This window comes from Oncorhynchus gorbuscha, linkage group LG21, assembly GCF_021184085.1.
Source record: "Oncorhynchus gorbuscha isolate QuinsamMale2020 ecotype Even-year linkage group LG21, OgorEven_v1.0, whole genome shotgun sequence".
Taxonomy (NCBI): Eukaryota; Metazoa; Chordata; class Actinopteri; order Salmoniformes; family Salmonidae; genus Oncorhynchus; species Oncorhynchus gorbuscha.
The window spans coordinates 39,422,321-39,494,409 of NC_060193.1; the positions used below are offsets into that span (position 1 = coordinate 39,422,321).

Here is a 72,089-nt window from a genome sequence, read left to right on the forward strand (position 1 = left end):
AACAGGAACAATGGTGGCCCTCTTGAAGCATGTGGGAACAGCAGACTGGTATAGGGATTGATTGAATATGTCCGTAAACACACCGGCCAGCTGGTCTGCGCATGCTCTGAGGGCGCGGCTGGGGATGCCGTCTGGGCCTGCAGCCTTGCGAGGGTTAACACGTTTAAATGTCTTACTCACCTCGGCTGCAGTGAAGGAGAGACCGCATGTTTCCGTTGCAGGCCGTGTCAGTGGCACTGTATTGTCCTCAAAGCGGGCAAAAAAGTTATTTAGTCTGCCTGGGAGCAAGACATCCTGGTCCGTGACTGGGCTGGATATCATCTTGTAGTCCGTGATTGACTGTAGACCCTGCCACATGCCTCTTGTGTCTGAGCCATTGAATTGAGATTCCACTTTGTCTCTGTACTGACGCTTAGCTTGTTTAATAGCCTTGCGGAGGGAATAGCTGCACTGTTTGTATTCAGTCATGTTGCCAGACACCTTGCCCTGATTAAAAGCAGTGGTTCGCGCTTTCAGTTTCACGCGAATGCTGCCATCAATCCACGGCTTCTGGTTAGGGAATGTTTTTATCGTTGCTATGGGAAGGAGTGAGTGATGTCATAGTAAGGCCTTCAAGGAGTTGGCTTTTCAAAATCCTTCATGTTCTGTCAAGTTGGTTGTTGATCATACCTAGAAAGCCATTTTCAAGTCTTGCCATAGACTTTCAAGACGATTTAAGTCCAAACTGTAACTAGGCCACTCGGGAACATTGAATGTCATCTTGGTAAGCTCCTCCAGTATAGTTTAGATTATTGTGTGGTTTAGGTTATTGTCCTGTTCGTACAGCTTTTTGTTTTCAGATCTCTAAAATGCACTCTACCTATGTAACGTTTAGTGTCTCCTTATATTACGCTGGGAAAACAGTTTTCATGGGCACAGATCCTAAATAATTTCAGAGTTCGCACTATTCAATGGTTCTAACCGAGAGTCACCTTAACACCCAAATGGATACTGTCATTTACAAATAATACATTTTCTTCACATTTTCAAAACAGTTAATTTATATTTTCCAACAGGGCTATACATTTGGGTGAGTTTTTTTTCTCACCTGAGTAGCCTCGTTTCACCGCCAAAAATAAAATTAAACCATCTAGTGTTCAGCGAAATAGCAACACAATGTCAAATACAGGTAGCCTAGTCAAATAATTAATATCCAATCACATTAACCGTTACTCTCTCACGTGAATTCCTCTAACGGTCCATATGTAGCCAAACGTAGCTGCTCCTCATATTGGTATCTGTACTGATGGCGCAGGGAGACATAGTAGAGTGGTAACGCGCGTGCAAGCAATTGACGCCACTTGGGTACACTGCAGCATCCACCGACAGGCTCTTGCTGGAAAACATTGGCAATGATATGGGCAGCAACCATGTAACGCTTTTACAACATACAGAAGTGCTCTGGTTATCAAGGGGCAAAGTATTGACACCTTTTTTGTTTTAATTGAGAGACGAGCTTAAAGTTTTCTTTAGTGATCATCATTTTCACTTGTCTGACCACTTGCATGATGACGAGTTTCTCACACGACTGGCCCATCTGGGTGATGTTTTTTCTCACCTGAATGATCTGAATCTAGGATTACAGGGACTCTCCACAACTATATTTGATATGCGGGATAAAAATGAGGCTTTGATTAAGAAGTAGGAGCTCTTATTGAACTCAAGTTTACGGACAATGTCAAATGTGATATAGCGAAGCACCTGAGTTGGGTGCACAATTACGCAGGTACTTTCCCGAAACAGATGACACAAACGTAGTCCCTTTCATGCCCTGCCTCCAGTCCACTTACCGATATCTTAACGAGAACCTCATCAAAATTGCAACAAGCGGTTCTGTGAAAATGTTATTTAATCAGAAGCCACCGCCAGATTTCTGGATTGGCTGCGCTCAGAGTATCCTGCATTGGCAAATTGCATTGTTAAGACTAGAGGTCGACCGATTATGATTTTTCAATGCCGATACCGATTATTGGAGGGCCAAAAAATACAGATTAATCTGCCAATTTATCATGACAAGTACAACAATACTGAATTAACGCCTATTTTAACCTCAAATAAATAATGAAATATGTTCAATTTGGTTTAAATAATGCAAAAACAAACTGTTGAAGAAAGTAAAAGTGCAATATGTGCCATGTAAGTTCCTTGCTCAGAACATGAGAACATATGAAAGCTGGTGGTTTCTTTTAACATGAGTCTTCAATATTCCCAGGTAAGATGTTTTAGGTTGTTGTTATTATAGGAATTATAGGATTATTTCTCTCTATACGATTTGTATTTCATATACCTTTGACTATTGGATGTTCTTATAGGCACTTTAGTATTGCCAGTGTAACAGTATAGCTTCCGTCCCTCTCCTCGCTCCTACCTGGGCTTGAACCAGGAACACATCGACAACAGCCACCCTCGAAGCAGCATTACCCATATAGAGCAAGGGTAACAACTACTCCAAGTCTCAGAGCGAGTGACGTTTGAAACGCTATTAGCGCGCACCCCGCTAACTAGCTAGCCATTTCACATCGGTTACACCAGACTAATCTCGGGAGTTGATAGGCTTGAAGTCATAAACAGCGCAATGCTTGAAGCATTGCGAAGAGCTAATGGCAAAACGCACAGAATTGCTGTTTGGATGAATGCTTACGAGCCTGCTGGTGCCTACCATCGCTCAGTCAGACTGCTCTATCAAATCATAGACCTAATTATAACATAATAACACACAGAAATACTAGCCTTAGGTCATTAATATGGTCGAATCCGGAAACTATCATCTCGAAAACAAAACGTATATTCTTTCAGTGAAATACGAAATCGTTCCGTATTTTATCTAACGGGTGGCATCCATAAGTCTAAATATTCCTGTACATTGCACAACCTTCAATGTTATAATTATGTAAAATTATGGCAAATTAGTTCGCAACGAGCCAGGTGGCCAAAACTGTTGCATATACCTTGTCTCTGTGTGCAATGAACGCAAGAGAAGTGACACAATTTCACCTGGCTAATATTGCCTGCTAACTTGGATTTATTTTAGCTAAATATGCAGGTTTAAAAATATATACTTCTGTGTTTTGATTTTAAGAAAGGCATTGGTGTTTATGGTTAGATACAGTCGTGCAACGATTGTGCTTTTTTTCGCAAACGCTTTTTTGTTAAATCATCCCCCCATTTGGCGAAGTTGGCTGTCTTTGTTAGGAAGAAATAGTCTTCACACAGTTCGCAATGAGCCAGGCGGCTCAAACAGCTGCATATACCCTGACTCTGTTGCAAGAGAAGTGACACAATTTTCCTAGTTAATTTTCCTAGTTCCTAGTTTCTAACACTTGAGAGTGTTAGAAACAATAAATAGTGGATTTCTGCTGTTGTGGGCCTTTATCCATCTGAATGACTTTGTCATTCACACAGGAGAGAGACGGGACTATCGTGGATCCTCTGGGGAGCCTCAACAACATCATGATGCTGACGAGGCAGAGAAAAGTCTCTCCAGATCAGAACTCCTCAAGAAACACCAGCAAAGACCCAGGGAAGAAATCGAACTGCTGCTCTGACTGTGGAAAACATTGCAAATCTTCATCAGAACTTAAAATACACCAGCGAGTACACACAGGAGAGAAATCATATAGCTGTAATAAATGTGGGAAGAGTATTACTATGTCAAGTAGCCTGGTATCACACCAGAGAACACACACAGGAGAGAAATCTTATAGCTGTGATCAGTGTGGCAACAGTTTTACGAATTCAAGAAACCTGCTAACACACACAGGAGAGCACCAATATAGCTGTGAGCATTGTGGAAAAAACTTTTCTCGGATAGGACACCTTAAAGGACACCAGAGAACACACACAGGAGAGAAACCTTATAGCTGTGATCAATGTGGCAAGAGTTTTACTAAGTCAAACAACCTGGTATCACACCAGAGAACACACACAGGAGAGCAGCCATATAGCTGTAAGCAATGTGGGAGGAGTTTTTCTCAGTCAAACAGCCTGGATAGACACCAGAGAACACACACAGGAGAGAAGCCTTATAGCTGTAATCAGTGTGGGAAGAGTTTTACTCAGTCAAGCAACCTGGTATCACACCAGAGAACACACACAGGAGAGCAGTCATATAGCTGAGAGCAATGTGACGAGATACTCTGATTCAAGTGGTCTGATTTAAACATCAGAAAATACATGCAGGAGATCCACAGAGTGTGGAATGATCTCCAACACCCGACCTATATAAATCAAATCACATTCTATTTGTCACATACACTAGTTTAGCAGATGTTATTGCGGTTGTAGCACAATGCTTGTGTTTCTAGCTCCAACAGTCCAGTAATATCTAACAAGTACTTTCTAACAATACACACAATCTAAAGGAATGTAATTAAGAATATATAAAAAAAATTTGGACGAGTGATGTCAGAGCGGCATAGACTAAGATACAGTAGAATAGGATAGAATACAGTATATACATATGAGATGAGCAATGCATAGACAGATACAGTAGAATAGGATAGAATACAGTATATAAATATGAGATGAGTAATACCAGATGTGTAAACATTATTAAAGTGACCAGTGTTCCATTCCTTAAAGTGGCCAATGATTTCAAGTCTGTATGTAGGCAGCAGCCTCTCTGCGTTAGTGATGGCTATTTAACAGTCTGATGGCCTTGAGATTGATAAACAGATTCTGTCTCTCGGTCCCAGCTATGATGCACCTGTACTGACTTCGCCTTCTGGATGATAGCGGGGTGAACAGGCAGAGGCACAGGGTAATAACAAAGAACAAACGTGTGTGCCTGAGGGGAAATTAACTTTTATACAGCCAAAAGGGGTGAGAAATTACACCAATATCAGTGGACAATTTGCACTAATGTAAATTAACATAGATGATGGAACATATCCCCTTTTCGCTGACGTGATGAACCGCTAAGGGGACATAGGTATTTCCCATCTAAACCATGTGTGACCTCTCACCTCTCTGGCTGTAGAAGTGTTCTTCCTAACCAATCCCTCGACTGAGCTCCACCCCCACTCGGTCTTCAGAGGAGAGGAAGGCTATGGAGGGATGGAATGATGAATGGATCAGTCAGTCAAAGTGTAGAGCTGCTGTTTATGCTGTCTGACAAAATCACTATTTTAGTAGTTCATTAAAGTAAATAAGGCTTTATGACTGCTGAATACCAATGATCAATAACTTTGATCATGTATTTTCAGGTAGAGATGCATTCTTGGGACGTCCCTAGCCCATTGAGGTTGACATTTAAAATGGTTACGGTCAGGGTTAGGGTTTAGGGTAGGGATGTCCCAAGGATCCCAGATTGCATTGACCATCGTGCATTCTTCTGTCTCTTACGTACAGTGGGGCAAAAAAGTATTTAGTCAGCCACCAATTGTGCAAGTTCTCCCACTTAAAAAGATGAGAGGCCTGTAATTTTCATCATAGGTACACTTCAACTATGACAGACAAAATGAGAAAGAAATTCCAGAAAATCACATTGTAGGATTTTTAATGAATTTATTTGCAAATGCATCTTGATGTATTTATCACTGTAAAAAAACAAACTCCAAATGTAGGTAGCTAACAGCCATGGAGGGTGAAATGATAGCAGCCACAACTGTCAGTGAGAGAGGATGTTATTCTGGAAAGGGCAGGAACTTTTGTGTTGGTCCTGTCCCTAGAAGTGAGGATGGAGATAATAGTAACATAATATTCAGTGTGGTGTAATTTGACTATAATGAAGTCTGTTTATTGTGAGGTTTTCTGCCCTCAGATAAAGAGCTCTATGAAAGCCAGTATAGGTATGAAGAGGTCCCAATGAAGAGCAGTGGTCCTCAGTCCTGGGGACTCAGAGGGGCACATTTTTGTTTTTGCCTTCACACTGCACAGCTGATTCAAATGATCAACTCATCATCAAGGTTCAAGTGGTATTTCTGTATTCATTTGTGATGCCATCCTTGATATGATCCTGTTATTGTCACATGCTACACATGCACATATGTGTGTGTCCATGCATCTATCAATCCAATGTTATCATGATTTGTTATCAGGGATATTATACTTTAGGAGTCCACAATGACCTGGTGGTGTAAAAGTCTAATAATTACATTGTCTTCCATATTCCTACAGATACCTTGTAACTGGAGATTCCTTCAAAACGATTGCCTACGGTTACCAGGTAGGGCACCTGAAGGTTGGGTGACCATGGTCATCTGGGACTGCCTCCTGGAGGAATTCAGGTGTGTGAAGGCTACCTGTGTCCTGCGTAACTTCATGAGGATGGACACAAGGACCAGGAGGGGATCTGCTGCTCGCCGCCGTGTGCCAGAGGAGGAGTCTGCTGCTCTGCAGGATGTTTCAAGGATGGGGTCCAACAACGCAGCAAGAGAGGCAATCCGGGTGCATGAGATCTTCACCTCCTACTTATTCAACAAGGGTGCTGTTCCCTGGCAACACCATAGACTACACTATGCACAACCAAAGTCTCTTTTAAGAGCCATTCACATTACAATAAGAGTATTCTTCCATTTACTTAGCTATGTCAACTGCAGTTATTCCATTCACAGTTTCTCTCCCTTTGATTTCTACTTCTCAGGTGAGGGTGCTGTTTAGGTAAGGGTGTGATGTCTGTGCAAAAACCAAAACAGACTACTTTAAATCACTAATATTGAAAAAATGTAGAACAATTAGACACCCTATAACTCACACCTACACACTCATGTATCAATCTGATTGATGAATTGTGTTGTGCAGTAAGCAGGTTCAGGTGTATACTGGCTCCTTCCACCTTTAAAGAATATGCAAGAGGTCCAACCATGGAGAATAGTAAGACACTTCATTATTTCTATAACTTTGTGTTAAGTTAATTTCATTCCTGTGTTCATTAACCAATTCAATTTAAATCCTCTGTCTGTTTCTAAGAATTTGTAAGGTTCTTATTAAAATGAAACAGACAGAGATCAGTCTACTTAGTAAGTAGCTTTTATTCTCGTGAGCTCTGCTGTGCACACACAAAAACATTCCTCTTATAACATTCTAACCTAACAAACATACACACACCAACATAGGGATTTTCTCACGAGTCTCACCACAGTTTATCACCACTCAGCTGACAGTTCCAGTCTCCCCCAGATACGAGAGCTCTGGAGGGGCTCTCCCTGTCCTATCTTATCTCTCCTGAGTTACAGCCAGGTCAGTTCAAACAGGTTATTGCTACTCTCTGCTCTCTTTCTACCCCCACATACATTCCTTACTTCCTAGGTCCATGCTATATAACCCCTTCCTAATGAACAAACATTATTTAACACTACTAGAAAGACAGGGTAGAATTCTTGCTAGTTATAGTTCTGTATACATGATTTAGTCATAATTCATAAAACATCCCATAACACTATGCTATATTGTTTGTCCTCGTGTATTTACATGTTTTTCAGCATAAACTACTCTGCAGCCACTTAGTGTGGTGTGGACACCAGGTGAGGCCACACACAAATTCCTGTTGAACACTGTCGCTTTAACCACCTTATTTTCTAAATAACAGACTCTCCTTCACTTCATCCCTCTCTCCCCTTCTCCCTAAATCCTCTAGGTTATATCAGCTGTGTCGGTGAACCCCTCCTGCAGCTGAACAGGCTACATAGAGGGCACAGCATGATCAGATGTGAGAGGTCACTTGGTCAGGTCTACAGGAAGTGTTATTAAAGAGATGGGTCCACAGTGTCTCCTGACCCCTCCTGTCTCAGCCTCCAGTATTTATGCTGCAGTAGTTTCTGTGTCGGGGGGCTAGGGTCCGTTTGTTATAACTGGAGTACTTCTCCTGCCCTATTCGGTGTCCTGTGTGAATCTAAGTGTGCGTTCTCTAATTCTCTCCTCTCTTTCTTTCTCTCTCTCGGAGGACCTAAGCCCTAGTACCATGCCCCAGGACTACCTGACATGATGACTCCTTGCTGTCCCCAGTCCACCTGGCCGTGCTGCTGCTCCAGTTTCAACTATTCTGCCTTATTATTATTGACCATGCTGGTCATTTATGAACATTTTAACATTTTGGCCATGTTCTGTTATAATCTCCACCCAGCACAGCCAGAAGAGGACTGGCCACCCCACATAGCCTGGTTCCTCTCTAGGTTTCTTCCTAGGTTTTGGCCTTTCTAGGGAGTTTTTCCTAGCCACCGTGCTTCTACACCTGCATTGCTTGCTGTTTGGGGTTTTAGGCTGGGTTTCTGTACAGCACTTTGAGATATCAGCTGATGTACGAAGGGCTATATAAATAAATTTTATTTGAGTAGGGATGTTGGATCCAACGTGGAGCATGGCATAACTGTCTTTACCAGAGTAATGAATGAAGAAGCACTTTGGTTGTTATTGCATGTCGGGATCTTGTCATGTGACTGTCATTCAGAAAATTATTTCCTGGATCAGCTGATGATAGTTGAACATGTGACTAACTAAACAGATAAAGAAATAATTACGTGTAATTATTGAAGATCCATATTAATGACAGTATCCATTTGGGTGTTGTCATAAAGTTACAATATTATTTTTTTATTTTTTTTATTTCACCTTTATTTAACCAGGTGGCCAGTCGAGAACAAGTTCTCATTTACAACTGCGACCTTGCCAAGATAAAGCAAAGCAGTGCGACAAAAACAACACAGAGTTACACATGGAATAAACAAACAAACAGTCAATAACACAATAGAAAAATCTATATACAGTGTGTTCACAAATGGAGTAAGGAGGTAAGGCAATAAATAGGCCATAGTAGCGAAGTAATTACAATTTAGCAAATTAACACTGGAGTGATAGATGTGCAGATGAGGATGTGCAAGTAGAAATAGTGGTGCGTAAAAGAGCATAAAAAGTAAATAAAAACATGGGGATGATGTAGGTAGTTTGATGGGCTATTTACAGATGGGCTGTGTACAGCTGCAGCGATTGGTAAGCTGCTCTGATAGGTGATGCATAAAGCTAGTGAGGGAGATGAGTCTCCAACTTTATCGATTTTTGCAATTCGTTGCAGTCATTGGCAGCAGAGAACTGGAAGGAAAGGCAGTCAAAGAAGGTGTTGGCTTTGGGGATGACCAGTGAGATATATCTCCTCGAGAGTGTGCTATGGGTGGGTGTTGCTATGGTGACCAGCTGAGCTGAGTTAAGGCGGGGCTTTACCTAGCAAAGACTTATAGATGACCTGGACTGGACACTAATCAATCTACACATTCAGGTCTTTGTCTCAATACAATAATATTATTTAATTAAATCCATTTAAAATAATCCATGTCTGAAAATAAAATATGATCCTCAACTGCGTTTCCCCTCCAGTCAGCAGACGGCGACGTGTGTCTTTCAGGCGACGCTGCCAGCGTGACGTATAATCTAGTGGACGGTTCTTCAGAAACAGCTCGTTAACCACCTCCGTAGCTTGCTAGCCAACATAGCCGAAAGATTCAAGCTATTTATACGCTTTCGGTCTATATTAGCTACTGTGTTTTAGACACACTTCTGTCGTATCTACTTGTTAACCTATTTAATTTAATATTACCTTATTTTGTATTAGTCAGCTATAGTAGCTGGCTGGTTAAATTAGCACTAGCCTAGTTGCTAATGATAGCTAGCTAGCTAACATCCCCGAACATGAGCTCCCTAAACTTCTCCCCTCCTGTTAAAGAAGAGGAGGTCTGCTGGACGGAGAAAGAAGCTCTGGGGCTGAACATTGTCGTGAAAGAGGAGAAGGAAGAGGAGGATGTTACAGTTAAAAAAGAAGTAGATGGTGAGGCTGTTACAGTGAAAGAAGAGAAAGACGTTTCAGTGAAAGACGTTTCAGTGAAAGAAGAGAAAGACGTTTCAGTGAAAGAAGAGGAAGACGTTTCAGTGAAAGAAGAGGAAGACTCTTTCAGAGTGAAAGAGGAGGTGGATGTTACAGTAAAAGAAGAGGAGGATGCAGTTTTGGAAGGGGAGATTACTGTCGCATTGAAAGATGAAGAGGTGGAGAGAGGAGATCTAATTAACACCAGTAAGTACCGCCTTAAATGTGTTTTTAATTTAGGATATTCTGAGTTGGCTCGTCAATAGCTCTTCAACGGAGGGGCAATAGGATGATGACTGATATGTCTAGAATCAGACGAAGTAGAGAACAAGCTACACCTTGTTTTCTCCGTTCGGTTTCCAAAAAGTGACTTAACATATATATTTGAGAAGGGTCTATCTGCGGACCGCAGACTGGGGCCTGGCGTATAGTGATTTTCATGTAAGTGATGTTTTACTACACACCGTGCCCCCCAGTAGTGCCATGTGAGAGTTGGGTTGGCTACACCAACGATTACGGATATACTGCCAAGATGTCTCTCCGTTATCCACTTGGATAACACCTACTGTAAACTACTGGCATTACCTAGAGTTACAACCTACTGTAGTCTACTGGCATGGCCTAGAGAGATTAAACCACTTGGATACAACTTACTAGCATGACGTAGAGAGTTACAACCTACTGTAACCTACTGACCTAGAGTGATACAACCTACTGTAGCCTACTGGCACGGCCTAGAGTGATACAACCTACTGTAGCCTACTGTACTGGCATGACCTAGAGTTACAACCTACTGTAATCTACTGGCATGGCTTAGAGAGGTGCAACCTACTGTAGCCTACTGGCATATCCTAGGGAGTTATAACCTACTGTAACCTACTGGCATTACCTAGAGAGATACAACCTACTGTAGCCTATTGGCATGGCCTAGAGTGATTTACAACCAACTGTAGCCTACTGGCATGGCCTATTGAGATACAACCTATTGTAGCCTACTGGCATGACCTAGAGCGTTACAACCTACTGTCACCTACTGGCATGACCTAGAGTTACAACCTACTGTAGCCTACTGGCATGACCTTGAGATATACAACCTACTGTAACCTACTGACATGACCTAGAAAGCCAAAGTTTTAAAATTCCTGTATTTTAAAATTATATTTTCCATAATAATGATAATTTGTGTCTTCCTGTCCACGTGGGATCCCTCTCCTTTTCGCCCTCTTTACACAAATAACAGACAACTACTGTGGGACTCTCAATCACAGCTGGATGTGATACTGCCTGATTTGAACCAGGGACTGTAGTGACACCTCTTGCACTGAGATGCAGTGGCTTATACTGCTGCTTCCTTGTGTGTGTTGTGGAGGTCGACCGATTAATTAGGGCCGATTTCAAGTTTTCATAACATTCGGAAATCGGTATTTTTGGGCGCCGATTTGCCGAATGTATTATTATTATTATTATATATATATATACATTACACCTTTATTTAATCTTTATTTAACTAGGTAAGTCAGTTAAGAACACATTCTTATTTTCAATGATGGCCTAGGAACAGTGGGTTAACTGCCTTGTTCAGGGTCAGAACGATAGATTTTCACCTTGTCAGCTCGGGGGACCCAATCTTGCAACCTGAACTAGTCCAACGCAATAACGACCTGCCTCTCTCTCGTTGCACTCCACAAGGAGGCTGCCTGTTACGCGAATGCAGTAAGCCAAGATAAATTGCTACCTAGCATTAAAGTTATCTTATAAAAAACAATCATAATCACTAGTTAACTTCACATGGTTGATGATATTACTAGATATTATCTAGCGTGTCCTGCCTTGCATATAATCTGACTGAGCATACAAGTATCTGACTGAGCGGTGGTAGGCAGAAGCAGGCCTATCAACTCCCGAGATGAGGCTCGTGTAACCGAAGTGAAATGGGTAGCTAGTTAGCGCACGCTAATTGTCCTTGTTTGGTGGTTCGAGCCCAGGGAGGAGCGAGGAGAGCGACGGAAGCTATACTGTTACACTGGCAATACTAAAGTGCCTAAAAGAACATCCACTAGTCAAATGTTAATGAAATACAAATGGTATAGAGGGAAATAATCCTATAATTCCTATAATAACTACATCCTAAAACTTCTTACCTGGGAATATTGAAGACTCATGTTATAAAAGGAACCATCAGCTTTCATATGTTCTCATGTTCTGAGCAAGGGACTGTAGTAACGTTAGCTTTCTTACATAGCACATATTTTATATGGAACATATTGCACTTTTACTTACTTCTCCAACACTTTTGTTTTGCATTATTTAAACCAAATGAAACATGTTTCATTATTTACTTGAGGCTAAATTGATTTTATTGATGTTTTATATTAAGTTAAAATAAGTGTTCATTCAGTATTGTTGTAATTGTCATTATTACAAATAAATAAACAAAACATTGGCCGATTTAATTGGTATCAGCTTTTATGGTCCTCCAATAATGGGTATCGCCGTTGAAAAATCATAATCACTCATAATCGAGTGTGTTAAATATTTAACTGTACTAGAATGCTTAAAAGGCAGCAACAATTTTAAATATCGGTTTATCGGTTTCGTTTTTTGGGGCAAGGAAAATATTGGCCAATAATGTAATGTCGGTGCATCCCATTATTCTAAAATTGATCATATTATAAATATTTTTTTTCATCAATCTACACACAATACCCCATAATGCCATCACAATACCCCATAATGCCAATCCAATACCCAATAATGCCAAAGCAAAAACAGATTTAGATTTTTTGCAAATGTATTAAAACTATTCCCAAGGACAACTCGTTTGAGTAATGTAAGATGCACGATCCCAGGAAAACTAGTTTGAGTAATGTTAGATCCCAGGATAACTAGTCTCAGTGTAATGTAAGATCCCAGGATAACTAGTCTGAGTACTGTAAATTTTAAATAGTTTTAACCCATTACAGTCTAAGCCTTGTCTGAGGGGTAGGTCCTTCTAAGCTATACGGAATTGTTTTAAGAAGGTTTAAATAACATGAAGGGCTTCCCCAGTGTAGTACTGTAGAAACACCCTCCAACATGAAGGGCTTCCCCAGTATAGTACTGTAGAAACACCCTCCAACATGAAGGGCTTCCCCAGTCGAGTACTGTAGAAACACCCTCCAACATGAAGGGCTTCCCCAGGAATAGTACTGTAGAAACACCCTCCAACATGAAGGGCTTCCCCAGTATAGTACAGTAGAAACACCCTCCATCATGAAGGGCTTCCCCAGTATAGTACTGTAGAAACACCCTCTAATATGAAGGGCTTCCCCAGTATAGTACTGTAGAAACACCCTCTAATATGAAGTGCTTCCCCAGTATAGTACTGTTTTAAGGTTATACCAAGGATAATCTGGCTTTCTGATTTTGAATTCAAAAGTTAATTTATGTCAAATTATTAGGCCATACTGCTATAACCCATAGTAACACATTGGATAACATTCACAACATGGAACAACAGTAACCATAGTAACACATTGGATAACATTCACAACATGGAACAACAGTAACCATAGTAACATCGTTTCCCCCAAAACATCTAAAGGAAGTTTGTTCTGAAGTGTCTGGTTTCCTCGATAGCAGGGAGGAGTTTCCTCATTACCAGATATACTACATCCATAACTAGTGGTTTCCTCATTAGCATGGAGGAGTTTCTACAAGCAAATTGCATGTGCATCGCCCTCGTGCCACAATTTTATTAAACACAGAAAGGGGCCTATATTGGAGACCAAAAGTTGTCTGGCACACTGCTTAAGAGTTTCAACAACTTTAATAATTTATTTATTGTCTACAATCTTAATGTTTCTACTAATGTGAAAACAAGACAATTTTCATATAATTTAACAGACATCAATTGTTGTACAACTTCATGGGTACGCTCTGGGCATCACCGTTTACCTCAAATAAACAGTGTTGTGGGCCTTTAACCATCTGTTTGACTTTGCCATTCACACAGGAAAGAGACGGGACTACCATGGATCCTCTGGGGAGCCTCAACAACCTCATGATGCTGACGAGGCAGAGAAGAGTCTCTCCACATCAGAACTCCTCAAGAAACACCAACACAGACTCACAGGGAAGAAACCTCATTGCTGCTCTGACTGTGGGAAACGTTTCAAATATTCATCATACCTTAAAATTCACCAGCGAGTACACACAGGAGAGAAACCTTATAGCTGTACTCGATGCGAGAAGAGTTTTACTCATTCAACCAACCTGATATCACACCAGAGAACACACACAGGAGAGAAACCTTATAGCTGTGATCAATGTGGGCAGAGGTTTACTCAGTCAGGTGCCCTGAAATCCCACCGTAAACTACACACAGGAGAGAAACCTTTTAGCTGTGATCAATGTGCGAAGAGATTTATTAAGTCTAGCAATCTGACAGTACACCAGAGAAAACACACAGGAGAGAAACCGTTTAGTTGTAATCAATGTGGGAAAAGTTTTATTACATCTAGAGATCTGACTGTACACCAGAGAACACACACAGGAGAGAAATCTTATAGCTGTGATCAATGTGGGAAGAGTTTTATTACATCTAGCCATCTGACAACACACCAGCGAGTACACACAGGAGAGAAATTTCACCACTGTTTAGATTGTGGAAAAAGCTTTTCAACTTCACATACTTTGAAGATGCACCAGAAAACACACACAGGAGAGAAATCTTACAGCTGTGATCAATGTGGGAAAAGTTTTACTCAGTCAAGCTCCCTGAAATCCCACCAAAAGTTACACACAGGAGAGAAACCATTTATCTGTGATCAATGTGGGAAGAGATTTATTAATTCTAGCAATCTGACAGTACACCAGAGAAAACACACAGGAGAGAAACCCTTTAGTTGTAATCAATGTGGGAAAAGTTTTATTACATCTAGCTCTCTGACTATACACCAGCGAGTACACACAGGAGAGAAACCTCACCACTGTTCAGATTGTGGAAAAAGCTTTTCAATGTCACATACTTTGAAGATGCACCAGAAAACACACACAGGAGAGAAATCATATAGCTGTGATAAATGTGGGAACAGCTTTACTAGGTCAAGCTCCCTGATATCCCACCGTAAACTACACACAGGGGAGAAACCTTTTAGCTGTGATCAATGTGGGATGAGGTTTATTACGTCTGGCAGTCTGACAGTACACCAGAGAACACACACAGGAGAGAAACCTTATAGCTGTGTTCAATGTGGGAAGAGTTTTACTACATCTAGCTATCTGACTATACACCAGCGGAGACACACAGGAGAGAAACCTTATAGCTGTGATCAATGTGGGAAGAGATACTCTGATAAAAGTTATCTGATCAAACATCAGAAAATACATACATGAAGGAGTTGTTTCATGACATCTATGAAATAATGTCACAATGTAGAATGTTTTAACATTGTAGGAGTATTTTAATGATGTCTTTAATGTAGAACCCTAAACGTTTGCCCCCTGTTATATTGATTTCAGCATGATATCATGCTAATGCCTTAGGGGGAAAATCCAGGCTCTCTATTTATATGATTTAACAAAAAGTGACTAACAAAAAAAGTTGTTACATTTACCACATTGGTGACCCACTTGAATGAAAATGCAACACTTCAAAATGTAGATAGCTGATTTCTGCAAATTGTCCTCTAACCAGTGAGTGATGTACACATTATTCCTAGATTCCGTGTGGTTTTTGAGCTGTTAGTTTTAACGGAGACATTACACTTAAACCACATGCGTCTGTGACAGAACAAATGATTTTATTAACCTCAATTTGGTGGATATTTAACAATTATTTACTTAACAAAACAGTACGATATTACTGTCCTGCTAATTCGGAGTTTTATGGTGTTCATTCTAGCTTCCTGCAGCTAGTCCTTGGGTGTCGAGGACATGGGCTTGAGATGGCTTGAAGCTGACGATTGATGTCTCGGTGATTAAAAACCAAACAGCCACATTCCAATACTAAGATTAGTGGTACAGGTGAGACATATGTCTCCGGTCTGATTGAGCCTGCATCCCATAGACAATATATGGTGTATGTTGAGCTGGGATAGAGAGGAGTAGAACAAAGGACTCAATGGTCCTGAGACATCCTGGCATCTGGGATATTAGGCCATGGTCGGGGGTTAATATAACACCAGGTGCAAATGAAGACAGGATGAGCCCAAAGTGGCTTATATGGTGCCCCCCAATCTAGATGGGAGGGGTGGAACCAAGCATTCTGGGTATTAGCTATATAAACTGTGCGTTGTCAAGGGTAGAGGCTCACAGACTAACAGTCAGTTAAGACTGTTGGGCTGACGGTTTCATTATTGCAATAACTAATCAATGTTAAATAAAGATGATTGTTTTAAGAAATGTCCAAGTCTCTCGAAGTACTGAATTTCCATGACACGACCCAATTGAAACAAAATACAACACTTCAAAATGTAAAGAGATGTTTTCTACAAATTGTCCTCTAACCAGTGATGTACACATTAATTCCCAGATTCCGTGTGGATTTTGAGCTATTAGTTTTAACAGGATGTGCAACCTCATCTTCCCCCTCTCTGTGCAACCTCATCTTCCCCCTCTCATATGCAAATCATTTTAGCATAATTCGATGAGTGATGACAAATAAGTGTTCCTTTCCTTTGTTCATCGACCCCTACATTTAAATTACTACATCCCTCCAAAATGTAGATGACTGTCTTCTGCATGTTGTCCTCTAACCTGTGAGGTAAAAGATATCTCCAATTTCCATGTTTTTTTAGTTGTGTTTAGTTTCAACAGCACAATACAACCTGATTTTCTCCCTAATCGATATCAGTGATTTATTGCTGCTTGTGCAGTTTATGAGGTGCTTGTTTAAAAAATACAAGTAATATGATTATTGTGGCAGATGTTTGTGTAAATAGCACATGTTATGTTTAGGTTTTCAATTTATCCCAAACTGTTTCTGCATATTGGTTATTGATTTGGACACGTTAAAATTGTGTTTTGACATTGGGATATTATCCAACCTAGCAAAATGTCATTGTAAAAAGACGTTGAAAATAAGACTATTCCCGACGTCCGATATAAATTCGTTTTTAGTTGAAAGTTGAAAAACAAAACTTACTTTCAACGTACTTGAAGCTTATACACAATGGACGCAGTATAATACATTTGATAAATGTTTTTTATAATCAATCCAGTATTTATTTACAAGATTCAAGTGTTAATTGTCTTTATTTCACATTTGGTTTTGATATTTCATATTTTCATTTCATGTGACATTATTTATGCAACCAACTGACAATTTTGGGGTACAATTATATTGACACTTGTTTGCCCTGCTTTTAGAATATCCGGGTTCATTTTTAGATGTGCCAACCCAAATGTCCCACAGAGCATGACATTGGGGACTGGGCCCCGATCCAACAACATGCCTATTGAGTGAACCCTGAAAAGAGAGAGAAGCTCTGCAGTGAGGTGGAAAGTTACTTGGGAAATTCCAGGAGTTTCCTCTTGAAACGTCCGTGGTGAGGACAACATGGTTTCTGATTGTCCCAAGGGTGTGCAATTCAACAAGTTTTGCATTTAGCCAGTGCGTGTTGCCATGGATCACAATTTAATTTGGCTGTACGTTTTTCGGTATTGGAGAGAGTTTTGGGGCTCGTTCCAAAGGGGGCGAGAGTTCTAAAAGTAGCTAGTGAGTTTTAAGTTGTTGTCTGTTGGTGGTAAGCATTCTCTTAGGGGGGAAGGAGTTACAGTCTTTGTTTTTTCCTTATGTTTTGAAGTGGACACCAAGGAACTTGAAACTCTCGACTTGCTCCTCTACAGCCCCGTTGATGTTAATGGGGACCTGTTCGGCCCTGCTTTTCCTGTAGTCCACGATCATCTCCTCCTCTGTCTCTGACCTCCTCCCTGTAGGCTGTCAAGGAGAGTTTAAAAATGTCAATGAAGACACTTGCCAATTGGTCCGTGCATGCTCTGGGTACATTGCCCTGGTAATCAGTATGTCCTAGCGGCGTTGTGAATGTTGACCTGTTTAAATGTCTTGCTTTGGAGAGTGTTGCTCTCAATCATGCTTCAGAGTTGCTTGCCTCAAAGCAAAAAAGGCATTTATGTCCGTCTGGCAGCTCGTCTCCACCTTTTCTTCAGGTGAATGACAGGGATTTGGGCCTGATCTCCTGAAAGCAGTATATACTTCGCGTCAGACTCGTTAAAGAAAAAATATTTGTCAAGTTTGAGGTGACTAATCACTGTTCTGATGTCCAGAAGCGAACGAGAGCACACAATCCCATGCTGCATTCGGTGTCGCTAACGTTAGCAAGCTTGAGCTAGATACCAAGCTAGCATACAAACTCGGTAGAAATGGTGCATTGTGGGTAATGAGAAGATACCCAGAAATAAGTTAAGAAATATTTAATAAAGCAAAAACATAACTATTTGTCCTTATAGGTAAACTAGATCTTCAATACAACTAAGTTACTAAAGTATTTAAACACACTGTGTTACACTGGTGAGTAAAAACTCATGCTTCCTACACTAATTTGTAGTCTGAAAATAAAATGTAAATTTTACTCAACTGCGTCCAGTCAGTAGATGGACTAGGTGCCGCTTAGGCCGCCCGTTGTGACTCGTGTCAAGAATTCAGCAGTGCAAGTTTGTATGAAGGTCTGGTTATTAAATGGCATCAATAGTAATATCCTCCAAAACGCTCTGGTGATAAACGTTGCTGCCCTGTTTCCAGTTGTCCACATGGCTGGGAGAACCTATTCAAGTAAGTATAGGTTTTGGAAATGTAAAAAAACACAATGTATTATTAACTAACTAGCTACAGTGCAGGCTAACTCAAATGAGTTGCCAAATGAGTTGCTAAATGAGCTATCAAGTTCGAGCTATCTAACTAACTTCAAATACTGTATAGATAGATAGCTAAGTGAATGAAATATCACCAGCTACCTACCGTCATATTAGCTAGTTATCTTGATATATTTATCACTTAAAAAAACAAACTCCAAATGCATTTGTAGGTAACTAGCTAACAGCCATGGAGGGTGAAAGGATAGCAGCCACAACTGTCAGTGAGAGAGGATGTTAAAAATTCTGGAAAGGGCAGGTACTTTTGTGTAGTTCCTGTCCCTAGAAGTGAGGATGGAGATAATGCTAACATAATATTCAGTGTGTTGTAATTTGACTAGAATGAAGTTTTTTGTGAGGTTTTCTGCCCTCAGAAAGAGCTCTACGAAAGCGAGTGTACATATGAAGATGTGCCAATGAAGAGCAGTGGTCCTGGGGACTCAGAGGAGCACATTGTTGTTTTTGCCTCAGCACTGCACAGCTGATTCAAATGATCAACTCATCATCAAGCTTCAAGTGGTATTTATGTATTAATTTGTGATGCCTGTTTGATATGATCATGTTATTATCACTAACTATACACATGCACATATGTGTGCCCATGTATCTATCAATCCATTACATTTACATTTAAGTCATTTAGCAGACACGCTCTTTAACCAGAGCAACTTACAAATTTGTGCATTCACCTTATGACATCCAGTGGAACATCCTATCCTAAGGTATTCCTTAAAGAGGTGTGGTTTCAGGTGTTTCCGGAAGGTGGTGATTGACTCCGCTGTCCTGGCGTCGTGAGGGAGTTTGTTCCACCATTGGGGGGCCAGGAGCAGCGAACAGTTTTGACTGGGCTGAGCGGGAACTGTACTTCCTCAGTGGTAGGGAGGCGAGCAGGCCAGAGGTGGATGAACGCAGTCTGGAGGTACTGAGGTGCTGTTCCCCTCACAGCTCCGTAGGAAAGCACCATGGTCTTGTAGCGGATGCGAGCTTCAACTGGAAGCCAGTGGAGAGAGCGGAGGAGCGGGATGACGTGAGAGAACTTGGGAAGGTTGAACACCAGACGGGCTGCGGCGTTCTGGATGAGTTGTAGGGGTTTAATGGCACAGGCAGGGAGCCCAGCCAACAGCGAGTTGCAGTAATCCAGACGGGAGATGACAAGTGCCTGGATTATTAGGACCTGCGCCGCTTCCTGTGTGAGGCAGGGTCGTACTCTGCGGATGTTGTAGAGCATGAACCTACAGGAACGGGCCACCGCATTGATGTTGGTTGAGAACCACAGGGTGTTGTCCAGGATCACGCCAAGGTTCTTAGCGCTTTGGGAGGAGGACACAATGGAGTTGTCAACCGTGATGACGAGATCATGGAACGGGCAGTCCTTCCCCGAGAGGGAAGAGCAGCTCCGTCTTCCGTCTTGAGGTTCAGCTTGAGGTGGTGATCCATCATCCACACTGATATATGTCTGCCAGACATGCAGAGATGCGATTCGCCAATCCAATGTTATCATGATTTGTTATCAGGGATATTACACTTTAATATAATCCACAACGACTTGGTGATTTAACAGTCTAATAATTACATTGTCTTCCATATTCCTACAGGATCCCTTGTTACTGGAGATTCCTTCAAAACGATTTACCTACGGTTACCAGGTAGGGCACTGCAATGTTGGGTAACCAGGTGTGTGAAGGCTACCTGTGTCCTGCATGAGGATGGACACAAGGACCCGTGAGGGGATCTGCAAGCTCGCCACCGTTTGCCAGAGGAGGAGTCTGCTGTGTGCAGGAGATCTTCACCTCCTACTTCTTCAGAGGGTGCTTTTCCCTGGCAACACTCTTTTAAGAGCTATTCACATCGCAATAAGAGTATTCTTCCATTTACTTAGCTATGTCAACTGCAGTTAATTAAATTAACCGTTTCACCCTTTGATTTATACTTCTCAGGTGAGGGTGCTGTTTAGATAAGGGTGTGATGTCTGTACAAAAACAAAACAGGCTCTTATATCCCGCTCTCCCCTTCAACCCTAAATATTCTGGGTTATATCAGCTGTGTCGGTGAACCCCTCCTGCATCTTAACTGGCTACATAGGGTGAACAGGAAGTATTATTAAAGAGATGCAGTAGTCCCAGAGTTAATGATCCAAGGTCAGTTTTGCATTTCACCTCCTGATTGATGAATAACAATGTTAGAATAAAATAAAAAAACCCAAGGCTTAAACATGCTCTCCATCTGTCTCTCATCTGCAGTTGTTTTGATGTGAGAAGATGCCAACCCCCAGTCTCATCATTGCCACCTCACCTGCTTTTAAGATGACCTTTTGGCTGACTAGAGACACTATTATGTAATTGTGATGAACTGAGAGAATATTTATGTAGCACTGTGATTAATAATTAATAGTGCTGCCTTCCCTGCTCCTATGTGTTTACCTCTTTCCCTTTCTGTCTTCTACATCTCTCTCCACCTCCTCTTTCTTCCTCTGTTTTTATAATGCACAACAGATGTGCAATTGAAGTACAGATTGAACTCGTATTTATAACACTTGGATAATGAGCTTTTCAATTAAGTGTTTCACATTCGCTACTGGTTGAAATGAAGTGTAATGTGATTAAATGTTTATCAGATCAATGCAGATGAAGGGCATTAGATATTGAGATGAACCGGGTTTAGAGTATTTACATAATGCATAGGAAGTGTATTGTTCTGTTTTTTTTACATTATATTTCTGCATTAATGAATTAGCTAGTTAAATCCTGTTTCCAGTCTATTAGTTAGAATGTGTAACCATTGATGTCCCATGACGAAGATTGGTAAACACTGTTGAAGTGTATAATTGTAATACAATACATGCAGACACAGCGTCATTCAAAGACTGGAGCTTGACACTCCTGGTATTGGATATGACTGAAATATAATCTCAAAGACATTCATACCTAAACTGCACATTTATTTGCCAAGGTAGAGTACATGATCAGTGAATATATTAAATGTACAGGCTACAATGTGGTGATCTCATGCATTGGTAATAACTATATGTATATATGACTTCCATCCTTGTCACAACATGATATTATATTCTACTCAATCCATAGGCTTCATTAATGTCATTCAGGCTGTTTTGAAGTTGATACAGCTGGCTATGATAGCTGAGGTTCATATCTAGGTTCTGAACTAATATGTATACCAAATGTTTGGGTCCATACACAGATCAGCTAGATAGCACCATAAGGCATACAGGGATTTTAATCATCCACTGCACAATAAGCAAGAACATAGCTATGCGATTTCATCTATCTGGATGGCAAATATCAGAAAGGCAAGCAGACAAAATTGAACACTCAATTTGCAGTAAATTCTTCAGCTAGCTAGATTCTATACATCCACTGTTTCACTTATCCCTGAAACAGGGGTGTCAAACTCAAATACCCAGTAGGCGAAAATGTAAAACCTGAACAAAGTCACGGGCCAACATTGAACAAATTAACCTTTTATAATATGGACCCAAACAAGTTTTGCTTTAACATTGAATATGGAATTACCACACAATATATAATTTAATAGTGGAGATATGCAACATCGAATTTCAAATGAAAAAACACATCAATGGCATTCATTTATTAAATAAATAAAATTTAAATAAAAATTGTATGCCTCATTTCTATTTGCAGCCTTCTGATTTAAATACTAAAATAAACTTTTTCCTCTGGCTAATAATTTTACAAATAAAAATGATAATAAATCAATCATCCATGCCCATGCCTTGTAGCAAGAAAAAGTGCATAAAGAAAACGTTAATTATTTTGCACCCTGGTCTAATCTGATGTGCCCATGCCAGATACCTGGCATCTCTTCTTGGATGCTAGTTCATCAATGTCTGGGCTCAAGCTCTGAGCTGAAGAAATCCTCAGTATCGAGCGAAGATGTTGATCAGTCAGACGTCTCCTGTGAGTTGTTTTGGTCATCTTCATCGAGGAGAAAAGTTTCTCGCATAGATAAGTGCTGACGAACATGGAGAGCATCTGTGCAGCTTGGGTGCGGAGCTGAGGCATTGTGTCAGGGATGAACCGTGGAAACTGTGCGGCGCCCACACCATCATAATTCAGCGTGTCGTTGCACTGGAGGTCAAATCAGCTCCATTTGGATGTTGGTTGGTGCATTTTCCACATCAACTGCGAAGGTATTTTTACTAAGCAGTTCAAACTTGCATTTCTGGGCATCGAAGTCGGCAAATCGCCGGCTAAACTCACCGGCGAAAACACTGAGTTTTTCAGCAAACTGTGCGCATGGGAACATGGCGGTAGAGATCTGCGCTTTTATGGATTGGCAGCAAGGAAAATGGCAAGGGTTTCCTTGCAACATCTGATTCTCCCAGAGGCACAGTATAGTTTTGAAAGCCCTCACTGCAGCGTACATGTCTGCGCGAGATGGCTCGAGATGTCACAGAGAAAGGCCAGCTCACACAGGAACTTTTGCTCCCGGAGCTCTGCTGTTATCCTTCCCTTTGGAATTGACATATTTTCTCACGCAGCTCGAAACATCTGTTTAGTACTTTTCCTCTGCTTATAGCCATCTGTGTGATACGGCACGTCTGCGTATTCCGAACCACACTCCTCCAGAAAATATTTAAACTGGCGGTGATTTAAGACCTTTGGCTCTTATAAAGTTAACTACCTGTGTTACTGTGGTCACAACATGTTCCATCTTTAGGGCTTTAGGCACACAGTGCTTCCTGATGTATGATGCAGTGGTATAAACAGTTAGCTCACCTGCACAGTTCTCTTCCCGCATCTTCTCCCGAACCATATGCCCACCAGTCCACTCTTTTTACCGCACATCGCTGGCGCACCATCTGTCGTTAATCCAACGAGTTTTATCCCACGGCAGCTTTATTTCAGTTACACATTTGGAAACCTCCTCAAAGATTTCCTTTCCTGTGGTTGTGCCATGCATTGATTTGAATCCTAATAGCTCCTCCGTCCTAATAGCTCCTGAGTCCACTCCACGGATGAAGACTGACAGCTGAGCAGTAATCAGATGCGTCGCAGCTCTCATCCACAGCGAGGGAGAACGCAACAAAATCTTTTCCCTTTTTACCATCACCTGGTCATACAGATTGGTTGCAAGATCACATGTGCGATCAGCTACTGTGTTCCTGCTCAGGCTCACGTTTGAAAATGCTTGTTTTTTCTCTGGGCATACGAGGTCACAAACCTTCATCATGCACTTTTTCATGAACTCTCCCTCATTAAAGGGCCGGGCTGATTTTGCGATCTCTGCTGCCACTATTTAACTAGCCTTTACAGCAGCCTCGATTTGTGATGTGTGGCTTTTTTAAACATATTCTGTTGTGAAACCAAACTTCTTTTCATCTCCTCTACTTTCTGGCTCCTTTGAGTCATGTCCAGGTCCTTGTATTTGTCATGGTGTTTCGTTTCATAGTGTCGTCTAAATGTTGTACTCCTTATACTTACAGCCACGTCTTTTACATATGTAAACAGATATTCTGCCTCCCACTTGTCCAGAAAGCTCCTGTTTTCTGCCTTTCTTTTCACCATTTTTGAGAAGGGTTAGCTCGCTGACAAAGGAGAGAGCGTTTCTGGGTCCTGTCTTGATTTGCGCGCGAAAACAGCAGAGCATTATGGGATTCGCGCTGTATAATACCGGCGGGCCAGCTCTAGTAGTAATTTGGTATTGTTTCGCGGGCCAAATATAATTACCCCGCGGGCCAAATTTGGCCCAAGGGCCAGAGTTTGACACCCATGCCCTAAAACAACTAGAATTACAATTTCATGCTCACGTCACAACACCCATAAAGCTAGTCAGCTAACTTGCTGAATGGCGATTTTCATAAATGAACTTTATGATAAAAAAAGCATAATTGTTTGTCTCTACATTAACTAACATTCCTGTCAGTTGTACATCCCTTACATTTTGCTTCCATCCCAGTATTTCCATCTGCCATCTTTGATCCAGTTCAGTTTCTGTGTAGTGCTTATAGCCCTCTCTCCTAGTATTTCTGTCTGCCTCTCTCCGAGTATTTCTGTCTGCCATCTTTGAAGCAGATCAGTTCTGTGTAAGTGCTATAGCCCTCTCTCCTAGTATTTCTGCCAATCTTTGCTGAAGAAAGTCTAACAGTCACTAGTGCAGCAGCAGCCTCCCCGGTTCGAGTGCCGGCCCGGGAAGAACTTTAAGATGCCATGGAAAGTGTAGTGTAGCACTTATTTATGTAATAAGAAAGACTCTGAATTACAAGCAATTGAACTGGAGCTTCACATTTACTCAAACGAGTTAGTACCCAGAATAACATAGAACAACACTGCGCACCTTAAAGGGGACATCAGTAATTAACAGAACATAACATTCCTTCTCTTATACAATCAGTTAACTTTTACCAAACCACAACTGAAACATTTCTCAGAACTTGTTATAGTTATTTTGCATCTTTTAATTTGAACTTGAACTGTTAGTTTTTGTTTGTTTGTTTATAAGTCTAGTCTGTCTGGTGGACGGTGCCTTCGTTCTGGGTAGCGCCTTTGATTGTCTGGAGGCTCCTGAACATCCTCAGTTTGTGCTTGTTCCATTATAGCTTCTGCTATAGCAGCACCTTCATCAACACGTTCCCTTATTTCAGCATGGTGTCTCTTTTACTGCCCCACCGTCCTCTACAGTTCTCTGTGTCACTCTCAGGATCTCTCTATGCCTGTTTCTCTCTCGATTGACGCCGCCACATTATGTCTGGGCTCACTTGAACTTGGTAAGTTCTGGGTTCCGTTTGTGTGTGTACGGGCCCCTCTTGTCCATTTCCCTCCTCTTCTGTAGTCTCGCACCATCACTTCCTGTCCTGTTTGGAGATGGCGCTCCCGGCCACCGGAGAGCATCTTGGCTTGTTTGTTCAGCACTTCATTACGCCTTTTTTGCTTCATGATGTCCAGCTGTGTGAGGAGAGGCCTCCCAAACATCAGTGCGCCTGGGCTTTCTTTTGTCGCGGCATGTGGAGTGTTTCGGTAGGAGGCCAGGAACTTGGCCAGTTTTGTTTGCAAAGTCCCTTCGTCTCGTTTTGCTGCACAGAGTCCTTGCTTTAGGGTTTTGCACAAAGCGTTCTGCCAACCCATTGGTGGCAGGGTGGTACGGGAGCTGAGGTTGAGTGTTTGATTCCATTTACTGACATGAATCTTGTAAACTCGTCACTTACAAAAGCTTGTGCGTTGTCACTTTACCAGCTGCAGTGGCAAACCGAAGCGTGCAAACGTTTTTCTGACACACTCTATCGCCTGAGCTGAGGTGGAGGAGTCAGTGCAAAACACCTCTGGCCATTTGGAATGGGCATCAACTATAACCAGAAACATGTGCTTTTCAAAGGGACCAGCGTAGTCCACATGAACTCTCTGCCATGACTTTGCGGGCCATTCCCATGGGTGGACTGGGACAGGAGCAGGCATGTGAAGGTTTTCCAAACATCCGCTACAGTTCTTTGCCATATTTTCTATCTGTTGGTCCAGACCTGGCCCCAGAAGTCGCTCCTTGCGAGCAGCTTCATTTTGACAATTCCAACATAACCTTCATGTATGTAGTTGCTGCAAGTCTAGATGTTGGGCATTTCTGGGGTATCATGACTCTCATTCACCACATCAAACATCCTTGGTACGTTGTAATTTCGTTTCTCCGCTGGAAATACGGAGTCAGCTCCTTTTCTGCCAGTAGCTGGCCATCCTGACATGGTGTAGGTGTACACTTTTGACAAGGTCACATTTTTCAAACAGTCTCCTGTTTGATAATTGTGCTTGTGACTGGTATGGCCTCGAGCTGAGCGGTATGGAACATGTCCACCGCATCCACCCTTCTTTGTCTTTCTCTTGTACATGGCAGTCTAGATAATCCATCTGCATTTGTGTGGAGGGATGACGGCTTTAAACTCAATGTCATACATATGACTGGCAAGGAACAGGGCATATCGCTGCAACCTGGCTGCTGTCATTGCCGGAATGCCTTTCTTTGGACTGAAAATGGAAAGCAACGGCTGGTGTAACCAGTGTGAAACGCTTGCCAAATAGGTATGCGTGGAATTTATTGACGCCCCACACTAGTGCCAGTGCTTCTTTGTCAATTTGTGAGTAGTTTTTCTATGCATCATTCAATGTTCGTGACGCAAATGCAACTGGCCTCTCTGACCCATCTTTCAGTGTGTGTGAAAGGACGGCCCCTAATCCATAAGAGGACGCATCACAAGCTAACTTCACTGGCATTTCAGGGTCGAAATGCATCAGGACCTGTTCAGATGTTATGAGCCACCGCCATGTCCTATTCTTCTCCAGGAGCTGATTTAGAGGCTGGAGTACTGCTGAAAGTTTTGTGAGGAATGTTCTGTAGTAATTGATCAGTCCCCCTGAAAGATCTCACTTTTGTGATATTTTGTGGTCGTGGTGCCTGTACTGCCTACACTGCAGTGCCTGCACTGCCTCAATTTTGTCCTGTGTTTTGTGCAATCCATTGCAGTCAATCTCATGTCCACAGAAGACAATCTTGTCTTTTGAAGAACTCACACTTCGTTAAGTTTGCCTTTCAGTCTTTTCAGGACCTCTTCCAGGTTAGCCAGGTGCTCTTTGTCGGTGCGTCCTGTTATGATCATGTCATCCAGAATCCTTGCAAAATCTGGTCAATAGTTCGTTGCCAAATGGCTGGGGCTGATGCAATGCCAAACACCAGGCGGTTATACCTGTATAGCCCTTTGTGTGTGTTTATTGTCAGATACTGTTTGGAACTCTCTTCAACCGGTAGCTGCAGGTAAAGCCTGTTTCAGATCGATTTTACTGAAGTGTTTCCTACCAGCTAGTGCAGCAAAGATGTCATCCCGACTTGGCAGGGGGTATTGGTCCACCTGCAACAATGAATTCACAGTTACCTTGAAGTCCCCACACATTCTAACATATCCGTCTTTCTTCACAATAGGAACTATAGGTGTGGCCCATTCGCCTCTGTCCACATTCGTTAGGATCCCTGTATCCTGCAAGCGACCGATTTCCGCTTCCACCTTTGGTCTCAGGGAGTATGGAACAGATCTGGCTTTGCAGAATTTTGGGGTTGCGTCATCTGATCACTGAAAGCTGTGTTGTATTTCTTCCGCAAGTGTTCCAGTGTTTGGACTCGAACACGTGTGGAGCATTTTCAAGTCACACCGATTCAGCTTTATTTTTGAACCTGCTGTGTTTGCCCCCCATAAATGCACCCTGACCTGCAATGCCCCCATTGGGCTCAATCTTTCTCCTGAGTATGTCTTCAGCAACACATTTGTGTTCTTCAGCTTGATAGCCTTAGCTCATTGTAGACGGTAGTCTGTGTCCAGCTCCATTTTGAGGGGTTTTCCTTCGATATCTGGTGTCACCCATATTATGCTACTGCTGGGAAAGTTGTACCAATTAATCGTTGTACCAATTAAACTCCATTGTACCAATTAATCGTTCATCTGAATCACTGCCACTGTTCTCTTGCTAGTGCATTCACAGACCCTTTACTTTTCTCAGTTTTCCTGTTGTGACTGAATTTAGCTTTGCATGCTCTTTGAATGTGCCCTCTTCTACTGCATTTGTGACAAATTTCGTCTTTGAAACGGCAGTCCTCTGCTCTGTGACCATCTCTGTCACACCTGTTGCATTTTCCGGCCACACGAGGGCACTGTCAACTGCGTGAAAACTTGTGCAGGGAAATTTGTGACAGGTCAGTACTTTTACTTTGCAACTCAAATGCATCTTTAGTCGCGATTTCCATAGCCACAGAAATTTCAACAACTTTCACAGGTTGTTCTCTGATTCTCTGAGCAAACGTCTTTGAATGTGTTCATGTTTCAGTCCACAAACAAATCTATCCCTTATAATGTGTCATTTAGGTTCTCTCCAAACTGGCAATGTTCAGACAGTTTCTTCAACACTGCTACATATGTACTTAACACCCGCCCCCTCATTCTGATCTCTCTTGTGGAAACGAAAACGTTCCGCGATGAGGAGTGGTTTTAGGTGATAGGTGATTTTGCAATATCTCCACAATCTTGGCGTAACAGTCATAAGGTTGGCTTCTATGAATAGAAGGACTGGTCATCCATAAGGTCAAAATCATAGTTTTAACCAGGTTTCGAGTCTCCACAGTGGAGTTATGCAATGTTTTGGTTTCTGATGGGGCAATACAGTTCAAAAGTTTGGGATCACTTAGAAATGTCCTTGTTTTTGAAAGAAAAGCTCACACAAGCTAACGTCAACAGTGGAGAGGTGACTCCGAGATGCTGCAAAGAAAAAGCTATATCTCAGACTGGCCAAAATGTATTTTTCTTTGCAACTCTGCCTAGAAGGCCAGTATCCTTTTCACTGTTGACGTTGAGACTGGTGTTTTACAGGTACTATTTGATGAAGCTGTCAATTGAGCAATTGTGAGGTGTCCGTTTCTCAAACTAGACACTAATTTTACTTGTCCTCTTGCTCAGTTGTGCACCGGGGCCTCCCACTCCTCTGTCCTATTCTGGGTGTTAGGTTCAACATTTTCAGAGTAAATAACTCACGGACACCAGAGAAGCTGAACCAAGTTTAATTCTTCCCAAAGGGTCTTTACAGCTGTAATTCAGAAAAAAGTATATACCCCTCTTTGGACACTCCTCCTTCTCTCCAGTCCTTACATTCGACAGGAAGAGGGTAAAAGGATACTAAACCCTTATTACTCCCTTCAGGGGATCTGACCTCAACCCCTCCTTCGTCTATAAATCCACAGAATGTCCATTCGCTTCCCCTATAGCAATCCTGTGATCTCCTCCAGTCCACCGAGCACATTCCACAGCCACTCTGTCTTTCTACAGATCTCACTCCTTTATATACTCTGTGTCTGATCTATTCATGTCTTTAATATCTCAATGTTCAAAGTTTAGCCCGAATCAAACATTGGTTAGCGCTGTTCTCTGAAGAGTAGTACGAGATCTTCAGTTTCTTGGCAATTTCTCCCATGGAACGAAAGGCTTTTCGTTTCTCAGAACAAGAATAAACGGACGAGTTTTTCAGAAGAAAATGATTTATTTTTGGCCATTCTGAGCCTGTAATCGAACCCACAAATGTTGATGCTCCAGATATTCAACTAGTCTAAAGAAGGCTAGTTAATAGTTAATTGCTTCTTTAAACAGAACAACAGTTTTCAGCTGTGCTAACATCATTGCAAAAGGATTTTCTGATGATCAATTACCCTTCTAAAATAATAAACTTGGATTAGCTAACACAATGTGCAATTGGACACAGGATAATGGGCCTCTGTATGCCTATGTAGATATTCCATTAAAAACAGCCATTTCCAGCTACAATAGTCATTTACAACATTAACAATGTCTACACTGTATTTCTGATAAATTTGATATTTTATTGAACAAAAAATGTGCGTATCCTTCAAAAACAAGGACCCCAAACTCATGAACGGTAGTGTATATTCTTCAAAATCAATGGTTATACGGTAGATGGGTCTATAACTGCCAGTGTAGATTTCCTGGGGGGGTCAATTTGTTAGAGCTGTTGATAAGTCATTATATTCAAAGACTTCAATGTCTTGCCAGGAGGGTACAAGATGCTGTGTTGTTGTTGTCTGATGCCAGGACTTGTGTGACGGCCTTTTCCTGCTCCAGGACTGTTTCCGTCATCTGCAGTGGAGATCTCCACCTTGTCAGGGGCCTTCTGTGATGAGCTTGTTGAGGGGCAGGCTCAGTTTATCCTTTGGACTTGTCAGGGCTTTCTGCTTCTTCCAACTATAGGAAAATGTGCTGACCACTTTCTTGCATTTAATCCATATATAGATTTACATACTACTGTTGTGATTAAGAGAGCTATATTGCTTTAGAAAACAGGATCATTTATATGGTAGGATATTTATTATTGAAAGAGAGAGGATATATTGAAACCAGAGGCTAATGTATAAATTATAAATAAAAGCAATGTAATGGTTGGATATTGCACACATTTACAAATGACAAATGTGATAGATATGCATAGCGGTATATATTCTGCTAAACGTATAAGAAGGATCAGGCAGTGTAGTCAGCTATAACTTTAAACAGAGGAGATAAAGAATACAATAGTTATTCTGCAATTTAAATTATGTTGTTTTGTGTCTTGGATGTTTAAACTTCAGAACGATATTGTAGAAACCGTAACCCAACACCTAGCGACCTCGTCAAGAAGTTCAGATATCTTGAACGTTCCGACTTTGTTGGCTACCGAGCTACGGAGGTGGCTGCAGTTGTTGAAGAAGCATTCCGTCCACTAGATTATACATCACACTCTAGTGTAACATCGCCTGAAAGACACATATCAACATCTACTGTCTGGAGGGAGGAAACGCAGTTGAGGAGGGAAAACTTTTTTATTTCTTCATTGAATTATAATATTATAAAGCAGTTTAGGGAAACATTTTTATCTCTATTAAAATAAGAATATTATATCAACACGTACAAGAGCAACAAGTGTTGTTTGATTAGTTCAGATTTTTTATGAGAATTTTAAACAAACTCTACATCTACTCCATATCTGTATTCCTGATTCAGTCAAATAACAAGATATCAAAATAAGCACCTAGTTATTGATACTAAATCAACTTTACTCACTACCAGGATATTTTGGCCCAAAACCTGGTTTTACCTTAATTGATCTTCCAGCAAGACACATCAACATCCATGAAGAAATGGTTAGTTGGGCACAAAATCAACCTTTTCAATGGCCATCTCAGTCTTCGGACTTGAACTCCATTGAAAACCTGTGGTTTGAATTTAACAGGGCAGTCCACAAGCGCAGACAAAATAAATCAAGGACCTGGAGAGATTCTGTTTGGAAGAATGTGTTCTGTAATTTCAAAAAACATTTTAGTGTCGTTATCCTCCCTAGGTGAGGGCGCTGGATTATTGAAAACATGGGAGACATGGGAGAATTACATGTTAAACAATACATCATGTAGATGTATATAATGAACAGACTAGGTCTATACTGCTCCTACAGTGCATTCAGAAAGTATTCAAACCCCTTCCAAATGTTCTACATTTGTTAAGTTACCATGGCAGCCTTATTCTAAAATGGATAAAAAATACTCAATCTACACACAATACCACATAACACGTTTTTAAATATTTTTTTTGCTAATTTATTAAAATAAACTGAAAAATCACATTTATATAAGTATTCAGACTCTTTACTACGTACTTTGTTGAAACACCTTTGGCAGCGATTTACAGCCTTGAGTCTTCTTGGGTATGACGCTACAAGCTTGGCACACCTGTATTTGGGGAGTTTCTCCCATTCTTCTCTGCAGATCCTCTCAAGCTCTGTCAGGTTGGATGGGGAGCGTCACTGCACAGCTATTTTCATGTCTCTCTAGAGATGTTCGATCGGGTTCAAGCCCAGGGTCTGGCTGGGCCACTCAAGGTTATTCAGAGACTTGTCCTGAAGCAACTCCGCCGTTGTCTTGGCTGTGTGCTCTTGGTAGGTGAACCGTTGCCCCAGTCTGAGGTCTCTGTAGCAGGTTTTCATCAAGGTTCTCTCTGTACTTTGCTCCGTTCATCTTTCCCTCGATTCTGATTAGTCTCCCAGTCCCTGCCGCTGAAAAACATGACCACAGCATGATGCTGCCACCACCATGCTTTATGCCAGGCGAGACGCTTGGCATTCAGGCCAAAGAGTTCAGTCCTTAGGTGCCTTTTGGCTACAAGCAGGCAGTCCTGTTCTTATTACTGAAGAGTGGTTTCCGTCTGGCCACTCTACTACAAAGGCCTTGGAGTGCTGCAGAGATGGTTGTCCTTCTGGAAGGTTCTCCCGTCTCCACAGAGGAGCTCTGGAGCTCTGTCAGAGTGACCATCGGGTTCTTGGTCACCTCCTTGACCAAGGCCCTTCTACCCTTCTACCCATTTCTCAGTTTGGCAGGCGGCAGTTTGTCCACTCATGCTCCTTCAGGATCCCTAACTGAAGAAAACTCTTTCCACAGTGGGAACAGTAATAAGTCTAGTCCCTCTCGTACCAAAGACAGAGTTATTTAGTTAAATAGTAAGAAGAGAACTGAATTAAAACTGTTTAAAAAAACATAAAATAACACTGTCTTCCTGCGAGACTTAGAGATTCCTCAAAAACCTAATGTCAGTTTTCAGGACATTCCATAATTTCTTTAACTTGGTGGCTTACGCAATAAAAATAATGCAGAACATAAAATCTAATCTTGCTCTCATGTTTATAGCAGAGCTCTATAGGCAAAGGGAAAGGGGGATACCTAGTCAGTTGTACAACAGAATGCATTCAACTGAAATGAGTCTTCCGCATTTAACCCAAACCCTCTGAATCAGAGAGGTGTGAGGGGTTGCCTTAATCGACATCCACGTCTTCGGGGCCCGGATTTTCTTCTGTGTGCATTCTCTCATGCCTTTTCAGGGTAGCTAACACAGTAAAACTCTTTCTACACTGGGAACATTGGAAATGCTTTTCTCCTGTGTGTGTCCTCTCATGAGCTTTCAGGTCCCCTACTCGGGAAAATCTATTTTTACACTGGGAGCAGTGGTAAGGCTTTTCTCCTGTGTGAATTCTCTCATGCTCTTGTAGGTGCCCTCTCTGAGTAAAACTGTTTCCACAATGGGAACATTGGAATGGCTTTTCTCCTGTGTGTATTCTCTCATGCCTTTTTAGGTTACTTAACACGATAAAACTCTTTCCACACTGGGAACATTGGAAAGGCTTTTCTCCTGTGTGTGTCCACTCATGCTCCTTCAGGCTCCTTGACTGAATAAAACTCATTCCACAGTGGGAACAGTGATGAGGCTTTTCTCCTGTGTGTATTCTCTCATGCCTTTTCAGGTTAGCTAACACGGTAAAACGCTTTCCACACTGGGAACAATGGAAAGGTTCTTCTCCTGTGTGTGTCCACTCATGAGCTTTTAGGTCCCCTGATCGGGAAAATCTCTTTTCACAATGGAAGCAATGGTAAGGCTTTTCTCCTGTGTGTATTCTCTCATGCCTTTTCAGGTTAGCTAACAGGGTAAAAATCTTTCTACACTGGGAACACTGGAAAGGCTTTTCTTCTGTGTGTGTCCACTCATGTGCCTTCAGGCTCGCAAACTGAGTAAAACTCATTCCACAGTGGGAACAGTGATAAGGACTTTCTCCTGTGTGTATTCTCTCATGCCTTTTCAGATTAGCTAACAGGGTAAAACTCTTTCCACACTGGGAACATTGAAAAGGCTTTTCTCCTGTGTGTGTTCTCTCATGCCTTTTCAGGTTATTTAACACAGTAAAACCCTTTCCACACTGGGAACAGTGATAAGGCTTTTCTCCCGTGTGTGTCCTTTCATGAGCTTTTAAGTCCCCTGATCCGGAAAATCCCTTTTCACATTGGAAGCAGTGGTATGGTTTTTCTCCTGTGTGTGTTCTCTCATGGTGCTTTAGATTCCCTAACCAGCGAAAACTCTTTTCACAGTGGGGGCAGTGGTGTCGTCTCGCTGGTTTGGGCGTCTCTGGGTCTGGTTCCCCTGAAGGACTCTTCCTGCTGTCAGAGTCTGGTCTCTCTCCTGCCAAAGACAAACAGTATCGAGTTAAACAGAGACCTAAATGAAACCTCCACATGATAAAACTGTCTTCCTATGAGCTTTAATCTAGACTAGAATCCCTCAATAAAAGAGCAGAACTGTGTGGCTGTAAGTGCTTTGTAGGCTGGGTAAATCCTTTTGAATTCAATACATTTTTGACAGCATCCCTTTTTATTTAAATAAAGCTTTCCTTACATGTTTGCCTGTGGAAGAAGAAAACAATGATATATACAGTACCAGTCAAAAGTTTGGACACACCTATTCTTTCCAGGGTTTGTCTTTATTTTGACTATTTTCTACATTGTAGAGTAAATAGTAAAGACATGAAAACACATATGGAATCATGTAGTAACCAAAAAAAGTGGTAAACAAATCAAAATATATTTTTGATTCTTCAAAGGTGCCACCCTTTCACTTGATGACAGCTTTGCACGCTCTTGTCATTCTCTCAAATAGCTTCACCTGAAATGCTTTTCAAACCGTCTTGAAGGAGTTCCCACATATGCTGAGCACTTATTGGCTGCTTTCCTTCGCTCTGCGGTACAATTAATCCCAAACCATCTCAATTGGGTTGAGGTTGGGTGATTGTGGAGGCCAGGTCATCTGATGCAGCACTCAATAATCACTCTCCTTTTTGGTCAAATAGCCCTTACACAGCCTGGAGGTGTGTTGGGTCATTGTCCTTTTGAAAAACAAATGATTAGTCCCACTAAGTGCAAACCAGATGGGATGGCGTATCGCTTCAGAATGCTGTGGTAGCTAGACAGGTGTGTGCCTTTCTAAATCATGTCCAATCAATTGAATTTAAAACAGGTGGACTCCAATCAAGTTGTAGAAACATTTCAAGGATGATCAATGGAAACGGGATTCACATGAGCGCAGTTTTGAGTCGCAAACGGTCTGAATACTTATGTAAATAAGGTATCTGTTTTTTCTTTTTAATAAATGTGACATTTTTTCTCCAAACCTATTTTCTCTTTGTCATTATGGGGTATTATGGTGTCATTATTGGAAATTGTGTGTAGATTGGTGATGATTGGTATTTATTCAATCCATTGTAGAATAAGGCTGTAACGTAACAAAATGTGGAAAGAGTTTAGTGACATCAATCAAATCAAATTAGCCTCAAATAAATAATGAAACATGTTCAATTTGGTTTAAATAATGCAAAAACAAAGTGTTGGAGAAGACAGTACAAGTGCAATATGTGCCATGTAAAAAAGCTAACGTTTAAATTTCTTGCTCAGAACATGAGAACATATGAAAGCTGATGGTTCCTTTTAAAATGAGTCTTCAATATTCCCAGGTAAGAAGTTTTAGGTTGTAGTTAAATATAGGAATTATAGGACTATTCCTCTCTATACGATTTGTATTTCATATACCTTTGACTATTGGATGTTCTTATAGGCACTTTAGAATTGCCAGTGGAACAGTATAAGCTTCCGTCTCTCCCCTCGAACCTACCTGGCCTCGAACCAGGAACACATCGACAACAGCCACCCTCGAAGCATCGTTACCCATCGCTCCACAAAAGCCACGGTCCTTGCAGAGCAACTACTTCAAGGTCTCAGAGCGAGTGACGTCACCAACTGAAACGCTAATAGCATGCACCCTGCTAACTAGCTAACCATTTCACATTGGTTACACCACCCTAATCTCGGGAGATGATATGCTTGAAGTAAAACACAGCTCAATGCTTGAAGCAAAGCGAAGAGCTGCCGGCAAACGCACTAAAGTGCTGTTTGAATAAATGCTTATGAGCCTGCTGCTGCCTACCACCGCCAGACTGCTCTATCGTCAGACTGCTCTATCAAATCATAGACTTAATTATAACATAATAACACACAGAAATACGAGCCTTAGGTCATTAATATGGTCGAATCCGGAAAGTATCATTTTGAAAACAAAATGCTTATACTTTCAGTGAAATACGTAACCGTTCCATATTTTATCTAACGGGTGGCATCCATAAGTCTAAATATTATTTATTTATAAGATACGTTTAATGCTAGCTAGCACCTTACCATGGCTCCTTGCTGCACTCGCATAACAGGTAGTCAGTCTGCCACGCAGGCTCCTCGTGGAGTGCAATGTAATCGGCCATTCCGATTAATCGGTCGACCTCTACACATTATAAGCTAAGTATCTCTATGTTGAAACAGACTAACGAGACCCTACTGTAAATCAAGCATACAACAACACATTATAAACATCAATTTGTTAGAAATGTTGGATTCAACATGGAGCACAGCATAACTGTCTTTACCAGAGTAATGAATGAAGAAGCACTTTGGTAGTTGTTGCATGTCTGTCATTCAGAAAATTATTTCTGGGATCAGCTGATGATAGTTGAACGTGTGACTAACTAAACAGCTACCGTATTAAGTATTGTGTGTAATCACTGCAGAACCGCGTTAATGACAGTATCCATTTGTGTGTTGTGAATCAACTTAAGGTTTACTCTCGGATTTAGTAAACTCTAAAATTATGTAGGATTTATGTGCCCATGAAAACTGTTTTCCCAGCGTAACATAAGGAGACACTAAATGTTACGTAGTTAGGGAGCATTTCAATGATCTGAATACAACAAACTGTCCAATTTTAAGATCCAGTATTTAAGTTGAAGTTTTTCATATGACAAGCATAACTTTATGACTATAACTACTGCTGGAGGAGGGAAACAAGGTACAACATACTATTATATCTGTTATGTTCTGTTAATTACTGATGTCCCCTTTAAGGATGGAGCACCCTTGGTCATGTGAAGTGTTGTTCTATGTTATTCTGGTACTAACTCGTTTGAGTAAATGTGAAGCTCCAGTTGAATTGCTTGTATACCGAGTCTTTCTTATTACATAAATAAGTACTAAGTGTTAAGACACTACAATGGCGACGAGGATGATTACCTGCAGTGTGCATCACGAATACAGATGGAGTTCGTAGGAAGAGAGGAAGATTTTGACCCTGTAGCACAACAACTAGCAAGCAGTGAAGACGAGGGGAGAGCTGACGAGGCGGCATATAGACCCGTGGTAAAGAGGTAAAGAGAATGGCTAGCATCGGGAAAATAGATGTGTTTGATGACACGCAAGAAAACTGGGCAACTTTACATTGAACGACTGGAACAGTACTTCATTGCAAACGACATTGCTGATAACAAAAGAGTACCAGCGTTGTTGAGTTTAATTGGCCCAAAAACATACAGTTTGCTAAGAGATCTGACTGCCCCTCTGAAGCCCTCAAATAAAACATTCACAGAGATTGTGGAGATATTGCAAAATCACCTATCACCTAAACCACTCCTCATTGTGGAACGTTTTCGTTTCCACAAGAGAGATCAGAATGAGGGGGAGGGTGTTAGTACATATGTAGCAGTGTTGAAGAAACTGTCTGAACATTGCCAGTTTGGAGAGAACCTAAATGACACATTAAGGGATATATTTGTTTGTGGACTGAAACATGAACACATTCAAAAACGTTTGCTCACAGAATCAGAGATCACGTTTGCAAAGGTTGTTGACATTGCTGTGGCTATGGAAATCGAGACTAAAGATGCATTTGAGTTGCAAAGTAAAAGAACTACTGACCTGTCACAAATTTCCCTGCACAAGTTCACGCAGTCGACAGTGCCCCCGTGTGGCCGAAAAATGCAACAGGTGTGACAGATGATCACAGAGCAGAGGACTGCCATTTCAAAGACGAAATTTGTCACAAATGCAGTAGTAGGGGGCACATTCAAAGAGCATGCAAAGCAGAATTCAGTCACAACAGGAAAACTGAGAAAATTAAAGGGTCTGTGAATGCACTAGCAGAGAACAGTGGCAGTGATTCAGATGAACGATTAATTGGTACAATGGTATCAAACACTCAACCTCAGCTCCATACCACCCTGCCACCAATGGGCTGGCAGAACGCTTTTTGCAAACCCTAAAGCAAGGACTCTTGATCCAAATCAGTCAGGTTTCAAGACTAGTCATTCAACTGAGACTGCTCTCCTCTGTATCACGGAGGCGCTCCGCACTGCTAAAGCTAACTCTCTCTCCTCTGCTCTCATCCTTCTAGATCTATCGGCTGCCTTCGATACTGTGAACCATCAGATCCTCCTCTCCACCCTCTCCGAGTTGGGCATCTCCGGCGCGGCCCACGCTTGGATTGCGTCCTACCTGACAGGTCGCTCCTACCAGGCGGCGTGGCGAGAATCTGTCTCCTCACCACGCGCTCTCACCACTGGTGTCCCCCAGGGCTCTGTTCTAGGCCCTCTCCTATTCTCGCTATACACCAAGTCACTTGGCTCTGTCATAACCTCACATGGTCTCTCCTATCATTGCTATGCAGACGACACACAACTAATCTTCTCCTTTCCCCCTTCTGATGACCAGGTGGCGAATCGCATCTCTGCATGTCTGGCAGACATATCAGTGTGGATGACGGATCACCACCTCAAGCTGAACCTCGGCAAGACGGAGCTGCTCTTCCTCCCGGGGAAGGACTGCCCGTTCCATGATCTCGCCATCACGGTTGACAACTCCATCGTGTCCTCCTCCCAGAGCGCTAAGAACCTTGGTGTGATCCTGGACGACACCCTGTCGTTCTCAACCAACATCAAGGCGGTGGCCCGTTCCTGTAGGTTCATGCTCTACAACATCCGCAGAGTACGACCCTGCCTCACACAGGAAGCGGCGCAGGTCCTAATCCAGGCACTTGTCATCTCCCGTCTGGATCACTGCAACTCGCTGTTGGCTGGGCTCCCTGCCTGTGCCATTAAACCCCTTCAACTCATCCAGAACGCCGCAGCCCATCTGGTGTTCAACCTTCCCAAGTTCTCTCACGTCACCCCGCTCCTCCGTTCTCTCCACTGGCTTCCAGTTGAAGCTCGCATCCGCTACAAGACCATGGTGCTTGCCTACGGAGCTGTGAGGGGAACGGCACCTCAGTACCTCCAGGCTCTGATCAGGCCCTACACCCAAACAAGGGCACTGCGTTCATCCACCTCTGGCCTGCTCGCCTCCCTACCACTGAGGAAGTACAGCTCCCGCTCAGCCCAGTCAAAACTGTTCGCTGCTCTGGCCCCCCAATGGTGGAACAAACTCCCTCACGACGCCAGGACAGCGGAGTCAATCACCACCTTCCGGAGACACCTGAAACACCCCACCTCTTTAAGGAATACCTAGGATAGGATAAGTATTCCCTCTCCCCCCCTTTAAGATTTAGATGCACTATTGTAAAGTGACTGTTCCACTGGATGTCATAAGGTGAATGCACAAATTTGTAAGTCGCTCTGGATAAGAGCGTCTGCTAAATGACTTAAATGTAAATGTAAATGGACTCCGTGCAGCAAAACGAGACGAAGGGACTTTGCAAACAAAACTGGCCAAGTTCCTGGCCTCCTACCGAAACACCCCACATGCCACGACAAATGAAAGCCCAGCCGCACTGATGTTCGGGAGGCCTCTCCACACACAGCTGGACATCAATGAAGTTAAACAGGCGTAATGAAGTGCTGAACAAACAAGCCAAGATGCTCTCCGGTGGCCGGGAGCGCCATCTCCAAACAGGACAGGAAGTGATGGTGCGAGACTACAGAAGAGGAGGGAAATGGACAAGAGGGACCGTACACACACAAACGGGACCCAGAACTTACCAGGTTCAAGTGAGCCCAGACATAATCTGGCGGCGTCACATTAACCAAATGCATTCCACGGAAAACAGCACAACAATCGAGAGAGAACAGGCATAGAGAGATCCTGAGAGTGACACACAGAGACCTGTAGAGGACGGTGGGGCAGTAAAAGAGACCCCAGGCTGAAAGAAGGGAACGTGTTGATGAAGGTGCTGCTATAGCAGAAGCTATAATGGAACAAGCACAAACTGAGGATGTTCAGGAGCCTCCAGACAATCAAAGGCACTACCCAGAACGAAGGCACCGTCCACCAGACAGACTAGACTTATAAACAAACAAACAAAAACTAACAGTTCAAGTTCAAATTAAAAGATGCAAAATAACTACAACAAGTTCTGGGAAATGTTTCAGTTGTGGTTTGGTAAAAGTAACTCTGATTGTATAAGAGAAGGAATGTTATGTTCTGTTAATTACTGATGTCCCCTTTAAGGAGGGAGCACCCTTGGCCATGCTGCAGTGTTGTTCTATGTTATTCTGGTACTAACTCGTTTGAGTAAATGTGAAGCTCCAGTTCAATTGCTTGTATTCCGAGTCTTTCTTATTACATAAATAAGTACTAAGTGTTAAGACACTACAATATCCACATGTTATGACTATAACTACTGTTCCCTGAAGGAGGGTAACTAGGTACAACATACTATTAACCACTTGCTCCTACCTGGCACGCAGGTGTCCCATCTAGAGCTCTGGAAATGCAAATGCGCTACGCTAAATGCTAATAGTATTAGTTAAAACTCAAACGTTCATTAAAATACACATGCAGGGCATTGAATTAAAGCTACACTCGTTGTGAATCCAGGCAACAAGTCAGATTTTTAAAATGCTTTTCGGCGAAAGCATGAGAAGCTATTATCTGATAGCATGTAACACCACAAAAGACCCGCAGGGGACGTAAACAAAATAATTAGCATATTCGGCGCTACACAAACCGCACAATAAAAATATAAAACATTCATTACCTTTGACCATCTTCTTTGTTGGCACTCCTAGATGTCCCATAATCACTATTGGGTCTTTTTTTTATTAAATCGGTCCATATATAGCCTAGATATCGTTCTATGTAGACTGTATGATAAACGGAAAAAAAGAGCGTTTCATAACGTAACGTCATTTTTTAAAATTCAAAAAGTCGACGATAAACTTTCACAAAACACTTCGAAATACTTTTGTAATGCAACTTTAGGTATTAGTACACGTTAATAAGCGATAAAATTCATCAGGAGGCGATGTAACTTCTATAGGTGTCGTCTGGAAAAAAACATGGCCGAGAGAGCTCGACCAAAACATCCGGTCGGAGAACGGAGGGAAGGAGTTCCCTTGAACCGGTTAGACCAAGAATCAATTGCGAATCAAATGACAAGACTCTAGACAACGTGTGGTAGCTGTAGGCGCTGAAACCTCGGTCTCATGTAATTCGGTTCACTTTGAACAGTTCCTGGAAGTAAGCACAAGGATATTTATTTCCATTTTCAGTGATCAGGTTTTCCTGCGCTATTCGATGAAACTCACGCTCTGTTAAAGTCACAGCCGTGATTTAACCAGTTTTAGAAACGACAGAGTGTTTGCTATCCACACATACTAATCATATGCATATACTATATTCCTGGCATGAGTAGCAGGGCGCTGAAATGTTGCGCGATTTTTAACAGAATGTTCGAAAAAGTAGAGGGTCGATTTAACAGGTTAAATCCACATGTTATGACTATAACTACTGTTCCCTGAAGGGGGGAAAATAGGTACAACATACTATTAAATCCACGCCTCGCTGCAAGCCCCTCCTTCAACAGGTGATGAGCGTGAGACTCGGATTTATTCCTTAAAGTTAATACCGCACTTCACCGACCCAGGAAATGGTGGGGCCAAACAGGTGTTGTAACTCGTTCATAATTGGCACGCAGGTCGGTAGAAATAGTAAGATAAATTAGCACTCCAAATGGAAATAAGTTCGCCAATTTTAACGGAAACTTCAGGAGCATAACGTCAGAATATACGAAGGCCAGCAGCAGGTGGGAAATTGGTCATTTTCTTCTGGTTATATTGATCCCTGGCTATCTCAAGTCATGTGTGTGTAACGGATGTGAAACGGCTAGCTTATTTAGCGGTGTGCGCTAAATAGCGTTTCAATCGGTTACGTCACTTGCTCTGAGACCTTGAAGTAGTAGTTCCCCTTGCTCTGCAAGGGCCGCGGCTTTTGTGGAGCGATGGGTAACGATGCTTCGTGGGTGACTGTTGTTGATGTGTTATTTATTTTTTATTTCACCTTTATTTAACCAGGTAGGCAAGTTGAGAACAAGTTCTCATTTACAATTGCGACCTGGCCAAGATAAAGCAAAGCAGTTCGACAGATACAACGACACAGAGTTACACATGGAGTAAAACAAACATACAGTCAATAATACAGTATAAACAAGTCTATATACAATGTGAGCAAATGAGGTGAGAAGGGAGGTAAAGGCAAAAAAGGCCATGGTGGCAAAGTAAATACAATATAGCAAGTAAAACACTGGAATGGTAGTTTTGCAATGGAAGAATGTGCAAAGTAGACATAAAAATAATGGGGTGCAAAGGAGCAAAATAAATAAATAAATTAAATACAGTTGGGAAAGAGGTAGTTGTTTGGGCTAAATTATAGGTGGGCTATGTACAGGTGCAGTAATCTGTAAGATGCTCTGACAGTTGGTGCTTAAAGCTAGTGAGGGAGATAAGTGTTTCCAGTTTCAGAGATTTTTGCAGTTCGTTCCAGTCACTGGCAGCAGAGAACTGGAAGGAGAGGCGGCCAAAGAAAGAATTGGTTTTGGGGGTGACCAGAGAGATATACCTGCTGGAGCGTGTGCTACAGGTGGGAGATGCTATGGTGACCAGCGAGCTGAGATAAGGGGGGACTTTACCTAGCAGGGTCTTGTAGATGACATGGAGCCAGTGGGTTTGGCGACGAGTATGAAGCGAGGGCCAGCCAACGAGAGCGTACAGGTCGCAATGGTGGGTAGTATATGGGGCTTTGGTGACAAAACGGATTGCACTGTGATAGACTGCATCCAATTTGTTGAGTAGGGTACTGGAGGCTATTTTGTAAATGACATCGCCAAAGTCGAGGATTGGTAGGATGGTCAGTATGTTTGGCAGCATGAGTGAAGGATGCTTTGTTGCGAAATAGGAAGCCAATTCTAGATTTAACTTTGGATTGGAGATGTTTGATATGGGTCTGGAAGGAGAGTTTACAGTCTAACCAGACACCTAAGTATTTGTAGTTGTCCACGTATTCTAAGTCAGAGCCGTCCAGAGTAGTGATGTTGGACAGGCGGGTAGGTGCAGGTAGCGATCGGTTGAAGAGCATGGATTTAGTTTTACTTGTATTTAAGAGCAATTGGAGGCCACGGAAGGAGAGTTGTATGGCATTGAAGCTTGCCTGGAGGGTTGTTAACACAGTGTCCAAAGAAGGGCCGGAAGTATACAGAATGGTGTCGTCTGCGTAGAGGTGGATCAGGGACTCACCAGCAGCAAGAGCGACCTCATTGATGTATACAGAGAAGAGAGTCGGTCCAAGAATTGAACCCTGTGGCACCCCCATAGAGACTGCCAGAGGTCCGGACAGCAGACCCTCCGATTTGACACACTGAACTCTATCAGAGAAGTAGTTGGTGAACCAGGCGAGGCAACCATTTGAGAAACCAAGGCTGTCGAGTCTGCCGATGAGGATGTGGTGGTTGACAGAATCGAAAGCCTTGGCCAGATCAATGAATACGGCTGCACAGTAATGTTTCTTATCGATGGCGGTTAAGATATCGTTTAGGACCTTGAGCGTGGCTGAGGTGCACCCATGACCAGCTCTGAAACCAGATTGCATAGCAGAGAAGGTATGGTTAGATTCGAAATGGTTGGTAATCTGTTTGTTAACTTGGCTTTCGAAGACCTTAGAAAGGCATGGTAGGATAGATATAGGTCTGTAGCAGTTTGGGTCAAGAGTGTCCCCCCCTTTGAAGAGGGGGATGACCGCAGCTGCTTTCCAATCTTTGGGAATCTCAGACGACACGAAAGAGAGGTTGAACAGGCTAGGGGTGGCAACAATTTCGGCAGATAATTTTAGAAAGAAAGGGTCCAGATTGTCTAGCCCGGCTGATTTGTAGGGGTCCAGATTTTTCAGCTCTTTCAGAACATCAGCAGAATGGATTTGGGAGAAGGAGAAATGGGGAAGGCTTGGGCGAGTTGCTGTTGGGGGTGCAGTGCTGTTGACCGGGGTAGGAGTAGCCAGGTGGAAAGCATGGCCAGCCATAGAAAAATGCTTATTGAAATTCTCAATTATGGTGGATTTATCAGTGGTGACAGTGTTTCCTATCTTCAGTGCAGTGGGCAGCTGGGAGGAGGTGTTCTTATTCTCCATGGACTTTACAGTGTCCCAGAACTTTTTTGAGTTAGTGTTGCAGGAAGCAAATTTCTGCTTGAAAAAGCTAGCCTTGGCTTTTCTAACTGCCTGTGTATAACGGTTTCTAGCTTCCCTGAACAGCTGCATATCACGGGGGCTGTTCGATGCTAATGCAGAACGCCATAAGATGTTTTTGTGTTGGTTAAGGGCAGTCAGGTCTGGGGAGAACCAAGGGCTATATCTGTTCCTGGTTCTAAATTTCTTGAATGGGGCATGTTTATTTAAGATGGTTAGGAAGGCATTTAAAAAAATATCCAGGCATCCTCTACTGACGGGATGAGATCAATATCCTTCCAGGATACCCCGGCCAGGTCGATTAGAAAGGCCTGCTCGCTGAAGTGTTTCAGGGAGCGTTTTACAGTGATGAGTGGAGGTCGTTTGACCGCTGACCCATTACGGATGCAGGCAATGAGGCAGTGATCGCTGAGATCTTGGTTGAAGACAGCAGAGGTGTATTTAGAGGGGAAGTTGGTTAGGATGATATCTATGAGGGTGCCCGTGTTTAAGGCTTTGGGGGGTACCTGGTAGGTTCATTGATAATTTGAGTGAGATTGAGGGCATCAAGTTTAGATTGTAGGATGGCTGGGGTGTTAAGCATGTTCCAGTTTAGGTCGCCTAGCAGCACGAGCTCTGAAGATAGATGGGGGCAATCAGTTCACATATGGTGTCCAGAGCACAGCTGGGGGCAGAGGGTGGTCTATAGCAGGCGGCAACGGTGAGAGACTTGTTTTTAGAGAGGTGGATTTTTAGAAGTAGAAGTTCAAATTGTTTGGGTACAGACCTGGATAGTAGGACAGAACTCTGCAGGCTATCTTTGCAGTAGATTGCAACACCGCCCCTTTGGCAGTTCTATCTTGTCTGAAAATGTTGTAATTTGGAATTAAAATTTCAGAATTTTTGGTGGTCTTCCTAAGCCAGGATTCAGACACAGCTAGAACATCTGGGTTGGCAGAGTGTGCTAAAGCAGTGAATAGAACAAACTTAGGGAGGAGGCTTCTAATGTTAACATGCATGAAACCAAGGCTATTACGGTTACAGAAGTCATCAAAAGAGAGCGCCTGGGGAATAGGAGTGGAGCTAGGCATTGCAGGGCCTGGATTCACCTCTACATCGCCAGAGGAACATAGGAGGAGAAGAATAAGGGTACGGCTAAAATCAATAAGAATTGGTCGTCTATAACGTCTGGAACAGAGAGTAAAAGGAGGTTTCTGGGGGCGATAAAATAGCATCAAGGTATAATGTACAGACAAAGGTATGGTAGGATGTGAATACAGTGGAGGTAAACCTAGGTATTGAGTGATGAAGAGAGAGATATTGTCTCTAGAAACATCATTGAAATCAGGAGATGACATTGCATGTGTGGGTGGTGGAACTAATAAATTGGATAATGTATAGTGAGCAGGACTAGTGGCTCTACAGTGAAATAGCCAATAAACACTAACCAGAACAGCAATGGACAAGACATATTGACATTAAGGAGAGGCATCCTTAGTCGAGTGATCAAAAGAGTCCAGAGAGTGGAGTGGTTGGTTTCAGGGTCAAGGCGATTTAGACAGCTAGCCAGGACATCGGTAGCAAGCTAGCATAGGAAGGGGGTCTGTTGTTAGCCACCTCTTGCGTTCCGTCAGTAGATTAGTGGGGTTCCGTGTGGTAGAGGGAATTAGTCCAAATCACACAACAACATAAATAAAATAAAAACACTAGATATAGTTATAGAGGCCCAAGAATAAACATAATAATAATAATAATATTATTATGTTATGAGGTTTACTTGATCAAACATAAGTTTCTTAATGCTTAAGTTATGTGGACACGTGACATACCGACAACTTTGATAAAAACACTAAGAGTTGTCTCCAGATCGCTATGCATATTCATGCTAGTAGCTTAGCATCTCTCTCAATTGAATACAGGCGGTTGACGTCAACAACACTCATATAATATAAACAATAGATTACAATAATAAGATGGATCCACCAATCCAAAGAAAGGATATGTAGGAGAGACAACCCGCAGTGCCGCTTTGTGGACAACGACTCCCCTTGTCAGGGCGGAGAGACATCTTGTCAGTATATCCATATTCGTTGGTGGAGCCAACCCAACTCTCACATGGCACTATTGGGGGGCACGGTATGTAGTAAATCATCACTACATTTAAATCACTACATGCCGTGCCCCCCAGTCTGCGGTCAGCAGATAGACCCTTCTCAAATGTATATGTTAAGTCACTTTTTGGAAACGGAACGGAGAAAACAAGGGGTAGCTTGCTCTCTACGTCGTTTGATTCTAGACATGTCAGTCATCATCTTAGGGCTCTCCGTTGAAGAGGTATTGACGAGCCAACTCAGAATATTCAAAGTTAAAAACACATTTAAGGCGGTACTTACTGGTGTTAATCAGATCTCCCATCTCCTCATCTTCATCTTTCAATGTGACTGTAATCTCCCCTTCCTTCTTCACTCCAAAAACTGCATCATCTTTCTCTGCCTCCTCTTCTTTCACTGAAACGTCTTCTTCTTCTTCTTTCACTGTAACAGCCTCACCCTCTACTTCTTGTTTAACTGTGACATCCTCTTCTTCCTTCTCCTCTTTCACGACAATGTTCAGCCCCAGAGTTTCTTTCTCCGTCCAGCAGACCTCCTCTTCTTCAACAGGAGAGAAGTTTAGGGAGCTCATGTTCAGGGATGTTAGCTAGCTATCATTAGTGACTAGGCTAGTGCTAACTTAACCAGCCAACTACTATAGCTGACTAATAAAAAATAACGTAATATTAAATAGTTTAACAAGTAGATATGACAGAAGTGTGTCTAAAACACAGTAGGTAATATACACCGAAAGCGTATAAATAGCTGGAATCTTTCGGCTATGTTGGCTAGCAAGCTACCGGGGTGGTTGGCGAGCTGTTTCTGAAGAACCGTCCACTAGATTATACGTCACGCTTGCAGCGTCGCCTGAAAGACTCACATCGGGGAAACGGGGAGTTGAGGATCATATTTTATTTTCAGATAAAGTTCGTTTTAAATGTAGTTAATAAGTAAATAAAATACTTTAGTTCAGTAGTTCAGACCCCTTGGCTTTTTCCACATTTTGTTACCTTACAGCCTTATTCTAAAATGGATTAAATATAAAATGTTCCTCATCAATCTACACACAATACAAAGCGAAAGCTAAAATAGAAATACCTTTTTCACATAAGTATTCAGACCCTTTGCTATGAGACATATTACAGACATATTCAATCTCTCCCTATCCCAGTCTACTGTCCCTACATAATTCAAGATGTCCACCATTTTCCTATATATATATATATATATATATATATATATATATATATATATATATATATATATATATATATATATATATATATATATATATATATATATATTAACCTTTATTTAAATAGACAAGTCAGTTTAGAATAATTTCTTTATTTACAATGACGGCCTACCCTGGCCAAACCCGGACGACACAGAGCCAGTTGTGCGGTGCCGTATTCGACTCTAAATCATGGCCAGATGTGATTCAGCCTGGATTCGAACCAGGGACTGTAGTGATGAATCTTGCACTGAGATGCCTTAAAATATTGCGCCACTCGGGAGCCCGGAAAGAAAAGTTAACTGAACTAAGTGACTATCGCCCCGTAGCACTCACTTCCATCATCATGAAGTGCTTTGAGAGACTAGTCAAGGATTATATCACCTCTACCTTACCTGTCACCCTAGACCCACTTCAATTTTCTTAATTACATTTACATTTAAGTCATTTAGCAGACGCTCTTATCCAGAGCGACTTACAAATTGGTGCATTCACCTTAATGCCTCAATAGATCCACAGGCGACACAATCACACTGCACACTGCCTTATCCCATCTGGACAAGAGGAATACCTATGTAAGAATGCTGTTCATTGACTATAGCTCAGCATTCAACACCATAGTACCCTCCAAGCTCTTCATTAAGCTTGATGCCCTGGGTCTGAACTCCGCCATGTGTAACTGTGTCCTGGACTTCCTGACGGGCGGCCCCCCAGGTGGTGAAGGTAGGAAAAAACACATCCACGTCGCTGATACCCACAAGGATGGGTGCTCAGCCCCCACCTGTACCTCCTGTTCACCCATGACTGCATGGCCAAACACGCCTCAATCATAAAGTTTGCAGACGACACAACAGTAGTAGGCCTGATTACCAGCAATGATGAGACAACCCACAGGGTGGAGGTGAGGGCCCTGGGAGTGTGGAGCCAGGAAAATAACCTTTCGCCCAACGTCAACAAAACAAAGGAGATGATCGTGGACTTCAGGAAACAGCAGAGGGAGCACCCCTCCCCCTATCCACATCGATGGGACACAGTGGAGAAGGTTGAAAATTGAAAGTTCCTCGTCGTACACATCAATGACAAACTGAAATGGTCCACCCACACAGAAATGTGGTGAAGGACAGCGACTCTTCAACCTCAGGAGGCTGAAGAAATTTGTCTTGGCACAATTGAGAGCATCCTGTCAGGCTGTATCGCCTGGTACGGCAATCGATACTGCCTGACGAGGTCTGACCAACGCATGCTCCTTTTGCTTCATGCTCCTTTTGCGAAAGTGGCACTACAGTCTCCTGGTAAAAAAACACTGCCAAAAAACCCATGCAAATTGTTGGAAGTGTGTCGATTTTATGGATCTACTTTTGATGAAATAAGGAGAATATTCAATTTACTTTTAGGGAAAAGATTGTACAATAAAAGCGGATTAAAAGTTACAATCCCCACTTGCTCCTTGATTATCGATAATAATTCTGGGCATTCAATAAAACTTATAGCGTCCTCCATTACTCTGGGTACAGCCTACCTCTGAAAGCAATCTGCACAAACCTGGTCACATTCGACATATTAAGCTTTTGCCTGTATAGCCAGTTGGCAGGCATGCTGTAACGTCTCTTTTGCCAGTCAAAATGATTAAACAACTGTTATTGGCTTATTAAATGAAGGAATGGAACACTACTAGATTCTAAATAGAGGAAATTATGGAATGGACACTATTAGATTCTAAATGGAGTAAATGATGGAATGGAACACTATTAGATTCTAAATAGTGGAACACTGATTGTAAATAGCAGTGATGTCACAAACATGTCACATCCTCAAGTCAATTCAATTCAATTCAATTCAATTCAAGGGCTTTATTGGCATGGGAAACATGTGTTAACATTGCCAAAGCAAGTGAGGTAGACAACATACAAAGTGAATATATAAAGTGAAAAACAACAAAAATTAACAGTAAACATTACACATACAGAAGTTTAAAAACAGTAAAGACATTACAAATGTCATATTATATATATATACAATGTACAAATAGTTAAATGACACAAGATAAAATGAATAAGCATAAATATGGGTTGTATTTACAATGGTGTTTGTTCTTCACTGGTTGCCCTTTTCTCGTGGCAACAGGTCACAAATCTTGCTGCTGTGATGGCACACTGTGGAATTTCACCCAAAAGATATGGGAGTTTTTCAAAATTGGATTTGTTTTCGAATTCTTTGTGGATCTGTGTAATCTGGGGGAAATATGTCTCTCTAATATGGTCATACATTGGGCAGGAGGTTAGGAAGTGCAGCTCAGTTTCCACCTCATTTTGTGGGCAGTGAGCACATAGCCTGTCTTCTCTTGAGAGCCATGTCTGCCTACGGCGGCCTTTCTCAATAGCAAGGCTATGCTCACTGAGTCTGTACATAGTCAAAGCTTTCCTTAATTTTGGGTCAGTCACAGTGGTCAGGTATTCTGCCGCTGTGTAGGGCCAAATAGCATTCTAGTTTGCTCTGTTTTTTTTTGTTAATTCTTTCCAATGTGTTAAGTAATTATCTTTTTGTTTTCTCATGATTTGGTTGGGTCTAATTGTGCTGTTGTCCTGGGGCTCTGTAGGGTGTGTTTGTGTTTGTGAACAGAGCCCCAGGACCAGCTTGCTTAGGGGACTCTTCTCCAGGTTCATCTCTCTGTAGGTGATAGCTTTGTTATGGAAGGTTTGTGAATCGCTTCCTTTTAGGTGGTTGTAGAATTTAACGGCTCTTTTCTGGATTTTGATAATTAGTGGGTATCGGCCTAATTCTGCTCTGCATGCATTATTTGGTGTTTTACGTTGTACACGGAGGATATTTTTGCAGAATTCTGCGTGCAGAGTCTCAATTTGGTGTTTGTCCCATTTTGTGAAGTCTTGGTTGGTGAGCGGACCCCAGACCTCACAACCATAAAGGGCAATGGGCTCTATGACTGATTCAAGTATTTTTAGCCAAATCCTAATTGGTATGTTGGAATTTATGTTCAAGTCAATTTATTATTTATCTATTTTTATTTATTTATTTTTATTTATTTATTATTTAATTTATTATTTAATTGATCATTTATTATCAAGTCTCTCTCTTTGAAGTGAGTTTGGAAAATCACTATGTAGCATCTGAAAAATAATTGATATATCCGAACTTAGAATCAAATAGACTTCCCAGAAATAATATGGCATTTACTTTATTTCATCTTTATTTAATCAGATATGTCATTTGAGAACCATTTACATTTACAATGACAATCTGAATGAAGCAATACTAATATTAATCTATTGAATAATTCACTTGTTTGAAATATCCCAATTATATAGTGAACAACATTTAGTGGATTACACTTGTATTCAATCAATCTTAAGTTCATAATCAAGACATATTTTTAAAACTATTTTAATACGATTTTCGACGTGATCATGTCTTGAGCTGAGAAAAACTCAGCCACTCAGCCACTTAAAACTCTTTCCACACTGGGAACAGAGGTGTTGGCTTGCTGGACTCCTCTGAAGGAGTCTCCCAACTGTTAGAGTGAGAGTCTGGTCCCTCTCCTACCAAAGACGAACAGAGTATTTAGTTAAATACTAAACAGACAACTGAATTAAACCTCCATAAAATAAAACTGTCTTCCTGTAAGGCTAGATTCCTCAATAACCTGAAGTCAGTTTTCAGAACATTCCATAATTTAATAAAAAACATAATAATAATAATGTAGAACATAAAATCTAATCTTGCTCTCATGTTTATAGCAGAGCTCTATGACAATCTGGACCCTCTATTTCTGAAACTATCCGCCGCCATTGTTGCAACCCCTATTTACCAGCCTGTTCAACCTCTCTTTCATATCGTCTGAGATCCCCAAGGATTGGAAAGCTGCCGCAGTCACCCCCTCTTCAAAGGGGGAGACGCCCTGGACCCAAACTGTTACAGACCTATATCCATCCTGCCCTGCCTATCTAAGGTCTTCGAAAGCCAAGTCAACAAACAGGTCACTGACCATCTCGAATCCCACCGTACCTTCTCCGCTGTGCAATCTGGTTTCCGAGCCGGTCACGGGTGCACCTCAGCCACGCTCAAGGTACTAAACGATATCATAACCGTCATCGATAAAAGACAGTGCTGTGCAGCCGTCTTCATCGACCTTGCCAAGGCTTTCGACTCTGTCAATCACCATATTCTTATTGGCAGACTCAGTAGCCTCGGTTTTTCTGATGACTGCCTTGCCTGGTTCACCAACTACTTTGCAGAGTTCAGTGTGTCAAATCGGAGGGCATGCTGTCCGGTCCTCTGGCAGTCTCTACGGGGGTGCCACAGGGTTCAATTCTCGGGCCGACTCTTTTCTCTGTATATATCAATGATGTTGCTCTTGCTGCGGGCGATTCCCTGATCCACCTCTACTCAGACGACACCATTCTGTATACTTCCAGCCCGTCCTTGGACACTGTGCTATCTAACCTCCAAACAAGCTTCAATGCCATACAACACTCCTTCCGTGGCCTCCAACTGCTCTTAAACGCTAGTAAAACCAAATGCATGCTTTTCAACCGTTCGCTGCCTGCACACGCACGCCCGACTAGCATCACCACCCTGGATGGTTCCGACCTTGAATATGTGGACATCTATAAGTACCTAGGTGTCTGGCTAGACTGTAAACTCTCCTTCCAGACTCGTATCAAACATCTCCAATCTAAAATCAAATCTAGAGTCAGCTTTCTATTCCGCAACAAAGCCTCCTTCACTCACGCCGCCAAACTTACCCTAGTAAAACTGACTATCCTACCGATCCTTGACTTCGGCGATGTCATCTACAAAATAGCTTCCAACACTCTACTCAGCAAACTGGATGCAGTTTATCACAGTGCCATCCGTTTTGTTACTAAAGCACGTTATACCACCCACCACTGCGACCTGTATGCTCTAGTCGGCTGGCCCTCGCTACATATTCGTCGCCAGACCCACTGGCTCCAGGTCATCTACAAGTCCATGCTAGGTAAAGCTCCGACTTATCTCAGTTCACTGGTCACGATGGCAACACCCACCCGTAGCACGCGCTCCAGCAGGTGGATCTCACTGATCATCTCTAAAGCCAACACCTCATTTGGCCCCCTTTCGTTCCAGTTCTCTGCTGCCTGTGACTGGAACAAATTGCAAAAATCGCTGAAGTTGGAGACTTATCTCCCTCACCAACTTCAAACATCTGCTATCTGAGCAGCTAACCGATCGCTGCAGCTGTACATAGTCTATCGGTAAATAGCCAACCCAATTTTACCTACCTCATCCCCATACTGTTTTTATTTATTTACTTTTCTGCTCTTTTGCACACCAATATCTCTACCTGTACATGACCATCTGATCATTTCACTCCAGTGTTAATCTGCAAAATTGTAATTATTCGCCTACCTCCTCATGCCCTTTGCACACAATGTATATAGACTCTTTTTTTTCTACTGTGTTATTGACTTGTTAATTGTTTACTCCATGTGTAACCCTGTGTTGTCTGTTCACACTGCTATGCTTTATCTTGGCCAGGTCGCAGTTGCAAATGAGAACTTGTTCTCAACTAGCCTACCTGGTTAAATAAAGGTGAAAACAATAAAAATAAAAATAGGTAAAGGGGGATACCTAGTCAGTAATATTAGATAATGTCTTTAGGCTGAGCAGAGCTCTATAATAATAGATGTCATGTTTATAGGCTGAACAGAGCTCTATAATATATATTGTCATGTTTATAGTCTGAGCAGAGCTCTATAATATATATTTTTTATAGGCTGAGGCCTTAAGTGTCCCTGGACCAGTTGAAGCCCAAAGATCCAGCACCATATTTGACAGTAGGTACGGGGTTCTGTTCTGTATTCTAATTTAGACTCTAAACCCACTGGTGTTACCATGGAGCTCTATGTTCATGTCATCCAAGACATGTAAATGACTGGAGACAATAAAAGGCTAAACAACATTGGTAATTGGATTGAAAGTGGTGCTGTAGTCAGATTACTGGGAAATAGAGGTGTTTAGCTACAACTACCAGTGGTGGGTTTGGTGTCAGAATGAGAACGCAGGGCCATCTCAGGCCCCACACTTTAACCCCATTTGAAAACCTGTCGTTTGAATTGAAGAGGGCAGTCCATAAGGACCTGGTAGGATTCTGTATGGAGAATTGTCTAAGATCCCTCCCAATGTTTTCTCCAAATGTAAAAAAATAGGACATACCTAACACACAAGAGTTTTTTCTTTAATTTGACTATTTTCTACATAGTAGAATAATAGTGAAGACATCAAAACTCTGAAACAACACATATGGAATCATGTTGTTACCAAAAACGTGTTAAACAAATCAAAATATATTTTATATTTGAGATTCTTCAAAGTAGCCGACCTTTGCCTTGATGACAGCTTTGCACACTTAAGGAAAGTTACAACATGATTCCATATGTGTTATTTAATAATTTTTATGTCCAGCACCTCTCCTAAACAGGTCTGCTAGCCAGCACCTTTCCTAAATAGGTGTTCTACTCCGCAAGCCAGCACCTCTCCTAAACAGGTGTTCTACTCCGCTATCCAGCAACTCTCCTAAACAGGTGATCTACTCTGCTAGCCAGCACCTCGCCTAAACAACTGTGTGTTTCTTTCGCCTCTAGATTGTATGCATTGATCCATTGTTAATGTTCTGTTTAAGCTTCTTGCCAACATCAGATATGTCTATGTCCTGGGAAATGTTCTTGTTACTTACAACCTCATGCTAATCGCATTAGCGCACATTAGCTCAACAGTCCCGTGGGTGGGACACTGATCTGTAGAGATCCTTATTAAGTGTAAAACTAACAATAACTCAATAATCAATGCATTCTGGGAATGTTATAATGTCCAAAAGATATGAGCGGAGTTAGTTAGAAAGTTGTCTGTCAGAAGTACAGTTAAAATGTAAAATTACTTTCAATCCATCTGTCTGTATATTTCAAAACATGGCATTTGAGGGTGCAGTGAGATACCCAATGATTGTGTTATGCAGGTGAATGAGGACCCAAAAGCGACTTGGCGAAAACAGAGTCTTTAATCCAGTTTAAGGAAATAGCAATACTCCTAGACAAATCGGAGCGGTAAATAAAGCATAAAAGCAATTTCACTCGTAATCACGAGAACTGACTGGAGACTCGATAATAAACTGCAGGTTGCCTCGGGAAGGCACTTGACCGTAGTAGCAGACTCAGACACCTGCTCACCACGCAGCATCTGAGGGAAACACGACACGACAGGGCGATACAAAGACACAGCACGGTGAACAATATACAAGGATCCGACAGGGCAGAAACGGAAAACAAGGGGAGAAATAGGGACTCTAATCAGGGGAAAAGATAGGGAACAGGTGTGGGAAGACTAAATGATTGATTAGGGGAATAGGAACAGCTGGGAGCAGGAACGGAACGATAGAGAGAAGAGAGAGAGGAAGGGAGAGAGAAAAAGGGGAACGAACCTAAAAAGACCAGCAGGGGGAAAACGAACAGAAGGAAAAGCAAAATGACAAGACAATATAAGACAAAACATGACAGTACCCCCCCCACTCACCGAGCGCCTCCTGGCGCACTCGAGGAGGAATCCTGGCGGCAACGGAGGAAATCATCAATCAGTGAACGGTCCAGCACGTCCCGAGACGGAACCCAACTCCTCTCCTCAGGACCGTAACCCTCCCAATCCACTAAGTATTGGTGACCCCGTCCCCGAGAACGCATGTCCATGATCCTACGTACCTTGTAAGACAAGGACGGGAGGGGGGGGGAGGGAAGATGAACGGGGGTGTGAAGAAAGGGCTTGACACAGGAGACATGGAAGACAGGATGGACGCGACGAAGATGTCGCGGAAGAAGCAGTCGCACAGCGACAGGATTGACGACCTGGGAGACACGGAACGGACCAATGAACCGCGGAGTCAACTTACGAGAAGCTGTCGTAAGAGGAAGGTTGCGAGTGGAAAGCCACACTCTCTGGCCGCAACAATACCTTGGACTCTTAATCCTACGTTTATTGGCGGCTCTCACAGTCTGTGCCCTGTAACGGCAAAGTGCAGACCTCACCCTCCTCCAGGTGCGCTCACAACGTTGGACAAACGCTTGAGCGGAGGGAACGCTGGACTCGGCAAGCTGGGATGAGAACAGAGGAGGCTGGTAACCCAGACTACTCTGAAACGGAGATAACCCGGTAGCAGACGAAGGAAGCGAGTTGTGAGCGTATTCTGCCCAGGGGAGCTGTTCTGCCCAAGACGCAGGGTTTCTGAAAGAAAGGCTGCGTAGTATGCGACCAATCGTCTGATTGGCCCTCTCTGCTTGACCGTTAGACTGGGGATGAAACCCGGAAGAGAGACTGACGGACGCACCAATCAAACGACAGAACTCCCTCCAAAACTGTGACGTGAATTGCGGACCTCTTTCTGAAACGGCGTCTAACGGGAGGCCATGAATTCTGAACACATTCTCGATGATGATTTGTGCCGTCTCCTTAGCGGAAGGAAGTTTAGCGAGAGGAATGAAATGTGCCGCCTTAGAGAACCTATCGACAACCGTAAGAATCACAGTCTTCCCCGCAGACAAAGGCAGACCGGTAATGAAGTCTAGGGCGATGTGAGACCATGGTCGAGAAGGAATGGGGAGCGGTCTGAGACGACCGGCAGGAGGAGAGTTACCTGACTTAGTCTGCGCGCAGTCCGAACAAGCAGCCACGAAACGGCGCGTGTCACGCTCCTGAGTCGGCCACCAAAAGCGCTGGCGAATAGAAGCAAGAGTGCCTCGAACACCGGGATGACCAGCTAACTTGGCAGAGTGAGCCCACTGAAGAACAGCCAGACGAGTGGAAACAGGAACGAAAAGAAGGTTACTAGGACAAGCGCGCGGCGACGCAGTGTGAGTGAGTGCTTGCTTAACCTGTCTTTCAATTCCCCAGACTGTCAACCCGACAATACGCCCATAAGGAAGAATCCCCTCGGGATCAGTAGAAGCCACAGAAGAACTAAAAAGACGGGATAAGGCATCAGGCTTGGTGTTCTTGCTACCCGGACGGTAAGAAATCACACACTCGAAACGAGCGAAAAATAACGCCCAACGAGCTTGACGAGCATTAAGTCGTTTGGCAGAACGGATGTACTCAAGGTTCTTATGGTCTGTCCAAACGACAAAAGGAACGGTCGCCCCCTCCAACCACTGTCGCCATTCGCCTAGGGCTAAGCGGATGGCGAGCAGTTCGCGGTTACCCACATCATAGTTGCGTTCAGATGGCGACAGGCGATGAGAAAAATAAGCGCAAGGATGAACCTTATCGTCAGACTGGAAGCGCTGGGATAGAATGGCTCCCACGCCTACCTCTGAAGCGTCAACCTCGACAATGAATTGTCTAGTGACGTCAGGAGTAACGAGGATAGGAGCGGACGTAAAACGTTCTTTTAGAAGATCAAAAGCTCCCTGGGCGGAACCGGACCACTTAAAACACGTCTTGACAGAAGTAAGAGCTGTGAGAGGGGCAGCAACTTGACCGAAATTACGAATGAAACGCCGATAGAAATTAGCGAAACCTAGAAAGCGCTGCAACTCGACACGTGACCTTGGAACGGGCCACTCACTGACAGCTTGGACCTTAGCGGAATCCATCTGAATGCCTTCAGCGGAAATAACGGAACCGAGAAAAGTAACGGAGGAGACATGAAAAGAGCACTTCTCAGCCTTCACGTAGAGACAATTCTCTAAAAGGCGCTGGAGAACACGTCGAACGTGCTGAACATGAATCTCGAGTGACGGTGAAAAAATCAGGATATCGTCAAGGTAGACAAAAACAAAGATGTTCAGCATGTCTCTCAGAACATCATTAACTAATGCCTGAAAAACAGCTGGCGCATTGGCGAGACCAAACGGCAGAACCCGGTACTCAAAATGCCCTAACGGAGTGTTAAACGCCGTTTTCCACTCGTCCCCCTCTCTGATGCGCACGAGATGGTAAGCGTTACGAAGGTCCAACTTAGTAAAGCACCTGGCTCCCTGCAGAATCTCGAAGGCTGATGACATAAGGGGAAGCGGATAACGATTCTTAACCGTTATGTCATTCAGCCCTCGATAATCCACGCAGGGGCGCAGAGTACCGTCCTTCTTCTTAACAAAAAAACCCCGCCCCGGCCGGAGAGGAAGAAGGCACTATGGTACCGGCGTCAAGAGACACAGACAAATAATCCTCGAGAGCCTTACGTTCGGGAGCCGACAGAGAGTATAGTCTACCCCGAGGGGGAGTGGTCCCCGGAAGGAGATCAATACTACAATCATACGACCGGTGAGGAGGAAGGGAGTTGGCTCGGGACCGACTGAAGACCGTGCGCAGATCATGATATTCCTCCGGCACTCCTGTCAAATCGCCAGGTTCCTCCTGAGAAGTGGGGACAGAAGAAATGGGAGGAATGGCAGACATTAAACACTTCACATGACAAGAAACGTTCCAGGATAGGATAGAATTACTAGACCAATTAATAGAAGGATTATGACATACTAGCCAGGGATGACCCAAAACAACAGGTGTAAAAGGTGAACGAAAAATCAAAAAAGAAATAGTCTCACTGTGGTTACCAGATACTGTGAGGGTTAAAGGTAGTGTCTCAAATCTGATACTGGGAAGATGACTACCATCTAAGGCGAACATGGGCGTAGGCTTGTCTAACTGTCTGAAAGGAATGTCATGTTTCCGAGCCCATGCTTCGTCCATGAAACAACCCTCAGCCCCAGAGTCTATCAAGGCACTGCATGTAGCACCCGAACTGGTCCAGCGTAGATGGACCGACATAGTAGTACAGGATCTAGATGGAGAGACCTGAGTAGTAGCGCTCACCAGTAGCCCTCCGCTTACTGATGAGCTCTGGCTTTTACTGGACATGAATTGACAAAATGTCCATCAAATCCGCAATAGAGGCACAGGCGGTTGGTGATCCTCCGTTCCCTCTCCTTAGTCGAGATGCGAATACCTCCAAGCTGCATGGGCTCAGTCTCTGAGCCAGAGGAGGGAGATGGTTGCGATGCGGAGCAGGGAAACACCGTTGACGCGAGCTCTCTTCCACGAGCTTGGTGACGAAGATCTACCCGTCGTTCTATGCGGATGGCGAGAGCAATCAAAGAGTCCACACTGGAAGGAACCTCCCGGGAGAGAATCTCATCTTTGACCACTGCGTGGAGTCCCTCCAGAAAACGAGCGAGCAGCGCCGGCTCGTTCCAGTCACTAGAGGCAGCAAGAGTGCGAAACTCTATATAGTAATCCGTTATGGATCGATCACCTTGGCATAGGGAAGCCAGGGCCCTAGAAGCCTCCCTACCAAAAACTGAACGGTCAAAAACCCGAATCATCTCCTCTTTAAAGTTCTGGTAATTGTTTGAACAATCAGCCCTTGCCTCCCAGATAGCTGTGCCCCACTCTCGAGCCCGGCCAGTAAGGAGTGAAATGACGTAAGCAACCCGAGCTCTCTCTCTAGAGTATGTGTTGGGTTGGAGAGAGAACACAATATCACACTGGGTGAGAAAGGAGCGGCACTCCTTGGGCTGCCCGGAGTAGCAAGGTGGGTTATTAACCCTAGGTTCCGGAGGCTCGACAGACCAGGAAGTAACAGGTGGCACGAGACGAAGACTCTGGAACTGTCCAGAGAGGTCGGAAACCTGAGCGGCCAGGTTCTCCATGGCATGACGAGCAGCAGACAATTCCTGCTCGTGTCTGCCGAGCATGGCTCCTTGGATCTCGACGGCAGTGTTACGAGCGTCTGTAGTCGCTGGGTCCATTCTTTGGTCGGATCCTTCTGTTATGCAGGTGAATGAGGACCCAAAAGCGACTTGGCGAAAACAGAGTCTTTAATCCAGTTTAAGGAAATAGCAATACTCCTAGACAAATCGGAGCGGTAAATAAAGCATAAAAGCAATTTCACTCGTAATCATGAGAACTGACTGGAGACTCGATAATAAACTGCAGGTTGCCTCGGGAAGGCACTTGACCGTAGCAGACTCAGACACCTGCTCACCACGCAGCATCTGAGGGAAACACGACACGACAGGGCGATACAAAGACACAGCACGGTGAACAATATACAAGGATCCGACAGGGCAGAAACGGAAAACAAGGGGAGAAATAGGGACTCTAATCAGGGGAAAAGATAGGGAACAGGTGTGGGAAGACTAAATGATTGATTAGGGGAATAGGAACAGCTGGGAGCAGGAACGGAACGATAGAGAGAAGAGAGAGAGGAAGGGAGAGAGAAAAAGGGGAACGAACCTAAAAAGACCAGCAGGGGGAAAACGAACAGAAGGAAAAGCAAAATGACAAGACAATATAAGACAAAACATGACAGATTGGATGAAACCTCTCATCAATCATCATAAATACTGGAAATCAACCAACCAATCCGCTGTTAATAACCTCTTGGAACCACCCATCCAGCATCCGGGATAATTGTCATCAACTATGCTAAATAGCATAGCGCAACGGTCAAGTCTTACTAGAAAATATTCATATTCATGAAATCACAAGTGAGATGTAGCGAAACACAGCTTAGCCTTTTGTTAATCACCCTATCATCTCAGATTTTGAAACTATGCATGACAGCGAAAACAATACAAGCGTTAGTGTAAGTTTATCGAAATACCAGAAAAACATTATGTACACCTAGCGGCAGGTAACTTGGTCACGAAAATCAGAAAAGCAATCAAATTAATTGTTTACCTTTGATGATCTTCAGATGTTTTCACTAACGAGACTCCCAGTTAGACAGCAAATGTTCCTTTTGTTCCATAAATATATTTTTTAAAATCCAAATACCTCCGTTAGTTTGATGGGTTATGCCCAGGAATCCACCGGAAATAGCGGTCACGCCTACGCAGACAAAAATTCCAAATTATATCCATAATATCGACAGAAACATGGCAAAGTTTTTATAATCAATCCTCGTTTTTCAAATATCTATTCGATAATATATCAACCGGGACAGTTGGCTTTTCACTAGGCCCGGGAGGAAAAATGGCTACCTCTCTGTTTTGCGCAAAAATCACACTGAGAGCCAACAACTGACCACTTACGCAATGTGTACGTTTATGCTCATTCTTCAAAATAAAGGCCTGACACTATGTCTAAAGGCTGTAGACACCTTAGGGAAGCCACAGAAAAAGGAATCTGGTTGATATCCCTTTCAATGGTCAATAGGGATGCATAGGAACACAGAGCTTTCAAAATAAGATTCACTTCCTGATTGGATTTTCCTCAGGCTTTCGCCTGCAATATCAGTTCTGTTATACTCACAGACAATATTTTTACAGTTTTGAAAACTTTAGAGTGTTTTCTATCATAAGCTGTAAATTACATACATATTCTAGTATCTGGTCCTGAGAAATAGGCGCTTTACTTTGGGAACGTTGTTTTTCCAAAAATAAAAATAGTACCCCCTAGCTCTAACGCAATGGAAAGGTGAAATGCTTTATTATTTAAAAATTGAAAGTGCGTGGGCAACGGAGAGAAATAAAATGGTGCAGTTTGAGGCCATGTGGAGGAGAGTGATGCAGGCGCTGGAGATGGGGGTGTGTGCTAGTGTGTCTGGGCAGGTGTGATGTAGTTAATGTTTGCAATTTATTGTTTATAAAATATCAAATGAAATATATGTTTGCTATGTTTTTTATTTTTTTATAAAACATAACATTAAATATTTTTTAAGTATAGTCTTTAAAAAAAAATGATGTCCCATTTAATTATAATTAATGAATGGATGCAAGGTCCTATCACTTCTGACACCAATGTAATGAAACAGCAGGGAGCAGGTCTCGAACCCTCGACTGTGCCGCAAAAGCTCGAGCAGTTGGGATTTTATGAATAATGACTAAACAATAATCCCATTTTAAATAGAACTGTAACTCAGTAAACTAATACTCTGTTTTATTATTATTATTATTATTATCTGATTAACAATATGAATTCATAAGTGAGGGATTGTGGAGCCTGAAACAGGGGAAAATAAAATGAATACCATTCCAGCCAGGTTGGAGAAGACTGGAAGTGTTTTTTTTAAGTAAGCAGAAAGGGTCGATAACCTATGGTTTAACTGACTCAACTTAGCTCTTTATCAGCATATCGATTGCGCAACCAGGGCGGGAAAAACCTTGGATCATTGCTATTCCAACTTCCGCGATGCATATAAGGCCCTGCTCCGCCCTCCTTTCGGAAAAGCTGACCACGACTCCATTTTGTTGATCCCTGCCTACAGACAGAAACTAAAACAAGAAGCTCCCACGCTGTGGTCTGTTCAACGCTGGTCCGACCAATCTGATTCCACACTCCAAGACTGCTTCCATCACGTGGACTGGGATATGTTCCGTATTGCGTCAGACGACAACATTGACGAATACGCTGATTCGGTGTGTGAGTTCATTAGAACGTGCGTTCATTAGAACGTGCTTCAAGAGGGCCACCATTGTTCCTGTTCCCAAGAAAGCTAAGGTAACTGAGCTAAACGACTACCGCCCGTAGCACTCACTTCAGTCATCATGAAGTGCTTTGAGAGACTAGTCAAGGACCATATCACCTCCACCCTACCTGACACCGTAGACCCACTCCAATTTGCTTACCGCCCAAATAGGTCCACAGACGATGCAATCTCAACCACACTGCACACTGCCCTAACCCATCTGGACAAGAGGAATACCTATGTGAGAATGCTGTTCATCGACTACAGCTCGGCATTTAACACCATAGTGCCCTCCAAGCTCGAGACCCTGGGTCTCGACCCCGCCCTGTGCAACTGGGTACTGGACTTCCTGACGGGCCGCCCACAGGTGGTAAGGGTAGGCAACAACATCTCCACCCCACTGATCCTCAACACTGGGGCCCCACAAGGGTGCATTCTGAGACCTCTCCTGTACTCCCTGTTCACCCATGACTACGTGGCCACACACACCTCCAACTCAATCATCAAGTTTGCGGACGACACAACAGTGGTAGGCTTGATTACCAACAACAACGAGACGGCCTACAGGGAGGAGGTGAGGGCCCTCGGAGTGTGGTGTCAAGAAAATAACCTCACACTTAACGTCAACAAAACTAAGGAGATGATTGTGGACTTCAGGGAACAGCAGATGGAACACCCCCCTATCCACATCGATGGAACAGTAGTGGAGAGGGTAGTAAGTTTTAAGTTCCTCGGCGTACACATCACAGACAAACTGAATTGGTCCACCCACACAGGCAGCATTGTGAAGAAGGCGCAGCAGCGCCTCTTCAACCTCAGGAGGCTGAAGAAATTCGGCTTATCACCAAAAGCACTCACAAACTTCTACAGATGCACAATCGAGAGCATCCTGTCGGGCTGCATCACCGCCTGGTACGGCAACTGGTCCGCCCACAACCTTATAAGGCTCTCCAGAGGGTAGTGAGGTCTGCACAACGCATCACCGGGGGCAAACTACCTGCCCTCCAGGACACCTACACCACCCGATGTCACAGGAAGGCCATAAAGATCATCAAGGACAGCAACCACCCGAGCCACTGCCTGTTCACCCCGCTATCATCCAGAAGGCGAGGTCAGTACAGGTGCATCAAAGCTGGGACCGAGAGACTGAAAAACAGCTTCTATCTCAAGGCCATCAGACTGTTAAACAGCCACCACTAACATTGAGTGGCTGCTGCCAACACACTGACTCAACTCCAGCCACTTTAATAATGGGATTTGATGGGAAATTATGTAAAATATATCACTAGCCACTTTAAACAATGCTACCTAATTTAATGTTCCCTACACTATTCATCTCATATGTATACGTATATACTGTACTATATATCATCTACTGCATCCTTATGTAATACATGTATCACTAGCCACTTTAACTATGCCACTTTGTTTACATACTCATCTCATATGTATATACTGCACTCAATACCATCTACTGTATCTTGCCTATGCCGCTCTGTACCATCACTCATTCATATATCTTTATGTACATATTCTTTATCCCCTTACACTTGTGTCTATAAGGTAGTAGTTTTGGAATTGTTAGTTAGATTACTTGTTGGTTATTACTGCATTGTCGGAACTAGAAGCAAAAGCATTTCGCTACACTCGCACTAACATCTGCTAACCATGTGTATGTGACAAATAAAATTTGATTTGATTTAGATAAGGCAGTGCGTGTTTTCGTAGGTTTTCCATTAGCTGGAACTGTCTGCTGAATGGTGATGGATGAAAACTTCAGAAGGTTTTTCTCAAATTAACTTTTGAACTGTTGGGAGAAAGAATATTTTATGACCTATGATGTCATATTTTATATATAAACTGTTGTTCATGGTTACATGGCAGCGCGCTCCGAGAAATAAATACTATTATCTCTTTTTGATAAGACTGGTCTCTGTCTATTTTATGCAAATAAGAATTTACAAATTCTCAAAATATACTAAGTGAATTCAATTCATGAAAACATATTGGAATAATGAAATTATACGAACAGCAGTAGAGTCGATTTCCGCGCGTATAAACCCAGGGTCGTTACAATAATGAAGTATTTTTCCCAATGCAAAGTAACACCTCACTGTTCTATTTTTGGAGTTATCACATTAAACCAATCCGATTTCAGAAGAATGCCAAAGTCAGGTGTGATGTAATATGGAGGACCAGCCTATTCCCTATGATGTAAATGACAACAAAAAAAACTTTAAATGTATAACTTCAAATTAAACTAATCGTTTGCACTCATGACTTGAGAAATTAAAGTAAACCAACGTTTTGGAAATACATAACGCAATCGAATCAAATATCAAAGAATGTTAGCTATATAGTTATCTTAGCCAGCCAGCTAACATTAGCTATTTAGCCAACTAGCTATGGTCGAGCTGGAGCCCAACTACCGGGGACCAGTTTGAACCCAACTAAGAAAACCCAACAAAAACATGACTGCTGATGAAAAGAACAGAGACATGAAGAATGGCGCGCTAGCAGTAAGCCAGGGTTATAAACGTTACAAAACAAGCAGGTATGATTCTACCTTTCATTTTGAGCCCACGGCAAGAAGGCAGCAGAGCCTACCATGCTAATGGGTTCCCACTAGATAACACAACCACACAGTGCATGGAAAGCATGAGGTGTGGCTAACATTTGTAAGCTTGAGCTAGCTCCCGAGCTAGCATTCAAACTCTGTAGCACAGAGTAGATCCTCTATATGACGTTGAGAAATAGTGCATTGTGTGTAGTTTAGAAGATATCCAGAAATAAGTTATGTAATAATTCAAAAACACAACTGTTTGTCCTTATAGGAAACCAGATTGTGACTACAACTAAGTTACGAAGTCTCTAGCCACACTGTGTTACACAGGTGAGTAAAAACTCATGCTTCCTACACTTTAACTTTTTGTCTGAAGATAAAATATACATTTTACTCAAATTGCATTACCCACTCCAGTCAGCAGAGGGCAGTGTGGGACTTTAAGGCAATGCTGTTAGTGTGACGTATAATCTAATGGACGGAACGCTTCTTTCAACAGCAGCAACAGTTCGTCAGACACCTCGGTAGCTTGCTAGACAACATAGACAAACCAATAAACCTCTTTACTGGGGCTCTTTCATACCGTCCCTAGGACGGGTGCGTCACCTGAGTGGGTTGAGTCACTGATGTGATCTTCCTGTCTGGGTTGGCGCCCCCCTTGAGTTGTGCCGTGGCGGAGATCTTTGTGGGCTATACTCGGCCATGTCTCAGGATGGTAGGTTGGTGGTTGAAGATATCCCTCTAGTGGTGTGGGGGCTGTGCTTTGGCAAGTGGGTGGGGTTATATCCTTCCTCTTTGGCCCTGTCTGGGGGTGTACTCAGGGACTGAGGGGAAGCTCGGGAGTGAGAGGAAGCTCGGGAGTGAGAGGAAGCTCGGGAGTGAGAGGAAGCTCCGGAGTGAGAGGAAGCTCGGGAGTGAGAGGAAGCTCGGGAGTGAGAGGAAGCTCGGGAGTGAGAGGAAGCTCAGGCAGGTTGATGGATCTACCAGATCCTGGCTGGCTGGTGATTCCGGCAGATCCTGGCTGACTGGCAGATCCTGGCTGACTGGCAGATCCTGGCTGACTGGCAGATCCTGGCTGACTAGCGGATCTGGCAGATCCTGGCCGACTGGCGGATCCTGGCCGACTGGTGGATCCTGGCCGACTGGCGGATCCTGGCCGACTGGCAGATCCTGGCTGACTGGCACCTCTGGCAGATCCTGGCTGACTGGCAGATCCTGGCTGACTAGCGGATCTGGCAGATCCTGGCCGACTGGCGGATCCTGGCCGACTGGTGGATCCTGGCCGACTGGCGGATCCTGGCCGACTGGCAGATCCTGGCCGACTGGCACCTCTGGCGGATCCTGGCTGACTGGCAGATCCTGGCTGACTGGCAGATCCTGGCTGACTGGCGGATCCTGGCTGACTAGCGGATCTGGCAGATCCTGGCCGACTGGCAGATCCTGGCCGACTGGCAGATCCTGGCCGACTGGCGGATCCTGGCCGACTGGCGGATCCTGGCCGACTGGCGGATCCTGGCTGACTGGCACTTCTGGCGGATCCTGGCAGACTGGTGGATCCTGGCAGACTGGTGGATCCTTGCAGACTGCCAGCTCCTTGTAGACTGACAGCTCTTTGCAGACTGACAGATCTGGCTGCTTCATGCAGAATGACAGATCTGGCTGCTTCATGCAGAATGACATATCTGGCTGATTCATGCAGAATGACAGATCTGGCTGCTCCATGCAGACTGACAGATCTGGCTGCTTCATGCAGAATGACAGATCTGGCTGCTTCATGCAGAATGACAGATCTGGCTGCTTCATGCAGAATGACAGCTCTGACTGCTCCATGCAGACTGACAGCTCTGACTGCTCCATGCAGACTGACAGCTCTGACTGCTCCATGCAGACTGACAGCTCTGACTGCTCCATGCAGGCTGGAAGCTCTGGCTGCTCCATGCAGGCTGGCAGCTCCTCGCAGACTGGCAGCTCCTTGCAGACTGGCAGCTCCTTGCAGACTGACAGATCTGGCTGCTTCATGCAGACTGACAGATCTGACTGCTCCATGCAGACTGACAGCTCTGACTGCTCCATGCAGGCTGGAAGCTCTGGCTGCTCCATGCAGACTGGCAGCTCCTCGCAGACTGGCAGCTCCTTGCAGACTGGCAGCTCCTTGCAGACTGACAGCTCTGGCTGCTCCATGCAGGCTGACAGCTCTGGCTGCGCTGAACAGACAGGAGACTCCAGCAGCGCTGTAGAGGAAGAAGGCTCTAGCTGCACTGAACAGGCGGGAGACTCCGGTAGCGCAGGAGAGGAGAAAGGCTCTGGCTGCGCTGAACAGGCAGGAGACTCCGACAGCGCTGGAGAGGCGAGGCGCACTGTAGGCCTGATGCGTGGTGCTGGCACTGGTGGAACTGAACCGAGGACACGTACAGGAAACCTGGTGCGGGGAGCTGGTACCGGATGGCTGGTGTGTGGAGGTGGCACAGGATGGGCTAGACTGTGAAGGCATACTGGAGATCTTGAAAGCAGTGTTGGCACAGGACGTGCAAGGCTAGGGATGTGCACAGGAGGCCTGGTGCGTGAGGCTGGCACCAACTTCACCAGCTGACTAACATGCACCTCAGGACAAGTATGGAGCGCTGACCCAGGTGCCATCAAATCCCTGACACGTTCCATCGGGCGAATTCCATGCAAAAAGCACCAACACAGCAACTCCCTCATTTCTCTCTCCTCCAATTTCCCCATTAACTCCTTCACAGTCTCTGTTTCGCTCACCTCCAATACCGGCTCTGGTTCTGGTCTCCTCCTTGGCTCCTCACGATAAACAGGGAGAGTTGACTCAGGTCTGACTCCTGACTCTGGTAGATCCATCAACCTGCCTGAGCTTCCTCTCACTCCTGAGCTTCCTCTCACTCCTGAGCTTCCTCTCACTCCTGAGCTTTCTCTCACTCCCGAGCTTTCTCTCACTCCCGAGCTTTCTCTCACTCTCGAGCTTTCTCTCACTCCCGAGCTTTCTCTCACTCCCGAGCTTTCTCTCACTCTCTAGCTTTCTCTCACTCCCGAGCTTTCTCTCACTCCCGAGCTTTCCCTCAGTCCCGAGCTGTCCTTCAGTCCCGATCTGCTCCTCAGTCCAGTGGGGTTCTGGGTGAGGACTACTAGGCCATGGTCGGCGGCGAGGGTGGTCTATCCAGGGACGCGAGGAGAGGGGACTAAGACATTGACTGAGTGGGTTCCACGTCCCACGCCGGAGCCGCCACCATGGACAGACGCCCACCCGGACCCTCCCTATTGTTTTGAGGTGCGTTCGGGAGTCCGCACCTTAGACCAGGGCGTGAAAGAACCACCCCCCTCTAAGTATTTTGTGTTTTTCTTCATGTATTGGGTCAGGCCAGGGTGTGGCATGGAGTTTTTGTATTGTGGTGTGTTTTGTCTTGGGGTTTTGGTGTGTATGTATTTGGGATTGTAGCTAGTGGGGTTATCTAGCAAAGTCTATGGCTGTCTGGAGTGGTTCTCAATCAGAGGCAGGTGCTTATCGTTGTCTCTGATTGGGAACAATATTTAGGCAGCCATATTCTTTGAGTTTGTCGTGGGTGATTGTCCTTAGTGTCCTGACGTCCTTGTTCTGTGTTAGTTGACACAACTATAGGCTGTTTTCGGATTTCGTTACGTTTATTGTTTTTGTAGTGTTTTGTATTGATTCGTGTTTACGTGTGTTTTTTCCATTAAACATGGATCGCAATCGACACGCTGCAGTTTGGTCCGACTCTCCTTCACCAGACCATGAAAACCGTTACACTAACAGGGTTAAATGATGGGTTGTGAATTAACTAGTACAAATGATGGGTTGCGAAATAACTGGTATAAATAATGGGTTGTGATTAACCAGGAATTAATGATGGGTTATGAATTAACGGGTATAAATGATGGGTTGTAAATGAACAGGTATAAATTATGGGTTATGAACTAACAGGTATAAATTATGGGTTGTGAATTAACAGGTATAAATTATGGGTTATGAATTAACAGGTACAAATCATGGGTTATAAATTATGGGTTATGAATTAACAGGTGTGAATTATGGGTTATGAATTAACAGGTATAAATGATGGGTTATGAACTAACAGGTATAAATGATGGGTTGTGAACTAACACATATAAATTATGGGTTATGAACTAACAGGTATAAATTATGGGTAATGAACTAACATGTATAAATTATGGATTATAAATTATGGGTTATGAATTAACAGGTATGAATGAATGGTTATGAACTAACAGGTATAAATGATGGGTTATGAATTAACAGGTATAAATGATGGGTAATGAACTAACATGTATAAATTATGGATTATAAATTATGTGTTATGAATGAACAGGTATGAATGATGGGTTATGAACTAACAGGTATAAATGATGGGTTATGAACTAACAGGTATAAATGATGGGTTGTGAACTAACAGGTATAAATGATGGGTTATGAACTAACAGGTATAAATGATGGGTTATGAACTAACAGGTATAAATTATGGGTAATGAACTAACATGTATAAATTATGGATTATAAATTATGGGTTATGAATTAACAGGTATGAATGATGGGTTATGAACTAACAGGTATGAATGATGGGTTATGAACTAACAGGTATAAATTATGGGTTATGAACTAACAGGTATAAATGATGGGTTATGAATTAACAGGTATAAATGATGGGTAATGAACTAACATGTATAAATTATGGATTTATAAATGATGGGTTATGAATTAACAGGTATGAATGATGGGTTATGAACTAACAGGTCCAAATGATGGGTTATCAATTATGGGTTATGAACTAACAGGTGTGAATTATGGGTTATGAATTAACAGGTATAAATGATGGGTTATGAACTAACAGGTATAAATGATGGGTTATGAACTAACAAGTATAAATGATGGGTTGTGAACTAACACGTATAAATGATTTGTTATGAACTAACAGGTATAAATGATAGGTTATGAACTAACAGGTATAAATGATGGGTTGTGAACTAACAGGTATAAATGATGGGTTATGAACTAACAGGTATAAATTATGGGTTATGAACTAACAGGTATAAATTATGGGTAATGAACTAACATGTATAAATTATGGATTATAAATGATGTGTTATGAATGAACAGGTATGTATGATGGGCTATGAACTAACAGTTATAAATGATGGGTTATAAATTAACTGGTATAAATGATGGGTTGTTGATTAACAGGTACAAATTATGGGTTATCAATTATGGGTTATGAATTAACAAGTATGAATGATGGGTTAAGAACTAACAGGTATAAATGATGGGTTATGAACTAACAGGTATAAATTATGGGTTATCAATTATGGGTTATGAATTAACAGGTGTGAATTATGGGTTATGAATTAACAGGTATAAATGATGGGTTATGAACTAACATGTATAAATTATGGATTATAAATTATGGGTTATGAATGAACAGGTATGAATGATGGGTTTTGAACTAACAGTTATAAATGATGGGTTATAAATTAACTGGTATAAATGATGGGTTGTTGATTAACAGGTCCAAATGATGGGTTATCAATTATGGGTTATGAACTAACAGGTGTGAATTATGGGTTATGAAGTAACAGGTATAAATGATGGGTTATGAACTAACAGGTATAAATGATGGGTTATGAACTAACAGGTATGAATGATGGGTTATGAACTAACAGGTATAAATGATGGGTTATGAACTAACAGGTATAAATGATGGGTTATGAATTAACAGGTATAAATGATGGGTAATGAACTAACATGTATAAATTATGGATTTATAAATGATGGGTTATGAATTAACAGATATGAATGATGGGTTATGAACTAACAGGTCCAAATGATGGGTTATCAATTATGGGTTATGAACTAACAGATGTGAATTATGGGTTATGAATTAACAGGTATAAATGATGGGTTATGAACTAACAGGTATAAATGATGGGTTATGAACTAACAGGTATAAATGATGGGTTGTGAACTAACACGTATAAATGATTTGTTATGAACTAACAGGTATACATGATAGGTTATGAACTAACAGGTATAAATGATGGGTTATGAACTAACAGGTATAAATTATGGGTAATGAACTAACATGTATAAATTATGGATTATAAATGATGTGTTATGAATGAACAGGTATGTATGATGGGTTATGAACTAACAGTTATAAATGATGGGTTATAAATTAACTGGTATAAATGATGGGTAATGAACTAACATGTATAAATTATGGATTTATAAATGATGGGTTATGAATTAACAGGTATGAATGATGGGTTATGAACTAACAGGTCCAAATGATGGGTTATCAATTATGGGTTATGAACTAACAGGTGTGAATTATGGGTTATGAATTAACAGGTATAAATGATGGGTTATGAACTAACAGGTATAAATGATGGGTTATGAACTAACAAGTATAAATGATGGGTTGTGAACTAACACGTATAAATGATTTGTTATGAACTAACAGGTATAAATGATAGGTTATGAACTAACAGGTATAAATGATGGGTTGTGAACTAACAGGTATAAATGATGGGTTATGAACTAACAGGTATAAATTATGGGTTATGAACTAACAGGTATAAATTATGGGTAATGAACTAACATGTATAAATTATGGATTATAAATGATGTGTTATGAATGAACAGGTATGTATGATGGGCTATGAACTAACAGTTATAAATGATGGGTTATAAATTAACTGGTATAAATGATGGGTTGTTGATTAACAGGTACAAATTATGGGTTATCAATTATGGGTTATGAATTAACAAGTATGAATGATGGGTTAAGAACTAACAGGTATAAATGATGGGTTATGAACTAACATGTATAAATTATGGATTATAAATTATGGGTTATGAATGAACAGGTATGAATGATGGGTTTTGAACTAACAGTTATAAATGATGGGTTATAAATTAACTGGTATAAATGATGGGTTGTTGATTAACAGGTCCAAATGATGGGTTATCAATTATGGGTTATGAACTAACAGGTGTGAATTATGGGTTATGAAGTAACAGGTATAAATGATGGGTTATGAACTAACAGGTATAAATGATGGGTTATGAACTAACAGGTATGAATGATGGGTTATGAACTAACAGGTATAAATGATGGGTTATGAACTAACAGGTATAAATGATGGGTTATGAATTAACAGGTATAAATGATGGGTAATGAACTAACATGTATAAATTATGGATTTATAAATGATGGGTTATGAATTAACAGGTATGAATGATGGGTTATGAACTAACAGGTCCAAATGATGGGTTATCAATTATGGGTTATGAACTAACAGATGTGAATTATGGGTTATGAATTAACAGGTATAAATGATGGGTTACGAACTAACAGGTATAAATGATGGGTTAG

The 72,089-nt window shown here is 42.6% G+C and overlaps 3 protein-coding genes across 3 annotated transcripts in view; 2 read left to right on the forward strand and 1 right to left on the reverse strand.

The window, feature by feature from the left end:
* LOC124007977 (zinc finger protein 883-like) overlaps positions 1-4,383 on the forward strand; it is a 12,072-nt gene extending 7,689 nt beyond the window's left edge. Inside the window, exon 3 of the mRNA XM_046318883.1 lies at positions 3,565-4,383. Within this exon, the coding sequence (XP_046174839.1) occupies positions 3,565-4,155 (591 nt within the window). The 3' untranslated portion in view covers positions 4,156-4,383. The remainder of the gene's footprint in view (positions 1-3,564) is intronic.
* A 4,463-nt stretch (positions 4,384-8,846) lies between these two features.
* LOC124008019 (zinc finger protein OZF-like) lies at positions 8,847-16,215 on the forward strand. Its single transcript, XM_046318931.1, has 3 exons — positions 8,847-8,854; positions 9,864-10,036; positions 13,824-16,215. The coding sequence occupies exons 1-3, from the start codon at positions 8,847-8,849 to the stop codon at positions 15,203-15,205; spliced, it is 1,563 nt and encodes a 520-aa protein (XP_046174887.1). The 3' UTR covers positions 15,206-16,215.
* A 16,056-nt stretch (positions 16,216-32,271) lies between these two features.
* LOC124007963 (zinc finger protein 2-like) lies at positions 32,272-47,236 on the reverse strand. Its single transcript, XM_046318868.1, has 2 exons — positions 46,729-47,236; positions 32,272-34,223 (listed from the first exon to the last, which is right to left on the reverse strand). The coding sequence occupies exons 1-2, from the start codon at positions 47,015-47,017 to the stop codon at positions 33,028-33,030; spliced, it is 1,485 nt and encodes a 494-aa protein (XP_046174824.1). The 5' UTR covers positions 47,018-47,236; the 3' UTR covers positions 32,272-33,027.
* Between the last annotated feature and the right edge of the window lie 24,853 nt (positions 47,237-72,089).

Excerpts from the sequence above, each read along its gene's own strand:
- LOC124008019 (XM_046318931.1), top strand. Across the intron at positions 10,037-13,823 it reads AGGAGATCTAATTAACACCA|GAAAGAGACGGGACTACCAT; the intron begins GTAAGTACCGCC and ends CCATTCACACAG.
- LOC124007963 (XM_046318868.1), bottom strand. The coding sequence starts at position 47,017 with ATGAGCTCCCTAAACTTCTCTCCTGTTGAAGAAGAGGAGGTCTGCTGG. Across the intron at positions 34,224-46,728 it reads GGGAGATCTGATTAACACCA|GAGAGAGACCAGACTCTGAC; the intron begins GTAAGTACCGCC and ends TGTCTTTGGCAG.